The 72,089-nt window shown below is 32.6% G+C and overlaps 2 protein-coding genes across 2 annotated transcripts in view; both read left to right on the top strand.

Moving 5' to 3' along the window:
• Positions 1-18,830: 18,830 nt before the first annotated feature.
• On the top strand, positions 18,831-41,043 carry Smp_158490 (putative ras guanine nucleotide exchange factor RasGEFB; the record flags this gene model as incomplete). The annotated part of the gene is made up of 6 exons (XM_018794272.1): positions 18,831-19,266; positions 28,643-30,106; positions 32,351-32,621; positions 37,113-37,184; positions 38,439-38,594; positions 40,737-41,043. The coding sequence occupies 6 exons, from the start codon at positions 18,831-18,833 to the stop codon at positions 41,041-41,043; spliced, it is 2,706 nt and encodes a 901-aa protein (XP_018648701.1).
• Positions 41,044-70,816: 29,773 nt separating this feature from the next.
• Smp_210560 (Mername-AA168 protein (M67 family)) overlaps positions 70,817-72,089 on the top strand; it is a gene marked incomplete at both ends in the record, with an annotated part of 22,586 nt that continues 21,313 nt past the window's right edge. The window contains one exon of the mRNA XM_018794273.1: positions 70,817-71,170. Coding sequence (XP_018648702.1) covers positions 70,817-71,170 — 354 coding nt within the window. The remainder of the gene's footprint in view (positions 71,171-72,089) is intronic.

Genomic DNA, 72,089 nt, shown 5'->3' on the forward strand with positions numbered 1-72,089 from the left:
AACAAAAAATTGAAATGTGAACATGTCTCTTAATAAAAACAAACAAAGATAGATGTGTATATATAATTCTTCTTCTCGCTTGTAGTTTATTATTTGTAATATGATACATTTTAAAGACCAAAGCAAATGAGAAAATAAAGATTGTTAAAGTATTATTCAATGAATGAAAAGACCAATGCAAAGATCTATTTAAATTTATGACAAGATGTATATGGCAGGAGACGTTGATTTATATAAATTAGAATATTCACATACTTACACATATATATATAGAGAGAAATAGAATAATGATTAAACGATTCTAAACCCCCTTCTGATTTAAACAATTCTTTAAAATTATAAATCTGTTGTATACCATCATTATTATAATAACCATCATAGTGATTATGATTAATATTGTCATTTGACTATTTTAAAAAAAACAAAAATAAAAAAAGTATATTGTATAGATTAATCAAATGTCAAAGGAACTTTACTTATATTTGATTTTATAGAGTTGAGATCATGAGTCAATTGAAGCTAGACCACCATGGAAAACCTGGAAGCACTGGACAGCCGTTTCGTCCTATTATGGGACTCCTCAGCAGTGCACATCCACGATCCCGTCTCGCGAGATTCGAACCCAGGACCTCCCAGTCTCGCGCCAGAACATTTAATCGATAGACCAATGAGCCGGCATTCTGGAGTTTCTGGAGTTTCTGATATATTTGATTTTTTTTTAAATAAAAACAAATTATTGCTCATTTTTCAACTTGATCAAATAATATGCATATTAAAAGACTAATCATTTGAACGAAGAATATTCTTTTCGATAAATTCTCTTTTCAAGTTCTACAATTATATAATCCAAATTAATAATTAGTCTTCTACTCGATCAAATTGTACTATCATATCTCTCTCATCCTATCTGATCCATATTTATTCTGATCATGGATCTTAAATTTTCACTTAACATATATACAGATTCAAGTTAACATTCTATATGAGTCATATCAACATTAATAGTTTTATTCTATTTTGTTTGACAATCCTAAATTTACATGCTTTAAACGATGTACTTTGCCTTTAACCTGGCCATTTTTTTGGATTATTAATTTGGATTATATAATTGTAGAACCTGAAGAGAATTTATCGAAAAGTATATTCTTCGTTCAAATGATTAGTCTTTTAATATGATGGAGGTCTTTAAATAATTAATATGCATAGTGAAAAATTTTTTTACAATATAAACACAAGCGGTGATTTTGTTAAACTTTCACTTCATCATTGATGTTTATTAACTTAAGTAATGTACTATACAAATTTAATTGAAAATGATAGAAATAAAGCTAATTATTATTTTAAACTTTGAATAACTGTACTAATGAGAGTTTACATCTTTCTGTTGTTAATATTGTGGACAGTAATTTATTAGATGGTGTTGACGTATGTACATTCTGAATGGATAATTTCAGTATTGTCATTTAATCAAAGTTATTTTTGTTGCGAATAGGTTAGAGAATGCATTCTAAATTCTACTGTTAACCACTAGCCAACTTCCTTAAAACAAAAAATGGAAAAGCAAAGATGGATAGTGATTAGTAGTGGAATCCAGGATGCGAGTTTTGTTCTATTTGGGACTCGCTAGCTGGATTTACCTGCATCTCAGAGTTGATGTTCACTCTGGGACTAGAACCCAGTATCTTTCGCTTCAAACGCCATCGCGTCATCCACTCAGCTACTGAGTCCTGATAGCCACTTGCTTGTGCAATGGGGTGAAGTTTGAATTCACTTAGTATTGTTTGCTTATAATGCTTGTGAATTAAGGCAATATCGAGGCAATACGCACAGTATGCCCATATGTTAATAAGAGACTGACCAGTTGCAGTCCCAAACATCAATGGGAATATTCAAACAAACAATACTAAGTGAAAAATGGAAAAATTTATTCATGATATATATATATATATATATATATATATATATATATATATATATGAAATTATAGACCTGTTAGACTCTCCTATGAAAAGTGCTACAATAACCATAGTTAGAACAGTAAAGCTTTTTGAGATAGATATGGCATAAAAGTCTACAACGTCTGTCTTATTTAATCGCATTTCTTGTTTGTACCAATTAGTAGTCCAACGTCATGATGTTTTCAGTCATTAGTACAACTATATTCATATTGACTTGATTTTTGTTGATATCTTGTATTGATTTACTACAAGGACAAAGACAAACTAATTTTCAAGCAGTTCAACGCAAAGAATTCAATACTATTTTCTCTTAAATCCACTGCAAGAAGCAACTTTCAATAAGGTGATGTACTTGCAAATATACAAAATGAATTAAAAGAAGGAAGAAATGTTAAACAATTTACTTCCAAATACAGTCGTTGTTTTGGGAAGAAATTTTTTTCGAAACAAACGTACTCTGATAATTTTGAGTTTTCGGGAAGAGATTGCTGATTGTTTATCGTACATAATCTTCGATTGTTGTGATCTTCAGAATATTATTTAGTAAATAATTTGGAATTTAATGGTCACCATCTCTAACTTCATTTAATGTATCTACTCTTACACCTTTTCAACTATAAACTGTTTATCTATAACATATTATTCTGTTAAGTTCCACTTTCCCTACTTAAAGTGAAACAAATTTGCCACCAATTATTGTTTAAAAAAAAAGATTTTTCCTGATTACTAAAGATTGTCTAATTGTCACAATCAATATTCATAAACAAGGGAGAAAGAAAGATTTAAAAAAAAAACGCCTTGACAACAACGTCCACACAATTCACTGTATTTTTCCCTAATACACATATACACACATAAATCTTCACGTACAATCCTGTCTACATGTGACCATAGACAAATTAGACTAATCATTATTCTAATGTTTTAATTAAAGAAACTGAAGTGTCTGCAAATTAGTATGTGTATGTTTGTAAATATTTATGTTTAATTTTCCTGTTGTTGTTATTATTATTACAATGAATTTTGGTCATAATACATCATTTTCATCAGAATCTTCCATGACCTAGTTAGTAATTTTCCATTGGAATTATGTTAAAGTAACTGTGTTCAAAATGAACTAGATATTGAAAAAAGATAAATTAATTAACACAAAAATTGTTTCTGATGATGATGATGATTCTTGAATCATTTACAATTCTAACATAATAGAGAAAGTCATCAATAATTCTGAAATGTTCATTAGATGGTTGTTTCTTATCGGTTGTCAACGAATTGTATATGTATGTGTTTACATGTGAGTGTTTGAATATGTACATATACACTCTCATTTCTATATATAAATCTGACGATAGTCTACAATGATTAATTCTCCTACCTACTTGTCTTAATTATTATTTTGTAAGTATTATTCGAATTCTTAGAAGTTAGTCTTCAACAATAAATGATATCAAGTAAAGTATCAAAGAAATTCAATGATGAATGGACAGTTTTTTGATTTGTTTTATAAAATTTTCAAGGAATTACTATCACTGATTGTTTTCATCATAGAATACAAGAAAGCTATGAATAAAAAGAATACAACTAGCGATTCATGACATTATAAAAGTGTGACTTGATGTTAACATGAGTTATTCTTGTTTAATCTTAATCGGTCTACCTTCTTAAGTCTGAATTTGAAACCTACGAATTCAGGAAATCTCTGTCTCATTCATACATTCGATTCATGGCTAAAAGTAACAAATTCATTGAGGCTGTTCTCAGAAGTATATTTTAAAAAATAACCAATAATCATTGGACTTTGAATAACAATAAAAATCTTAAGCTGTTTATTATGAATCAAATCCCCTAAAAATTTATTTCAGTTGGCAAAACTTATTAGATTTCATCAATGAATCAAAAGCTAAACAATAGTCGGAAAACAAAACAAATGACTAGACTAAAGCTGAACGTTAGATCGGACCATTAAACATTGATGATAAATGTTTTCTCTTTAATTTTTTGAAAATACGGAAAAGCAGAAATACTGTGGTGTGCGTTACTTATGTCGACAGACATAAGTAGTATATAACACCAATTAGAGGTTGAAAATCTGGCAACAGAAGGGGAAATAGAAAGGAATCGTGAATTGGAAGAATCATGCAGGATGTGAAGGATAATTGATGGAAGATTTGCAAATTAGGTATCTACTATATGGTTCTCAAATTTTACCAAGATATTCTGTAATTTTGTATTAAACAATAAACTGGTTGTCCGCACCTGAGTGTTCATTCACTACAACACCACTTAAAGCTTTACTGAAAGATTGATTAACACTTTAGGACTTTGTTGAATTTTGAGAAATAACTATTGATATTTTCTTACAGTCAATGTAAAGAACAACTACAACATTCTAATGTGTACATACATTGAAAGATTGAGCATTAATTGCAGAGTTGGTGACAAATAACTATTCAAATGATTAGTTTTACTGATTTACTTCTGTAAAGGGACGATAACCTATGAATGTTACCATATAAATGTATATTTAAGAAAACACAGTAACTGATCAGTTAACTAGAATAGATAACTCTATTTAGGGAAATGACCAAAGAGATGTAATGTGACGATAAATATCCAGTCAAATATGTATTAATCAAATATAAGATATAACGTTGCTAATCGATGGACCATTTAGATCCCTATTAATGATTCCGCAATTGAATATTTTATCATTTTGTTAAATACAACCATCTAAGATGTAGCTAAATCATCCATAAAATTATGACACAACCACAATCATAATTCATATATGAGCGATGATTACTACCATACTTTTTCAACAAAAAACTGGTATGAAGCCAAATCGTTAATCAAATATCGTCTGACGTTCTCTTAATTCTGATCATTTTGAAAAAAACCTCTTCTCCGAACTTGACGCCAAAACTCAGATAATTATATTCTAACCTCTAGCAACTTTGGAATAATACATTAGACGGTAAAAATAGGAACTTTGCATTTAGTCAACTGAACAAGCCGAAAGAGAATTTGGAACAAGATAATATTGCGAAGAATTCAATGTACTCAAATGTCGATGGAATCATCAATTGTTTTTATGAATCAAAACTATTTATAATGTATCATAAAATTATTTCATCTTTACGCCAAAATACTACTAAACCTAAAACAAGAACTCTCATTCCCATTCAGACAATTGTACTGCAAAAAGTTAGTAATGATGTTTGTGATTGTAATGATAAACAACATGAACTCGAATTATTAAAGATAATTTTTAAATTAATCTTTGAATAACATTGATGACATAGATTGTTAGCCTCTCATAGACTACCTCAATAGCATTCAACATAACACAAAATAATCTTTGTCAACAATCACAGCTATGAAAATCATCACGTGATTGTTATTAATCACTTGTTTTACATTAATTTATGATATAATTGTCAATAAATTATTTAGTCGAAAACAACTAATGTACATTTCTACCCAGATTTTATTTAAAAAGCGGGAAACTCTTTGCTTTTATTTGTCGCTGTTTCTCTTCTGTTTCAGTGGAAAAGTAGAGAACTTAAAAAACGGAAACTTTCGTTGAAATTTCACATCTCTGATTCTAGTTGAATAAGTGGTAGGAACTAGGCAAATAGATGGCTGCTTCGTTTTAGTGTGGAACATCTCAACTGCGAGATCCCTTGCCGCTAAAAGTGATAGAATCTATGACTTTCAGACCATGAAATAAGTGCATAACCTTCAAACCACTTAGTTGGCATCTAATACTGTACACTTATAACTCCGGTCAATTCACAATATTGTGTGATCATTAACCATTGAAATTAGCAATATTTCTTTCATCCGCACTGGTCACAGCTTCTCATTAAAAATCTGTTATTCATTAGTAAATATGTGATGACCGTTATTAAATGGTGTCATGATGACTGTCGAATTCGAAGTTTCACATCTCCAATAACATCCTACAACAACATTTTGCTTTTGATCAAAAGAAGATCATACGAGAATAACAATGATAATAATAAAAATGATTAAATATATACATATAAATTCATTGTGAATATAATCAACCTTTTGATTAATAACTAAATCCGCCTGTATGAAATAGAATGAGTAAAGGGTGGATAAGAAAAAAATTATGATGAATATGGGGGGAGTCATTCATTCGTAAAACAAAAGTTAATAATCTTATGAATAAATTTAACTTAGAACATTGACAGTTGATAAATCTGTTTCTTTTTTAATAAATGAGAAACATATGTATAATTTAGTTGTGGTGGTATTCTCAGGGTTTGTAATATTTAAATCAAATTATTGTAATTTACTTTCTATATTTAGAAAGAAAATGGCGCCACCGATTCTCTTTTATTTTCATTTTCTTCTTGAATTCGTTTAATATTAATGAACAAGTATCATTTCATTAGTTCTCAGTGATATACAACAAATTAAAAGAATATACTCATACAAGTTAAATACTTTCTTTTATATTGTATTTTTGTTTTATTTAATAAATTACTATGCTTTTTACAAATTACAGTATTCAATATTGAAGAGTAAAGTGAACGGAATGGTGACTACTATTATCATTACTACAAATAAAAATTGTTTTCTTGTTATTAATATTGTTTCTATCAGACACTGCCTTTTTCGATTGGATAATAACCAAGAAGCAACTAAATTATATTCATCTAACAACGAAAGAATGGTTAGGATGAATGCATACTTCTGAAGAGTTTCCTACAAGTACGAGATAGCAAACCAGTGCTTCCTGGTTTTCATTAGTTATTCAACTAAGGTCACCTCAGGATGAGAACTACGAAAATCCCACAATCAACATGCCCCCCCCTATACTAACTAAGAAATCGAGTAACTTAGTGGATTGTAAAAAAATTGATTTAGAGGTAACTTTCATTATGGACTGACACGAATCAAAAAGGCATTAAAAATGATAGATTATTGGATTAATGAGGGTTTATGATTCATTCACTAGTTAGATTGTGAGTATGATACTTAATTACTTACTCCTGTTACTCCTCATGGAGCAGCATATGCCGCCCAAATGGGTTCTCCATTGAACTCTGTCCTCGGCTATCCTCTCCAGTTGCTATTCATTCTTTTAATATCTTCTAATTACCGACGCAATTTGTTCTTTGACCTTCCTCTTTTCTGTTTCCCTTCACGATTCCAAATTAGCGCTTGCTTCGTGATGCAGTTTGATGATTTTCGTAATATATTCACCATACACTGCTAACGTCTTTTTCTAATTTCCTCTTCAACTGGAACCTGGTTTGTTCTTTCACGCAGTAGGCTGTTGCTGATGGTATGTGTATGGGATAGAAGGGCCAGGTCATCTGCAAAGTTCGAATCGTCTAGTTGCATTCAAGCTGTCCATTTTATTCCGTACTTCCCCTCAGTTTTAGAGGTCTTCATGATCCAGTTAACCACCAGAAGAAAAAGAAAGAGGGAGAGTAGGCAGCCTTGTCTGAGTCCGATCCTCACTTGGATTGCATCCGTCAGCTGTCCCCCATGCAGGACTTTGCCCTGTAGTCTGTCGTATGAATTCCGTATGATGTTGACGATCTTCCCAACTACTCACTCCATAGTGTCGAAAAAGATTCTCTGAGGTACTCCTGTCTACACTGTCAAACGCCTTCCCATAGTCAAGGAAGTTGATGTTCAGTAACGAGTCCCATCCAATTGATTGATTAAAAATGGCTAAACTCATGAGTCGGCGGTTCCGTCCTAGTATGAGATTCCTCAGACGTCCAGGTTTCCCATGATGGTCTAACATTAACCGGCTCGTTAATTCAACTATTAAATTACAACAATCTCCACAAAAACCACCAATGTGATAATGATCAACAATGATCTGTTCTGTCGCGATTTTGTCTGTGAACGATAGATTCTTACGGAATCCAGCCTGTCGGTCTCGAAGTTTGGCGTCTACTGAATCTTTCGTCTAGTTCAAGAACACTGTTGAATTCTTTTCACGGAACCGATAGCAGTGTGATGTCTCCGTAGTTCTTACACTTCCTCAGATTTCCTTTCTTTGATATATCAATGAAGTTTCCTTCTTTTCAGTCTGTCAGTGGCATTTGTTCTTCCTCCCAAATCTTTCTCAACAGAATGTGGATCATGTTTGCAGTTAATTCTATGTCTGACCTCAGTGCTTCGGCTGGTATATTATCAGTTCCTGATGCCTTCCCACTTTTGTTGCAGCTCAGAACCTCCTGACACGTTGAAGTTAGTGCTTCTTTGACCCCTTTCTAGCTGTTATCCATGGTAGCTTCCTCATTTTTGAGTAGATATCGTAGGGCTTGGAACCTGTTGTTGACAGTTATCTTGAATTCGTTGAGTTTGTCAATATTTCAAGGGAAGACTATAATGAAACTTTGCACTGTTGATTCTCCAGCTGTCAAATGCTTCTTTAGATGCAATTTCATCTTGTCAACCACCAGGCAGATGGTGATCTGAAGTTATATCAAATCCTCTACCTCTTGGTTCCCATGTCTTCCATTGACCTTGTGAATTTTCCACTGATGCAAATATGATCAATCTGGTTCTGTGTAGTGTGATCCGTCGAGATCCATGTAGATTTGTGTATGTGTTTGTTTGTGAATATTGTGCCACCTATAACCATCTTGTTGAATACACATACATTTGCAAATTTCTCACCATTCTCGTTCTTTTCTCCCAGTCATTTCATGTCGTCCCATGATATCTTCATACCCGATGTTGTACACTCTGACTTTGAAGTTTAGATCTCCCATCAGGATGGTGAGTTCCTTTCCTGGGTATTATTCTGTGATCGATTGTAGCCTCTCATACAACTGGTATTTATCATCATCACTACTATAATCGGTGGATGTATAATGTTATATCCCCCGGTGAATTACGAATGGTAACTTTTAGGTCTATTTATGGATCAATGTAATATGCCTATTTCCTATTGTATAGTTGTTAAATAACTGACATAATCGTATTCGTGCTCCTCTTATCATAACCTTTATTTTGACCTTTAAACTATTATTATTGATTACTCTCCCCCTATCCACAGCCACATTGGCCAATTATTGTACAAATGTTATTTTTCTATTTTTTGGTATAATGTGGTCTGTTTGGTTAGTATATAAACCCAGTATGCTTGTGAATAATGATTCATATTGCCGAGGCTGTTATCTGTGTTCTGGACTTAACGGGCTGGGCTAGGCAGATAGGAAGGACCGAATAGCACCCAAGACTGCTCGTACGATTTCAAGTATCATTTGCGTCTGATCAACAAAATCCACTACCTCTCTAATTGCACATTCATATATATCACGAGTCCATACGTTACAACATATAACATTGAATAACATTCATTGTGATTCCCTTCTTCTTCTTATTCTTTGTTTTGAAGAATACTTTGATGATCCTGGATCCATGAGATTCCCATTCTATAAGTGCATTACGTGCATCTTTGGACAGCATCAGAGAAACTCTATGAATGTGTAGAGCATTTTCTTCTTAGTTACCAGAATACAGAAGCATCTCTCACTAACCTATCCTTTTCTGTCCAGTTTGAATCCATCGGGTTTCACTGATTCTGAGGACCATCAAGTTGTATCTCTTCATTTTTGCAGTCATTTGGTTGGTCCTACAGGTCTACTACATTGTCTGAACATTCCATGTATTCATAATAAAATTGTTGCTCTGGTTGTTAGAAGGAATATCAGACTTGTGGCTTCCGAAGAATCTCGGCTTTCACCATGAGGCGTCATAAATCTTCTTAGTGAAGATGCTTCAACCCCGAGTGCAGAGCCTAAACGGTTTAAATTGTTTATTCTGGTTAGCGTTTTTTTAACAAGGCTGTTTTTTAAGGGATCGAGTTGGTAACCCCACACCTAACCTTCCTCCTTTACCCGGGCTTAGGACTAGCAGTAACCCTGAAAGACTACTGGCAGCGTTGTTGTGAGTGCGTACTACTAAGGAATTTGAAATTGGGGAATGACAGTTGTTTAGTACTTTATGGCTTAAACAGCTGACTACATTTTACAATTAAAACTCTCTTTAAACTTAATATTTTACATCAAGAACGGACAGTTGTTTCATCCCAGTATGGGGCTCGTCAGGAGTGCTCTTCCACGACGACCAGTATGTCACCGGAAACTTTTATATCAGAGATCTCAGTTGAACGCATATATGGATAATATGACGTAAATTCAAAATGACTGACGAGTAAAGCCATTACTTTTAACCTTATTGACTCTATTGTTAATGGTTCTTCAAGTGTAGTTCTTTAAGTACTTCTAGGGGATCACGAAATGACAGATTTTATAACTGTATACTATACTGGATAAATTACGAAACAAATAAAACATGCAATATCATTCCTCTATTTAACAATTTACTTAGCTAATATTTACAAAAAATTTATTAAATTAGATTAAATGAAGTATGTGGTAGTGGTAATTATCAAACGATTATTACATGTAAAAAAGAAATGTTATTCTGAAATGCATCATAATTGTTTATTTAAGAAGTTTTTATTTACAATGGTAAAGTTAAATAAAAGAAAAATAGATCTAGATGAACTATTCAAATAGTTTACACAATTAACTATTAACTGTATACAAACGTATGAATTAAGCATTTAAAATAAACTTGGTTCATAGATTATGTCCTGGTTTTGAATCTCGCGAGACGGGATCATGGATGCGCACTGCTGAGGAGTCCCACAATAGGGTGAAACGGTCGTCCAGTGCTTCCACGTTTTCCATGGTGGTCTAGCTTCAATTGACTCATGATTTCAACTATATAAAAAAAATTTGTTGAAATTTTGTTTGTAGGATCAATCAGTTATTAAAATAATATAAGAAAACTTTACAAATTCAAATGTAAATACACAATGGGATATAAGTTTAAAACTAATCTTGAGTGGTAAATCAGTGATTCACAAAAATACACTGTGTACTACTCACACTTTTTATCAGCATAAACTTGTCTGATGACCTTCTTTGTACTTGGTTAACTTCATAAATCTATTTATATATGTTTTCGAACTTTCATTGACTGTTCTACTTAGTTGTCTGAATAATTTTTTTTCTATATGGATTAAATGACAATTCATTCTTTGCAATTAGATTTTTCAGCTTATGGACACGATGTACCGTACCACTAAAAGCATCCAATTATGTTACAAATCTTTTCCACTATTTCAAAAAATTAGTTTCCTATAAATGAAGATGGTCACAGAAATTGTAACCATATAACTATGCTGAAGATATGAAATCTCTGAGAAACGATTATGAGATGTCAATAATTATCCTCTAAACCTTAAAAAAACTAAAAAAGTGACCCAGGACACTTTCTAGTTGACTAACGTTTTCGTTTATTTATTTATCTGCACAAATAACTACTACTTTTGGCATAGTTTGTACACATTTCCAGGATTAGAAGTTAGTTCACAAAGATACAGATAATCCTGAAATACAATTTCTATCATGTAACGATATTCTGACTTGGTAACAATCAAATCGTTTTTAGTGTTAGAAGTTAAGAAGTCAGTCAACAAATTAGCACATTAAACGTTTAGTTTTCAATTACAGTGAAAGTAACATTCGAATTAGTGTTTACAAACTAAATAGAATATATTGTCATTTGAAACTCATCTAAAGATCTGATTCTCATTATGCTAGTATAGTAAAATATAATTTTTTATAATCCTGAGGAATTAACTGAAAGTACACTTTGCTCCAGTTTGATCTTTTTAATATTTATATTATTCTAGCGTCTTTCTTGATAATTTTATGACACTGTGTTTATGTGATATGGGAAGTTGAACTAACACTTATATCTACCACGTTCTACGTTTTTTATGACTCACTGGTTAATTGACCAAATAATGAGGTCTGTCATTATATCCCAATTCCTTTAATAATATTACTATTTGTAACACTACTCATAGGAGCATTGAAAATAGTAATATCTTACTTATTATTTCGGGTCACGACATTTTTATTGGATCAGTAGTCAACTGCTATTGAAACTCCAGTGTCATTTCAAACAATTAATCTATAGCAATGAATTATTGCATGAAGAAAGACTACATTAACACCGTTGAATGCCATCTCAGTGGTTTGGAGACTAAGCATTTACGTGCAGGATCGAATGTCACGGGTTCGAGTCCCATGAGGGGGTTGTGGATTCTCACTTCTGAGGCGTCCCGCGCTGGGACGAAACGGCCATCAGGTTACTGAAAAAAATATACTTGCTATTGGATAACAGTTGAGTTTTTAATGTTAATATTCTTTTAACTGTCATTATCTTTCTAGACAACTTTGCGAGTATAAACATTTTACAATGAAGTCATAGTATTCGGTTACTAGAATAAATGATAAGTTTACTTGATAATAAAGTTTTTTACACAAATTGAATTTCACGCCCATACAATTATTACTAATAAAGCATAAGTGAGCGAGAACCAAGCACACACCTGATATATATATATATATATATATATATATATATATATATATATGCTGTATAAACAGAAGAAAATATTGTTAAACTTGATTCCAATAGGCTATTTTAATGGGATAAAATGGACAACAAACACTCTGGTTATCAGCATTGACAGAAACACTCAGAAAAAAAATAAAAATGATGAAATAACCTTTGACATATAACCCTAAATCATATCAAGGTGAATAATAATAGTAATAATAATCTGAGATAAGTAGGTTATCACATTGTTTATTAAAGGTCAGTAATCATTGAAACAATGATAATTCACACTTAATTATCCTTAAAATAATTTTTCTTATCTATTTGATAGTATAAGACAAAAATATAAATCCTAGTCAAATAAGTTACTATTATGTTTTTATGTTTTTCTGTTTACTATTATGTTTTTGTCAGTGGACTATTTTATTTACTAAAATAGGAGAAACGTTTGTTTTCTCCCTCTCCCTTTTAAAAATATCAACTAAATACAAACTGACTAATAAGTTTAATTTTATACAGTTAAGATCACGAGTCAATTGAAGCTAAACCACCATGGAAAACCTGGAAGCACTGGATGGCTGTTTCGTCCTATCGTGGGACTCATCAGCAGCGCGCATCCACGATCCCGCATCGCGAGCGAGATTCCAACCCAGGACCTACCAGCCTCGCGCGTGAGCACTTAACCGATAGACCACTGAGCCGGCATCCAACGGTGTTAATATCTAACCTCAACCAATCCACGAAATCTGATAATAAGTTTAAATAGTCTTTTTTGTATATTAAAAATTCTATAATCTTCTAGTCGATTATATCACATGTCTGACATTTTGTAGTTTTGTTTCTCTTCATTTATATCAAATAAAATATAATTTTTATATCTAAATGCAATTTCAATCATTCAATGCTAAATAAGCTGAAGAATGGTTAGAAGCTATCAGATACCAACACAGTTGTTTTGTTCTATTCTAAAACTCTTCAGTAGTATACATTTAAGGTCCTTCTTGAGATCAGAATCATGTTGTCATGCTCTCGTGATATGTAACCAGTAACAGTTTTATAATGTATGTACGAAAACTTACATAGTTTGATAATTACCTTAAATAACAACCAACACCAAATAAGACAACAACTCAAATCAAAAAAGTAATGGGTAGTTAAATTTACTTGGTATTGTTTACCTGAGGCTATGAGGGCTCAGTAGCTAAGTGAGTAACGCGATGGCGTTTGAAGCGAATGGCACTGGGTTAGAGTCCCAGAGTGAACATCAACTCTGAGACGCAGGTAATTAGTGTTGGTATAAGATATCAGTAAATTTTATACCGATGAAACGTATTCAAAATTTATGGTGGATGATTTCATGAATAGACTAAACGGCCAAACATAAGTTAAAGAGATGTTGGAAGTTACAGAGACTTGACTAACTATTTTATCGAACTTTTGGCCACGTCAATGGTGTACACCTATGACCACATAATTATTTCATTATAACTAATGAATTTTCATGTTATTTATTAACATATTTTTTTCCAATGGGATAGATAAGTTAATGATTATAACTACATCGGCAATTATATTCATTTTTGTTTACATTAGGCTCATATTCAGTTATTATGTATTGTGCTAACATACTTGTAGTCACTTTTTGGGCCCATACACAAGCATGCAATTACGTAAATTAAATTATCGAAGCAAAATATATCAACATTAATTGTATCCCTTTAAAAAAAGGACTATCCTTTCTACTCTGTGAATTTTAAACTGATTTAATTCCGTTCATAATTAATTCATTGACCTCTTCATAAGACAATGGAAGATTATAGAATATTAGTATAAAAGACTTTCAATTTAAAAATTCACAGGCAGGATAATCTGTCTTTCATATAACAAAAGAACAACGGTATTATATGTGTTTTAAAGATTGAATGCTAGACTGTAATAGATCGTGGTGAATAAACCGATTATAAAATTATACTATAAACAACCCCGTGATGATTAATGTCTGTTCTTTTCAAAAAGATATTACAATAGAAAGACACATGCATACATATTTACATGGACCTGGACATTTGTCTTTTCTGTTAATGGCGAAAACATTGAACCAGTTGTGATAGGTATGTGCAAAATTCTGTATAAATTTCCTTTCTTTAATTACAAATAAAAATAAAGGCGTGGTAGAGTTCACATTACCTTGAAAACAACTAAACAAATTAACTTAATAGATATCTACCATTTCTAATGCTTTTAAAGATAATTTACAGTTGAATTTAAATTTAAAAGTGATTTATTTGTTAACCTCACTTTAAATAATGAATAGGTGACTACTTTTGATATATGGGGTTACTGTTATCACGACTTATATGATCAATGGTATAATCAAAGTAAACAAATATGTATATAATGAGTTATAGCTTACCTCATAATGCACTCTAACGGTCTCTATAAAGTGTCCTATACACCACCATACTTTCTCTTAATTTCCTCTTCTTCTAGCAGCTGAATTGTCCACTCACATAATACATTATTGGTGGTGTATGGTCAATGGATCTGGAGTATCTCATGTTGACATATATTGATAAATACTGGTAGTTTTTGGTGATGGTGGCAATAGTTCTCCACCTAGTTCCAACCTTGCATGATGAAACTGTTTTACGTTAGAATTGAGAATTCTGACTTTCATCCTAGTTGACTGTTATTCTCACTTCTACTTATTCTTCAAGTGCAGGAATGTTACCATTGCTTTGCCAATCCGTGCCCTCACACCTGCATCAAAACTTCCTTATCTGTCAGTGATCCTCACCATATACGTGGGAGCTCTCACATCTTCCAGAACTTCACCATCATAAAGCCTGATTTAGTTGGTGCTCACTGTGTTAGACTTCATGATCTTGCCTTTTCTGATGGAATGTTGAGACATGCTTCTGTGGAGGCATCTGTGAGTTTCCTTCTATGCACATATTTTGAATTCAGTCACTCGTGGGGGTTCCATATGATGGTGGGAGAAATGTCATCAGGTATGCTGTAGTGTCGGATAAGATTCTTTGCACGCTATCGAATGCTTTCCTACATTCAAGGAAGTCGATATCTAGTGGTGAGTTGCATGCAACTGATTATTCAAGTGTGATCCATAATGTAGTAGATTGGTCAGTACACGATCTGTCCTTGAGAAATCGGCTTGCTGATCTCAAAAATGGACAACTACTCAATCTTTCATTCGGTTGAGCAACACTCTGTTGAAAACATTTTCTGATCTCACTTCCTCTAGATCTTGATGTGGTATCACTCGTTCCAATCTGCTGATACTTGTTATTCCTCCCATATCATTCTGAAGAGAATGTGCAACATCTTTGCAGTTACCTGTCTACATCCGAATTCAAGGCATCATCTGGTATGCTGTCTGGTGACCGTGCTTCATTCTTCCTTATGTATACATTGGTTTCGTCTCTTTATCTATTGCTGGTGTGGTGATATGTATGAAGATATTTATGTATGCCATTTCGATGTCCAGTGAGTTCAGTAAGTCTGGTCTAATCGGGAGCTCTTCACAATGTTTTACCCATCTGCTCTACTGTTCTTGACTGTTCGTGATTGATTTGCCTTCTCTGTTGATGACTGGCTGCTCTGATTTATCATATTTTCTTGCTGAGTTCTTGATTGTGAAGTATATTCCTCTCACATGTCATTCACTCTCAACTTTCTCTAATGTTGTTGTCGTCGTCAGATTTTCTACATATTTGAACTTGTCAGTTCTAGTGTTTTTCTTCAGCAGTTTGATTGCTTCCGTATATTGACCCAGTGTGTTATCTTGATGTGCCTTTACTTGGCTGTTATTGACTGATGTCTTGTTGTTTTTCATTTTTCAATGTCGTCCAGAGTGTCTGCAGAGATGCACTGTTTATGTTGGTGGTAGTTGTGACCCAGGATCTAGTTGCTTCCCATAATGGTTTCCTCTTCTTCTGGTAGATCTTGTAGGGATTATAATTTATTTTTGAAGAGTATCTTGAAATAACTGATTATATTAGCTTATTGAAATAAAGCTGTAATAAACTTTTTAATACTGCATTTCCGAGTATTCAAACCTTCTTCAACCTCCTTTCTAACTTGGCCATTAAGAGATGGTGATATTAGGCTTTTTCAAATCCTCTCTTTGTTCTAACGTCTTATATAGACCATCTAAACTTCTTATTGATACACATGTGATCGATCAGGTTTGCTGTAGTGTGGTATAGAGAAACTAATTTAGCTTTAACCGTATTTGTGACGGAAAACTGTGACACTTATAACGACTTTGTTGAAGGTACATATATTTCCTATTTTCTCCAATCTCGTCTTTCTTTCCATTTCATGTTTACGCATTATATCTTCATACCCGGTGTTGTCTATCCAAACGTTAGCCTTCAATTCATGTCTTTTTCTAGGCGGTTCTCTACAATACACTGCAGTTTCTTATAAAGCGAAACTTGATCATTTTCGTGACTGAACTCCATTGGTTGCAGTTTATCACTAGAATTCCAGGAATCACATCTTGAAGTTAGTCACTTGTAAGGACATGATTATTATCCATTCCGGGTGGATTGTGAAGATTTTAGATTCTCCGTTTCATCGAATTTATCTACTATATGTGAATAATGTTCATTAATTTATGTTGAAAATGTCGCGAGGAGTAATAACACCATACTGAAAATCAGTTTCTTTTTTGTTTTTAAAGCTGATGTCCATTTAATAATTTTAAAAGGTCCAAAAATAACATCTCAGTAAAAATTATTATGTAGCGTAACTATTATTACCATAGAAAAGTAAAATTACAGGCTTTCATAGTGTCAGAACAAATTCTGCTTTAGCGTTCGTTATTTTTTATTCACTACAGTAATATAATATAAACTGATTTGCTTATTTATTTGTAAAATGAACATGAGTTTTATGTTAGAAAGATCAAAAGAACTGTTCAGCATTACTAGCAATAATAGTAACTTCTATTTATGTAATCAAAACTCCACATAAACAACCACTATTACAGTAATCATTATCACTTTCAATGGATGATTCTACCGAAATACCTGTGTATGTAAACACACACACACACACGCAAAAACACAGAAAATATAGGAGTTTATTTTTAGATGTATCATTTTTATCTCAATTTTAATTTTATTTACTTCCAACTATTTAAACATTGTGAAAAACATGTGTAAAAACATAATGAACAGCGAGAATTTTGAAATCGACTCAGATTACCAATGAATTTTTATGGGTTACGTGTTTGTGTTAGTGGACATATGGAGGGGATACTGCATTTGTTTGTTCGTTTAGAGATAAACATACGCCTGTGTTGGTATGCTTATATATATCTATATACATATTTACGAAATAAACGTATTTTATTTAACACAAAAATACAACGCTCTATTCACAATTTTCTGTATTTATTTACCTTATACTATTTACAATTGGTTTACTAAACTGCACATCACTAAGTAATTAGTTTACTTTTCTGTGCAAATAACAACACATATTACTCACCCATACACCAATGTACTGACTGATCAACATAAATTAGCAATATGTAAATTTATACAAATGACTCTTGTAGGCAAAATAGAAATATACAGTACTTGTTGTAACACGTTATTTTACAAATCATACTACCCAATTCTACTCTTATCTTTCTTTGATAATGTGAATTTTAACAAAATGGTGAGATGATTCTACTTTCTTTCTCATGCATTTCTTACTTTCTTAAAAGTATCAAGATAAAATTCTCATTGAAGTTTAGTTCTTACACAATCCATTGCCAAAATCTATCATTAAAAGTGACATGTTTATTTTTCGTGCATCTATTTTTCCATTATAATGTGTAACAAAAATATTTTAATTCAAATCATTTTCTTTATATAGTGTGTATGCGCACGCGTTACAATAAGATACTTGTAAACGGTCTTTTTCTTCTATATTGTTCCCCTACGCTTCTGTAGATAATTTCTATTATTAGTTTGATTGGCAGAAATTTTATTCTGCCTACTAGTATATCAAATATAATAACTACATAACAGATACGGCTGATAAGAAATATCAACCAATCAGTGTTCTAGTTAAGACAAGTTGATTAACTTACTACTTAAAATCTGTAGGGGAGAGAGGTTGCTTTTGTAGTGATTATTTGTAAATTTTAAAAAAGTGTATACAAATTCTCCTACCCCTTTAAATCTATATTTGAAGGCAACACCTTGTGATTAACCAGTCGGAAGCAAATAAAATAAGAACTTGTATGGATAAATGATTAAAATGTTAATGTAATGTATATTTTATAATTATCAACAGAACCATGTTTCATTAACATTAAATTTACTCTTTCATTTATAAACTTCTCGAGAATTAATACCTTTAGTAATAATGACGACACCTATCATGTCAGAGAATATTAATTATCTTCAAGAAATTTCCATGAAGTATCTGGAAGAAATGATGCGTCTCAAAAATAATTATATGATCAATAATAATGTCAATAACAATGTTGTTCCATGTGAAAGTGTCCCATATACCAATGTATGTGAATTATCTGATTATCAAAGAAACTATTTCACAAATCTATCTTTATATTTACAAAATACCAATGAAAATTTTACTCATATTAATAACAACTCTGTTAGTCGGAGCGATCATGTAAATCGAGAACTTCGGATTAATTCACCGAATAGTTGTAGTAATAATAATAATAATAACAATGACTCTAACAACTGTATATTTAACCTAAAAACTATTAATCATAAGACGTATGATCATCAGCTTCCGTACAATCGACTAAACGAAGATACATTTAAACGACTGGGTAAGTTGTAACAATTCTTTATCATAATTTAATATTATTAACGTTATTATTATCTTTGCCAGTGTCATGAAAATTGTAAGAATGATAGTATTTTAAATCACATATTTATAACTTTCATCTAAGTATATATCGGAACTCTTCTGTTAATTCAAGCTCTATGTAATTTCAAACTATTATGCCTACTCATAGAATGTTAGATTTCATGTTATTACTATCTCGACAAAATAAATCCAGTATTTAATAGTTCAATTCATTTGACGTAAAATCATCAACTTATCGGTTTAAATTCCTCCTTCACTGAATTCATTTCTCAAAAACAGACAGTAAGATTAATTCTCACATAATTTGTCCTTACCACAAATATTTGGTAAATGAGTTATACTAGTATACACTTCAAGAACTTATAACTTTGTATATTGATAGAAATGAACAATATGTTGAATTTGTATTCATTACTTAAAATCAAGGATTTACGAATAGTGTATTGATGTTTTTTTTAATATCAGAAGGGGTTTTGTGGATATTATAGTAATTTTAATAGTTGAGAGCATGAGTCAGTTGAAGCTAGACCACCATGGGAAACCTGGAAGCACTGGACGACCGTTTCGTCCTATTGTGGGACTCAACGGTCTAGAGGTTAAGCACTCACGCGCGAGACTAATAGGTTCTGGGTTCGAATCTCGTGAGGCGAGATCGTGGATGCACACTGCTGAGGAGTCCCACAATAGGACGAAACGCCCGTCCAGTGCTTTCAAGTTCACCATGTTGGTCTAGCTTCAATCGATTCATGATCTCAACTATATAATATACTTTTAATCAAGATCATTGATATTTTTTGTCATGGTATATTATTTCTTCTTTGATCAATCAACATACATGAAAGAAAATGTTAGTATAAAACGTTATAATCACCCTGATTCGGTATTTACAGGCTTGAATAAATTAGCATCATATAATCGTCAGATTATTCAGTGACTGAATAAATCTGTTGAAAGTTTTTTTTGCTTAGCTGTAGATAATCTGTTCGCAATGTGTAAATAATTTAGTAATCATATCATCTTTCACACCCTTATTCTCCCATTCAAATGAAAAATATCTGATTATGAATCTTCATGAATCATTTTAATACAAAATCCATAATAGCCTCGTTTCATACACTGCTGTTAAACACATAACTTATTGAAGAATGTACACTTTGTTTAGAGTTGTTTAAAATATGAATAATAACTTGTTTCCCTCCTGAATTAATTGCTATGCTATTACATCTATCTAATTGTCTTTTCTGATTGTATGAAATTATTTGTTCCGAGAATATTTGTAATTTTGCTCTTAGCTCCATACTGTTTGAAGATAGATAAGCAATGTTCAGGTTTATAAAGAGTACGAAGTAATTCTAGATAAATTCATTATAGGGTCTAATCGAATAGAGTAATTAATTATACCGGCAAATTTATATTTATCCAAAAATGAAATGACTATAAATTATATTACTAACCTTAATAGTATCTGACATGAGATTACTAAAGGTATTCGATAGAAGGTCTTGAACTTAGCTTGATCAAAATATTACAAATTTGTTCGATAAGATCTTATCATTGTTGGGAGGAGAAATACGATATAGCTCACCTACTAGTGACTGATTAGTGTGTTCTCATTTAATTAAATTTAAAGTTAATATTAAATGATCAAAAATTACTTCCCTTAAAAAAACTCAAACAATTCAATGTTAATTAGGTTCTATATAGTTGAAATAAATGATGACTTATGTTTGTGATCACAGCTATTTATTCTGAGATTGCTTTCTCAAAAGTCTAGTCTTTTTCTGATAAATAACATGAAATTTTACCGAGTAATTAAATATAACTTTGTGTACTTGCATTCATGGAGAAATTATTGCATCAGGTTAATGTTACTTTCGGTCTGTTCTAATGAAAATAGATGGAGATAAGGTTCAAACTTGCGTCCTTTCAGTTCACAGATTTATCTTTTAACATGAATAAACATTCACTCATTAATGCTCATAAATCTTGAACCTAGTTTTCAGTCTACTTATCGTTCACTTCTATCATTTTTTTTAATAAAAACTAATCATCCAAGGTTGAGGGAAATGTAAAAAATATTCAGTAATTTCTTTTCAAAAAACTGTTTAAGTTCGTTAGAATGACTGTGTTTCACTTTTTTCGTAATAATGTAACCAAATAAAAGTGAAAACTTTATATTATTTTAGGTAATTTATGAATTATGTTTATAATATAGGTTTTTAGTTTGATTAACTTTCACAGACTAGATCATTTGTAATAGTCTTAATTAGTTGTTTGGACTTTGTCTTATGATAGTAACCACACAGTGGTTTAAAAAACCAAATTTATTCCAGGATTATAACCAACAAACGTCACTGAGTTAATAGTTCTCAACTATTCACTTCTGAATTCGACTGAAGTCTAATTGAACGTCTTTTGTCTTGTATGTATGTTGACTATTTTGGGACACTCCTTCATCGAGGAAATTACTGGAGAAACTTGTAATGTAGTAAAGTACTGAAATTAAGATGCGACTACAGAATACTGATTCGATCGCTAATTACTTTAAATGTGATTTTGTCATCCGCAAAGTGACAGATGAACTCTAATATAGAGTTAAAGACAAGGTAGAAATAACTGTCCAGTTCCTTCCTTAGATAATGTCAGTGACAAGGACTAGTTTCAAAAGATAATCAACTACTACCTGTTCATTATGTCATTTACTGCATTCATAAGTAATTGATTTTGAAACTTGTCATTAATGTGCAATCAAAATCTTATGTAGGATTTAATCCAAGATTTTCAGTTCACACGATGTTAATGATGATTCCAAACCAGAGAATCAGTTTGTATACTAAATTTCAATCAATATATCCAACAATATTTTTGTGATAACTAGTGTTTAGTAGATCTTAGTAGATCGTTTTCCCGAAAGATCTATTACATAATTTATACGAATATTCATCAAGATTAGAACGAATAGCTTGACAAAAATTGGGCGCCGAGTATAGAGAAGTCATTATATGTGAAAATCATATTCGAAATAATCTGAGCGATTGAAACAAATAATTCCAACGTTTTGTCCAGCTAACTTCTCTATTTAATATAATATGGTATTACATATTTTAAAAGACACAAATTTAGTTGAATACAGCTCAACAAAAAAATAGAAAAAAATCACTGATACTGAATAAGTTCTCAAATATTTTTATTTTTGTGAATATAACTCACTTTTGTGCTATGTGACTATATATATGTCACTATATATATATATACAACATATATACATACATGCATTCACGAAGATAAAAAAAAATGATTTTTCATACCTGTTAAATAGAACTCAGTATAAACAACGTTAGAAAAATAATAGAAAGAAAAGTGAGTTCTCATCAGTTTCTATTTTCTTTTTAAAAACCAGAAGGGGTTTTGTGGAGATTTCAGTATTTTCATAGTTGGAAGCATGAGTCAATTGAAGCTAAGTTGATTTAGATTGACTGATTATTCTCATTATCAATAATTGATATTAACTGGTAGGATGTTATAAAGCAAAATGAATTTGATAGTTGACTTGTCCCAGTTTGGTATTCATTTCCAGGATGTAGTTTTGAAGAAGCGAAGAAATAAAATGTCAGTTGTTCTGACTTAAATAAAAGGTTCTTTACCATTGAGTCAAGTTATGTGATTGTATAGCATTTTATCTTTATCCACTTTTTATGCTTCTGTAGTATACTGATGTGATTGATTATTAATATTTTGAATAACTTGAATTTATGAATATAGAACTTGTGGAGAACCTAATGAAAAGAATATCAGAGGGGGTTTTGTGGATATTATAGTAATTTCAATAGTTGAGATCATGAGTCAAATGAAGCTAAACCACCATGGAAAACCTGAAGGTGGTGGACGGCTGTTTCTTTCTACTCTGGTACTCCTCATCAGTGCGCATTCACGATCCCATCTCGCGAGATTTGAACCCAGTACCTACCAGTCTTGCACGCGAGCGCTTGACCAATAGACCACTGAGTCGGCATCCTACGGTGTTAATGTCTAACTCCAACCGATCCGCGAAATTGAGCGACACATCCACCACTGTCTTCAGTGAGTTACTATCTCACGACAGACCCGGGTAAACTCCACTGGTCACTGCTTCTCACAAGAATTTCCGGAAATATCCCTTGAAGCCAGTCACTAATGAGCATATGTTGATTAATATCAGAAGGGGTTTTGTGGATATTATCGTAATTTTACTAGTTGAGATCATGAGACTAATAGGTCCTGGGTTCGGATCTCACGAGGTGGGATCGTGGATACTCACTGCTGAGGAGTCTCCTAGTAGGGTGAAACGACCGTCCAGTGCTTCCAGGTTTTCCATGGTGGTCTAGCTTTAATTGATTCATGATCTCAACTATTGAAAAGAATATCCTTTATTTATATATCCATATTTTAATTGTAAAATGATGACCAGATTGTTAGGTTCAAAATTTCTCCAACATACAAATATTTATTTAATGATCGTTGAATATAGAATTTTTTTAATGAAAAACCTATTCAAAGTATTATGGTCAGTGGTAATAAACAGAAAACTCTGGACTTACGTTTTATGAAAAATGACACTCGTCTGTGAGCCATATCTACAACCTTGGAGGAACTGATCCAATCATCAGTGAGATTCACACCTATGTCAAGTAGTGTTAGTCAAGCCCACTACTGGTGAACTATTCAAATAGATGACTAGCCACCCGGTCCCTTTTTTGATTTATTTGAAGGATTTGATTCATTTAACGTGATATTCATGACAGAATCAGCATCGACTAGTATCGATATTAAAAATCTGAATATTACTGACTCGATACACTCTGATTTAGAAGTAATTTAGGGATTATTAGTTTGAAAATGTTAGTTTTAACAAAATTTGATCAAAGAACTATAATCAAACAGTTGTGGCTATTATGTTAGTTGGGTTGTAACTTTCAGCCTTTGATAGGTTTACATTTAGCCTGAACGTACTTTGTGTGCTGGAGGAGTGTGATAAAAGCTAGAAAGGAAAAGAACAAGAGGAAAAGTGAGCCGGTGACTTAGTAAGTACTCAGATTTTCTACTGAAAGCAATTAACAATGATTCAATCGTAAGTTTAAGACAATCCGATGTCGAAACTGTAGGTTGATAGCGTAGGTTTTCGAATTTTATTACAGGGTAAATACCTGAATTTGAAGTAGATATTTGTTCACGTGATTAATCTCTATAAGAACCATAATTTGTTTACGTAATAAATACATTTTTGTCATAAGTAACTTCTCCTCATTATGATGATTAATTAGGTCTTTTGTATGTCTGTATCCATGACTTAATAGTCATTAAGCTTAATCGGGAAATCCATCATTTATGGGTCGTTAATAGTGTGTTACTTGTTAGCACTGTTATTATTTATTGACTTGTACATCATGGCAACTAGATATCGTCATTTCACCTAACTGTGACTAGCACATATATATGTCAACTCTTTGATTGATTTCCTTCTGACCAACCCACATAAGTCTAATACATAGGAAAGATAATACTGATGATAGTGACCATAAAAATAATGATGATGAATACTGACTTCAGTAAATTACTGTTCGACCTTAAGAATTTCACAACTGATTGTCTCTAAAAAAAAAACAGTCTTAGATACTTGATTTCACTTAGATATTGTAAACAATTTCATAACGTAGAGAAACAAACAAACACGTGGACATTCTTAGTCAGAAAATGGTTTTCGAAAAAATGCTTGATTAAACTGATAAACTGTTTACAATCAGGATTTTTAAACTGCTTACTTTAATGAACTAGTAACTTTCCTTCCACTAATGTACTGGCATATTTATGAATGGGTGAATAAATGTGAGCATGCGTATGTATGTATATGCAAATATTTTCAAGTGTCTTGATCACAATTAAGAGAATTGAAGATAAAGTTGTTTCTGAAAGATTTCGAATAACGTTATTCTACCTATAAAATACTCTATATTGACAAAATGAAACAGGAAATAATACTTAGAAGTAAATAAATCCTGGAAAGAGATGAGGTTAGGGACGAAAGAAGATTAAATGGATTGTTTTTTGTTGTCATAAAAGTTTCCTTTAACAATAGTGAAGAAATTTTCTTTACACATTAGCTGCATATTAACGATGACAATGGAGGAATATTAAGAAAAAATTAAGATGAAAAATATTGTCCATTGGATATTACCTCACCTCTCATCGAGAGGTTTAAAAGATCTTGGTTCGATATCTGCTGGTTTTATACCTGTAGATTCCTGGAGTCATATACTAAAACAAAACCGCTGCTTTGTGCTGCATGGTTATAAGTAATTTTCCGACAAATATCACCCCATAACTATGATGACTTCAAAAAGATATTTACTAATATGCAATAGTTATTCATTACTAAGATTTGATCATGTTTGAACTTTATTTAGAATCAATTATATTTGAAAAAGTGAATCACTGGATTTTCGATTCTGCAAATTAACTGGTATTATGAAACATTTCAAGTCCAGAGTTCGTTTCCATATGGGATCATAGTTGAAAAGTTCCAAACCAAGATAAACCAACTTTTCATTGCTCTCTCTTTACATTCCTCTCTTCTAGTTTCCAATGGCTTTTCAGTTGTCATTAATTTGTTTAAAGTTAATTTTAAATAACATGAATCATTGATCAGTACTATTGTTTAAAACAAATAAATAAAAGTATTAAAGTGACTTAATTTATCATCAACTTTGCTTTGAAATGAAATCTAGTTAACATTTCTACTTTATAGGTAAGCTAATATAACCCAAGTTTATAGATATCGATGCTAATGTTGGACTTGATCGTTCCAAAGAAATTAAGCATTGGGTAGATTGTTAATAATAAATATATTTTCTGTTATATCCCAATGAGTAGAAAATTCGTATTTCTGTTTTTTCGAGACCTAATGCAAGCCACTTCTTCAGAGTAAATAAACGGTCGGAGTAAATTAATACAAGTACAAATAGCACATTGAGTCACAAAAATAATCAGAAATATAATTTTTCTACTCATTGGGATGTAACAAAAATAAATTTATGAATGACGTAAGTTTATTATATGGTTATAAGTTGGATAAATTTGAAATTCCAAACAAATGTAATCAATTTCATAGTTAGAATAATTCAGGACCAAGAATTTACCTGCTTATTGGAGATGTTGTGGACTCTGAGTTGGGTGGATTGGTAATGAAGTTTTTATTTTGTTTTACTAAACTACGTTGTTTGTTAACCATCATTATGTAATCAAATTCCAGGTCAACAGAACAAATTGTGAACTAATTGTGGCAATATTCTTAATAACTCATTTCTTTTTAAAGAGTGTGGTGATAACTTCGCTTAGAAAAACAATAAGAGCTTCATAACCAATCCATCCAGCTCAGAGATCATAATATCTTTAACATCTTCTGAGCTACGAATATTCTGTATCATTTCAAAATAAACATAATTTATTTTCTTATTGAATCTGTATCATTTGTCTGTACACTTTATTAGTAGTGAAATAGCACTGGATGGTCGTTTTGTCCTATCGTGGGACTCCTCCTCCAAGATACGACTCTCGGGATCCGAACCCAGTACCTATCAGTCTCGCTCGCGAACGTTTAACTTATTTATTTGTAGTTAAAGCTTTTTTTAAAGTTTGAAAAAGTTAGAAATAGTACTCATTTTCTACTGACATTAACTAGTTGAATATTTAATTCTAAACATATGTGGTTACATCACTAGGGTGTTTCAATTGAATAAAATAATCTTTAAAAATAAAATTTTGAAACATAAAATTACTGTTGAGAGTAGGAATTGTTATTAGTAATGATTCTGAAGATGAGTTGAATAATGACGACCAAAAGTATATTAGGCTAATGTTGTAAATATTACTAATTATTTATCCATAGTTAAAAACTGCCAATGTGTTAGTCAAATATTGACTGTCTCCCACCAGATTTTGATCAAATTACAATATGGTCAATAGAATATTTGACTCAAAATAGAAATGTAACTTTAGTTGGAGGCAGTTGACAACTGAATTAAAACATTACGGAAAGGGTTAGTTCTTTTAGGGTTACAAATGCAACCTGTTGATAAATACAAGTTTGTTCGAAACTTAATTCCATGGTTTCTCGTAGATTGTGTCCATGCCCCTAACATTAAATATATACAGCTAACTTGATTTCCAACATGAGGATTTATGGAGATTATATTATTTTCACAGTTCAGGAATCCCATACTAGGACGAAACGACCATCCAGTGCTTCCATGTTTTCAATGATGGTCTAGCTTAGATCGACTCGTGAATTCAACTGCGAAAATATTATCTTGATTTACTGATGTATAAATTTTTTTAGTGTAAATAAGCCTTTACTTTAGTGTTAAATATTCATTTCTTGGTTTCCATCATATGACATTAACATGTAGCCATATATTCAATGCTAAAATCTGTTGAGTAAATTTCCGTATCAATTTAAATTATCAATAAGTTTTTAATTATAGCAATTTAATTTCTCTTTTTTAATCAAACATTCACTGACATGCATTCGTTCGTGAGATTTTTTATGTAATGCAATCAGTTGACCTTACTATATTTAATGTATATCAATCAGTAGTTTGGTTTATTTGTCAACATTCATTCATGCTATCATTGGTTTAATGACAAATAATATTACTTAATAACCAAATATAGCCCAAACCTATATAATCGGAAGCAATAAGAATCTGTAAGAGTGATATGAAGTAATGACTAGATAGATTAAGGACGACAGCTTAATTCTGTAAACAGTTACTTTCTTAAACCATCCATGACAAAGAGGTTCATAAGTTGCTTTTGTGAAAATTAAGAATACTTTTTAGCTTAGAATGCAGTTTGGGAAGATGTTATGTTCTTTGAACTAAATGGCTTAGTTCTTCTGAAGTATATCTTGATGTCTATAAAGATAACAAAACTTAGCGACTATACTATGCAGCCAAAAACACATGACACTTCCAAAATGCCCATAATGAGCCATAAATATTCACTGTTATCTCAAAATTATCTGAGCTCAGCACATTTTCTAGTATTCAAAAAGGAGAGGACCTGTCTAGGAACAAAGCTCCCATAAGAAAACATTTATATTTTCTTCACGAATAAACAGTTCAACCGAGGGGTACAACACCTCTGAAAAAGTTTCTTTAGTTCCTTTATTGTGAAATAGTAATTATCATTATTTTATCACTTTTTTATTAACTATTCACGTTTTCTGTTTATCGAGGTAAGTATTTTAATTTATCATTGTATTTTATCATTTCTCTCTCTACATTTAAAATTATCTTTAGATATATCCAAGGAATTAACCAGAAATTTTGATCAATGCTGTACAGATAATCATTTCAATCAAACCCAATCAAATCAATCAGCTTATGGAAATTTCTGTGCACAATTACAACAGTATTTAATATTAATATGTGAATGGCTTAAACGTACATCTATTAGTACCGGTCCTACAAATATGACATCAACTGTCACTAATACTATTGCTAATAATACTACTGCTAACATGAATATTAATAATAAAGACAAAATGAACTGCACGTACAACTGGATACCTTCCGTCACATTATCCCCATGTTCCACTTCTTTAACAGTATCCCCTAACAGTATGACGCATTTATCAGATACGAAGAATAATCATTCATCAAATAATCTGTCTAACATTTCCACTTATTCCTCAACAGTAAAAAGTTCAGCGTTCTCTTCTTTTACTTCATGTTGTAGTTCATGTGTCTGCAGTGCTTCTTCATCATTATCATCATCTTTCCTTACAACAACACCTTCATCATTGAGAAATTCAAATGATTATACAAATACATCTCCAATTAATACCAGAGATCAAGCAAATATAACAAATTCCATTCAAAATATATCAAATGACATTTCAGAAAACGATCATTTATCCAATCATATTGATCGTATTGAACCAATATTGCCTAAAATTGTAATGAGCGATGTGGGAGGCGGAATTACAAACTGTAAACATCAATATCAACCAGATCAGTATACAAAATTAACCGATAATTTTACTGAAAAAATGTATCAAAATATTTTATTTTATTACTACTATTATATAAATTATAATCATTGGAAAAATGAGAACATCACTAATATTTCTAATGTTAATATTATCCACGATCATAGTAACTATATGACACCGACAGAGTTTACTGTAATGGCAAATGAAAAGCAAAGCGATTTACATAAAATAAATAATAAACTTCTTACTTCAAATGATATAAGTAGTAGTAATTATCCTAATAATACGACTAATAACGATTATGATAGTAGACTTAGTGATTATACACAGAAAATAATGCTTAATTATAAGAAATTATTTGATCAATATTCGAGTGAAAGAATCAATTCGAATATATTGACAGAAAGTGCTATGACACCAACAACAATCTCACCATCTAATATACCTGTGATAATTAATAATCTAACAATTAACAATAAATCGATTACTTCAATTAATAATAATGGTGAAAATGATCTTGATGATGTTCATGATGATGTTGATAATTCTCATTTATTAAATTGTCAATTAAATCAATTATTTTATTCATTTACATGTAATTTACAGAAATTAGCAATGACATACCCGAGTAAAAGTGATCAATGTCCAATAAACTCACAAAATACTAAACATTCACATCATCTTAATCATATTCAACAATATAAACAACATTTAACCACAGGTAAACGATGTTATAAAACTAATCGTGAGAATACAAGACTACGAAAAGGTAAGCTAATAAGATAAGAAAAATTCTATATGTAAATCACATAAGCTTAGTGGATGGAATTTATGGATGAATCAATCAGACTTAAGGTAGCAGGTCTTGGAATTTCGCATGAAATTTATCCACTCTTATGACTAAATACCATTTCAGCATTATAGGTGATATCAATTCGTGATGAAAACATAATATATAATTTTCAACCCTAACGTTCAACTATGAAACCAAATCCTAATTCCTCGTTCTAATCCATAACCCTCATTCAACTCTATCAATATGGTGCACATTTTTAAAGTCGTTTTAGCGTTGCTCAAAGGTCGTCCGTGAATTATAGTCTCACCAAATTTAGTTTTATAGATTTAATTTTAAGTTATATTTTTTGTGAGTAAATTACTGGTAATATCAAACTATAGAAACTGAAGTTGATGGTTAGGAGCTATCTGTGAATTTACGATTCATAATAAGTTGAAAGTCAACCCTTATAAATAATAACAATAAATGTTATATACTGACTTAAAACATTCGCAATGAAATGATATTAACTAATTACTGAGATATCTCAGCATGTGAAACATGATAATAACTTAGTGATTTAATTATTCAAAGTTTGAATATGTTTAGCGAAATTGAGATGTAGTTCTAAACAAAATAAAATATAAATCTTTATAAACCTGTTTTTAGAAAAAAAACCCAGTTTGTTTCTTCACAGGATGGAAGATAAGCTTTTGTTAAATTAATGATTGTTAATTAGCATGAGATTTGAATCCAAGGTTTACTGACAATAACCTCAATAGGATCTATCATTTCAAAGAAATACTATTCTTTTTTATAGTAGCTATGTGATGAATTTCCACAAGTTCCAATTAAAAAAACTATCGTATATATAATTATTTAAGTTGGTGATGAGATAGAAACTTATATGCAACAATGAATAATGATGAACGTAGGATGAAATTATACAGGTGGATTTTGACTCAACAATCTCATTGCTTCAATGTGTATATTGGTGAGAATATAATTTATGGACGAACCAATCAGATATAAAACAAGTCTTGAATTTTGACACGAAATTCATTCATTTGGCTAAATAACGTTTGAGCGTTTTAGCTTATGTCAGTTCGAGATGAAAACCCTAAATCTAATTCTCAACCCTGAACATTAAATGCAAATCATAATAAAGATTCCTTGCAGTGCTTTATAGCCTTCATTTCGTCCTAATTAGTAGGTGGGCGCCCTCAAGGTCACTGTAGCGTCGCTCAAAGACCATCCATAAATTATAGTCTCAACACAAATATTTTTTTTGTATATTCGGGTTGTGAATGAGGGTGGAAAACAGGAAATATATGCTTCGTTCTATTCGGTACTCATCGGACCTGAGCACCAATATTGGTTTTCAAATTCAACATATGAAGTGGAACAGCTTCGTTATTTATTTATTTATTTATTTAAACACATAAATATTGGTACAAAGGGGCAGCAGATATATATGCGCCACACAAATCTCATTTGTTTTATGTGACGGCTGTGATACTGCCCGGGTGCCCAGACCGAAGCAGGTGGCTTTCTCAGGAGGCCACACCCGGAGCCTTTGACCTAAAGGTCTGATCCACAAGGAAGTGGAGCAGCGTGAGGAAATGTAGTCTCATGGTGACCAGTGACCAACGATTGATGCATACGCCATTTATTTCCTCAGGATCCTGGAGCCCATATGCACCATTTGTTTGGAATCAGGGTTTTCCAACTCCCCTAGGTGGACCCTCCGTATCCACCAACCCTCGTCCTCTCGATTTTGTAAACAACACCTCCGCCACGAGAAGGCAATGAGTAGGACTTCCCTGATAGAGGCTTTATACGCATGGGCCGTGTGAAAGCATTTCGAGAGAAAGGGCGGCCCCTCCCCACTCTCGGCTATACCAGGGCATTTGGGGGAAGCTATTTAATGTTTACTTGTTTTCAATGATTTTCAAGTAAGTGTTGAGTTTGCGATGAAAAGTATCTTCTTTAATGCAAAAAAAAATTACAACATTACTTGATTTCATTTCTAACCATTTTTGACTTTTAAAAACAAGTAGTGGACTAATGAATTGGCAACTAAGGCATTTAACTTTCAATTATTTTATCACAGGTTCAAATTTATTTCATTAAATTCAGTATAGAAAGTTGTGTATTTCAATTAATTCTCTTATACACAAAAAAATGTAGCTAAATATATATTTCTAAATTATAATTTATTATTTTTATTTATTATAGATAAACGTTTCGACTTTAAACATTTAGCTCAATCATGTGTTGATTATGAAGTAAATGATATTCATTTATCAAATTCATCGTCAATGTATCAAACAGAATGTTCTCGGGAAAAACAACTGAAAAATCAATTTTTTGACAATAATAATAATAATAATAATCAACATTTGATTAGGACAAAAAATAATCCAATTAAACCCATGGAGAGAAAACAGTTCAAGGATGATAAAGATGGTCATTTTGTTGAAGCACATTTAAAAACTGCAAATTCAAGGTAGTTAAAAATTAAACTGCTGTTATTTCTTGTAATAAATTAATTTTAGATTAGAAGGGGTTTTATGGAGGTTTTAGTATTTTCATAGTTGAATTCATGAGTCAATTGGAACGCACTGCTGAGGAGTTCCATAATAGGACGAAACGGCCGTCCAGTGCTTCCAGGTTTTCGATGGTGGTCTAGCTTCAACTGACTCATGATTTCAACTATAAATTAATCTTATTATAAATTCTGAAACATAAAAATGTAACTTTTACTAATTTTAAATAAAAGTATTAAGTCTATTTCAAGAAAATTTCTTGAAAATCTCATCATTATTGTATCGTTTAGTACGTGATAAGTTTAAGTGCAACTTTCTGTTATCTCTGTCACTGTCATTTCTACAGAGTCCGTAAATAAATTGGACTTGATAGTGAGTCCCCAAATCCAACGTTATGTAATGGGAATACAAAGACTGATGATAAGAATTTTTTGACTCCCAAAATAAATCAAATTAATGTATGTATTTATTTATAGTCAAATTTGTATAATATAAATTGAATAGTATTTAACACTAATTAATTGGTAACTTGCTATGTGAACGCATATATAATACCATACAACTAAGCATCTATCATCGACAAATATAACTAATTTACTAAGTCATATAATTAATTTTTGTTAAGATATGATTACCCTTTTACAGACGATTTGAAAAAATCAATTCCATATATTATTCACACTCCAGTTGATTACGTCATTGCTTTTCATACATTAACAGCAAACTCATGACCCTACTAGGAGTCGAATTCATCACCTTCAGGTCTCAATCTGTCAAAAATACTGTCAATAAATGTTTTATTACAATATTTATTTAATACAACTTAGTAACTAAGATCATATTTAAGTAATTGGCTTTCAGTTATAATTCATGTATGCAACGGTCGAATATTATTCAGCTGCTCTAATAAAAGTAAGCATGGAGGCTGAATATCGATTGCCACATACATTTCTTCCATCAAAGTATGTTCAAATAAAAAAATATCTTACATAGTAGACAGATAGCTGAAAACAATAACAACTTAAACATATTGTCTTCAATTTTAAACAATTTACATGATGATTTTCTTTTTGTAGAACAGCTTGAAATTTACTATCCTTATTTTTTCATAAAACTGATTGGGACTGTAGTGAACGAGAACACGAGTGGGGACAATCAAATGTATTTAAACACAAATTACAGACTATCTCACTAAATTCTGATAACCATACAATAAACAGTTAATTTGCAAAATAACAATCAATTGTATCAATCTTAATTGTTCCTTCTGCAAATATCAGTCCATCTTCCCTGATTTCATTGTTCATGCATTTTCCTACCCATTGCGCTTCATTCCTGTTCTTTCCTTATCGAACTTCTGCTAAAATACATTCTACGTCTGACCATCACCATATACTACTTATGTGGATATAATTAGACCACACCACAGGACCATTGAGTATTGAAATTAGAGATACTATTCTCCCAAAGATTATTTCATTAGATTCGTAATATACTACTACTAATGCTTATAATAATATTAGTAATTTTATCCGATATCAATTCAATTACACTTTTAATTAAATAGTTATATTATTTCATCATAGTTATTATCGATTTTAATTAACTATTACGACGTGCTTCACCAATAATAAAAGTATAACTATCATCTTGAATCTATAATCTCTCGTATATTCATATCTATTTGTGTATGTTTTTCAGTGCGTACACTGATATTTATCTATATTTACATTTATACACTTGTGTTTGCACATGTCTGTCTACATGAATTATCAAGGGATTAGAAGTAGTTTAGATTTTGCGCATTCATGTACACACAAAAAAATGCATAATATACATAGTTTATTTATATTTTGTACAGAAGGGTTGATACTTTTATTCCACACAAAAAAAAAGTTTTTAAATACAATGTAACAATTTAGTTGTGTTTTTTTTTAAAAAAAAACAACACAACTAAATCTTAACCTAAATTGTATCTGTACCTTTTGTTGTTGTTTAACACAAAAAATAACAGTTATTTTTTTGATTATTGTAAATTATGCACAATAAACCGATTTACTGACCATCTTCTAATATTGACTAATTAAAAGTTTCACTCACTGATCAGGAAGTGAATTGAATTTTTTTTCGAAAAATATTTAAAAAAACTGAATATATTTTCATATTTTTTCTAAAAAAAAGAAAAAAAGAAAAGAAGAAATTCATGTGTGTGTAAGCAAGCTGCTTCAATTTTATCAATCAACCGATTATCTCTAATTAATCATTTGATTGACTAACGAATATCGCAAACTAGTACTAGCATTGTATGGTATATATCTGTGTATGTGTGCATATGGATGACTATACATAGATACATGAAAATATATAAAGATATGAATAACAAAAAAAGTTACCAATTCGATAGGATTTCTTTTATAAATGTTACTTATCGGAATCTGTAATTTATACTGAAAAAGAAATCTACTATTATATAATAAATAGATTCATCTTAAAAACACGTATACATATGAAATTTTAATTATGCTTACAAACAAAATGTCAGAGAGATAATCATTTATGAAATAATGAGTTTAAATTGGTGAACGGTTGCTCAAACATCGTGGATCAGTTGAAGTTAGACATTAACACCGTTGGATGCTGGCTCAGTGGCCTATCGGTTAAGTGCTCTGGCGCGAGACTGATAGGTCCCGGGTTCAAATCTCGCGAGTGTGGGATCGTGGATGCGCACTGCTGAGGAGTCCCATAATAGAACGAAACGGCTGTCCAGTGCTTCCAGGTTTTCGATGGTGTTCTAGCTTCAATTGGCTAATGATTTCAACCATGAAAACACTGAAATCTCCACAAGACCCCTTCTGATCTATTATTGGAATCTGTAATTTTTTACCAAAAAATATTTACTATTATATAATAAACAGATTCATCTTAAAAACACGTATACATACGAAATTTTAATTATACTTAGTGTCAGAGAGATAATCATTTAGAAATAATGAGTTTAAATTCCATTTAATAATTAATATAGATTCAATTAGATTTAAACAAGCCATATTTAGTCACTTTTAATGTCACTTTTCTCTTATGTAATGAATTCGTATTCAGTATAATATGTTATCATCAGATCAAACTTATAGTATACAGACTTGAGTTATTTGTGTTTGTGTGCATTTCTTTCTTCGTGACTAATACCCCTGAACTACTCATGTTATATGCTTTTTATATACACTACGAATATATCAAGATATATTGGCTTCTGAGTTCAGTGTCACCATGGTAACACTAGATTATCACATATAACACAAACTACTGTGATAAATTTTTTTGAGAGGAATAAATTTTTTCTAATTTTTACCGAACGTGTTAAATCACTCATATTTTATATTCTATAAATATTCAAAACTGAATGTGCTGGTATTTTTCTAATTGAATAAAAGTATAAAACTAATTAAGAATCACATATTTTTTTAAAAGGAAATGCTTAGCTGAACAAACTTAAATAATTGACTATCTAAGAAGATATCAAAATAATGAGTTTAATTGATAAGATACCTTGGATTTAGACATTTGGACTACTAACCCAATACTCTATAAATTAAGCTACCAAACTCAGCTTCAAGCGATATTTCTATACATATGACCATGACTTTTCAATTTTATGTAAAAATAACCTTATTTAACATCAGATATCCAAGCCAATCTCAGAGTTAATGGTTTAGTCGTATGACAATCAGATAAATTACTCAATAGTATGAGCCATATAATTCAGTTTAACTGAATACTGTGAACTGGTAATATGAGGATAAATAGTGTTCAATTTAATCATTTATATTATTCTTTAATCAAAGTATATTTATTACTAGATTAAGGTCCCAGAGTGAATATCAACTCTGAGATGCACGTACATCCAGTTGACGAGTCTTAAATAGGACGAAACACACGTCCTGGATTCCACTGCTAGCCACTATCCATCATTGCTTATAAAGCTTGTGACTTCAGGCAATATCAAGGCAGTCCGCACAGGATGCACATATGCCAACAAGAGACTGATCAATTGCAGTCCTAAATAACAATGGGAAGATACAAGTAAACAACAAGTGAGGATTAAGATAACATCTTCTTTTATTAAAATCTCGTGATTTCTCAATAGTTTCAAATATATCCATACAGAATAAATAGATTGTGAACATTATCTGGTCGAATCCGTGAGGTATGAACAAATAAATAACAATTTCTCAACCTTATGCTAAACTAAACTATCAATATATGCTATATATACTTTGATTTAATTAATGTAAACTTATTTCCTTATAATCAGTATAACATACCTGTACTACTTATGTTATTTTAGTAATGTTCTTTGTTAGAATATGAACGTATATTGTTTAGTTGACCAAATGTTGATGTTTTTTGCTTTTTTTTCTCATTTTTTGTTGTTGATTGTTTCACTTGGATAGATTACGTGTAAATTATGGTCGATTAATTAATGCGAAAGAAGACAAATCAAATCATAGTGGACCACGTCGAAGGTAATTATTTTGAGATGATGTTTATATATATATCTGGTCGTCCATAGTATATATATATATATATGAGTGTGAAAGATTAGACAGATAATTATGGTTATCAGAGTGGACTAGTTGTACGTTTGTAAAATGCAACCTTTAAAAGTCTACTTCTATTTGAGTTAGGAAATAATTTTCTCTAAAATGAAAATAAAAGCTTTACAGATAAATCATTGAAATCAGTGGAATCAATATCACGGAGAACATTAACGTTAACTACTAATTTCCTTGGTACTGTCAAGATTACAATATATCATCTGTACATGAACTGCACCATAAGGAAATATAATTTTAGTTAATTTCATTCATCGTTCTAGATTAGCAGTTTAGTGTTTAAAGTATATAATTTTCAACTACTCTATTGTATGTTCCATCATCATTCCACTTCCTTTGGTTTGAACAGCCAGATATTATTAATATTTGCAATTATACACTTAGATGATTACAATATAAAGTCATGGTGTATAACTCGGTAAACATATTTGTTATTATCGAGAAAATTAAAAATAAAAACATCAACTCTTTGTGTATTAATATTTCTTTCATTGAAATTGTTGAATACATTTTGAAAGTATTAAGATCAGTATACTGTAGGAATTCTTACTAAGGCTACATTTTACAATAGAACATATCGTTTTAGTTCTATAACGACATATCTATTATCAAATAACAGTAGCAATGAATTCTTTGCTGAAGACATATTCTTGATTAGGTTGTTTATGCCGAAGATAGAGAATAACTCGTTGGGTGATATAATTGTTACATGATTTTTATTGAGATCATGAACCGATCAATGTTAGGCTACCATTACAAACCTGGAAGCACTGAATTACTGTCTTGTTCTAGTATGGGACTCATCAGCAGTGCGAATCCACGACCCTGCACATGGGACTTGAACCCAGGACCTTCGGTTTTGCGCATGAACACTTAACCTCCAGACCACAGAGCAGGAATCCAACGATATTAAATAATTACAATCTCAATAAATAATTATGAATATGAATGACGAAAAATGTAAAATCTCACTTGTAATCAATAAAATTAAGTAAATATGGAAATCGGACTCTAAGACAACTTATACCTTATACATATATTGAGTAAACCTCAAGTACACCGTTTTTTTATTTGTCTATTAGAAAATGATTTCATTTTAATCGTAAATAAATAATTTCTATTGAGTAATATTTCTTTATTATGTGTTGTTTATTCTACCTATAGAGTGCGTAAACAATATATATGTAGATTCTGTTTACGTCAGTTTACCAAATCGTATAATCTATTAATTCATGAGCGTACACATACGAATGAGAGACCATTTCCTTGTGATGTTTGTGGCAAAGCATTTCGTAGACAAGATCATTTAAGAGATCATAGGTAAGTTAGCTACGTTTTACACAAGCATACTAATAACGAATTTCCATGTTAATTTTATAAATTGTGCACAAAATAATCTGTTTTTAATTCCACATTTTAAAATAATGATACATGTTTGTTGCATATATGGGATGTTTTATTAATGTGATGTGTTCCCAATCTAACTGATTCAATAATATCTAGTTGGAATATGTTGTTTGATATGATAGTAAAAGTTTTTAAACGAGTGTTTTCTTTTGACAAATTATAAGTAGCTATTAACAGAGGAGAAATGTAGGATAAATTCATTCTATAGTTTCTCTGCAATTCTAATATAACTAGGAAATACTACATTAGGTGGTGGAGATTTGTAGTTCAGGTGGATCGTTTGGTCTAATTTAGAGAACGAAACTTTATTATGTTCCATCCCTGGTTGGATTGTAGTTAGCGTCTAGTGTATGACAAAATTCCAAGTATGTCCTAGATGTTATCCATACAAAATATAGAGAAATACTCTTCGAGCTGAATTCCTCTATTCAGCTATTCAATTAAATAAAAACTCTGATAGATAATAAAAATACAGTTAAATAGATGCACCTTCAGTTGTATATAACAAGTTAAATATCAATATAATAGAAATCACTATAAACATGCCACAAGTATTCGGAGTTTAACTACACCTTAGCCAGTAACACCTTTTATGATTGAAACGTGCCAATCCAGTGAAATCAGAAGTCAGAAGAGAAGACGTTCGAGGATATATTTGATAGGCTATCGATACATGGAAAAGTGACTGATCTAAGCTGGCTAGCGGTTGTAATAGAAGTGGAGCACAGCGTACTCACTCGTGATCTGGCGCGGACAAATGACCGATAGCCTTTAATGTTACATTCACTAGACAATAGTGAATATTCAGTAATATTTTTGTTATTTCAACGTAATTTTCCTCAAGATTTGATATCAGTTGAAAAAATTGCTCACAGCTAGGAAATATTGAAAGTCAGTTTTATCTAGATCCCATGATACTTCTCTGTATTACGTACACATAATTATATAGTTAAAATATTTCTAATTTAACACGATACACATTTGACTACTGCTCATCAACCATATATATATGTTCAGTAAATGATAATTTTCGGATGTTTTATTTGAGTTTTATTGAAGAAGCCCTTATTATCGTAAATAAAATAATAAATGAAGCTATATCTAAGTTTTTGAAACTGAATATATATTTCATACTAATTCAATTAATTAGAAAGAATTCATAATTTCTTGGAAATCTAAACTTTTTTTCATCGATAAGAAATCATGAATTAATGGATAGTTGTTCATTTTATGTTTTAATATTGGTAACAACTTATATGTATAATATCTGAATCTTAGTACTTTAAATATACTTAATATTTAATGAAACTAGAATTATACTCTTGGATAATTAGTGTTACTATCTTTATAGAGATCAGAATCGAATGTCAACAACAATACTTATTATTAACTAGTCATTTTTTAAAAATCTAAACACATAAATATTGGTACAAAGGGGCACCAGATACATATAAGCAACACAAACCTCATTGGATTTGTGTGAGGGTGGTGATACTACCCAGGTGCCCAAACCGAAGTAGGTGGTTTTCTTAGGGGGCTACACCCGGAGCCTTCGATCTAAAGGTCTGATCCACAAGGCAGTGGAGCATCGTGAGGAGATGCAGTCCCATGGTAGTCAGTGACAAACGATTGATTCATACGCCATTTATTTCCTCAGGATCCTGGAGCCCATGTACACCATTTGTTTGGAATCAGGGTTTTTCAACTCCCCTAGGTGGACCCTCCGTATCCACCAACTCTGTTAAAGCGCTCAACACTCGCTTCTCGTCCTCTCGATTTTGTAAACAACACCTCCGCCACGAGAAGGCAATGAGTAGGACTTCCCTGACAGAGGCTGTCTACGCGTGGCCATGTGAGAGCATTTGGAGAGGTAGAGTGGACTCTCCCGACTCTCGACCGTACCAGGGCATTTGGAGGCATTTTTAGTCAAATCATTATTTAATTGATGAAGAAGAGGATGAAATGGTTTAAGAGATAATGATTATTTTTCAACATTCATTTAATTTACTTATATATCATATCTTATTTCGGATTCCTTTTTTTGCATATTCATAGATTTACACATAGTTCAAAGAAACCATTTTTATGTGAAATATGCGGTAAAGGATTTTGTCAATCACATACTTTAGCATTACATCGTACTACACATCAATTAAATCGAATTGATGGTAATTTAATTACTCAAACTAATAATAAAATGAGTATTTCAAATTGCAAACCTAAAAATGGCTATAATCCTCAACATCATTCTCTTTCTTCTTCTGTTTTCTCAACATCACCAGGAGCAACAGCGATAGTAGAGAAAACAACAACATTAAATGTGCCAATTGGTACTTCAGAACTAATCAATTATAAATTCTAAAATCAATATTTAAACAGGATATTCTCATAGATAAGAAGAAATAGTGAAATTGTTCAAGAGATGTACCACAATCAAAAAAAAATGTATCCAAACAAAATGATATTCTTTAACATATGTAAACATACTTCGAGTATACATTTGAACAAATGAAAAGAAGATAGAATTTAATGAACATGACAAAAATATATGTATTCACTTATTTACTAAATAAACGAGTTAAAATATAGAAAAGAACTAACAAGCAGTATTCATAATAATATTCATAATAGTATTATAACTCTATAGATAACTACTAAACAAATAAGACATATGATATTTTTAAAATGAATTCCTTTTGTTCCACTTCTCTGCAATTTTTTTTCTATATCCTGTTTAAGACTTTTTCTAACCAACAAATATATTTTGTTGATTACCATCATCATCATTATCATCATCTTAATTTGACCATTGTTATAATCATTACATAATCAGATGGCTTTTCTTTCCGTTTAAAAAAAAAAGAATGTGTATTTATTTCTATTCTGTACACACACACACACACTATTTGTCCAATCTAAAGATACTTGTTTTTTGATGAAAAATATTTAAAAATTAAAGAAATTATGTGAATTGTATATTAACTTTCGTTTAATATAAATATAAATTTATTTATTTTTATCAGACTGGGTTTTTTGTGAAATTTTATAGTGGAATCATCAGTTAATTGAAGCTAGACCATCATGGAAAACCTGGAAGCATTGGACGGCTGTTTCGTCCTATTATGGGACTCCTTAGTAGTACGCATCCACGATCCCGCCTCGCGAGCGAGATTCGAACGCAGGACCTACCAGTCTCGTGTTAGAGCACTTAACCGATAGACCATTGAGCCGGCATCCAACGGTGTTAATGTCTAACTTCAACTGATCCACGATTTTGAGCAACCGATCACCAATTGTCTTCAGTGAGTTGATATCTCACAACAGACGTGGTTTGAACTCCACTGATCACTGCTTTTATTTTTATCAGAAGGGGTTTCGTGGAGATTTCAGTATTTTCATAATTAAAATCATGAGTTAATTGAAGCTAGACCACCATGGAAAACCTGGAAGCACTGGATGGCAAGGTGGGATCGTGGATACGTATTGCTGAAGAGTTCCATAATAGGATGAAACGGCCGTCCAGTGCTCACAGGTTTTCCATGGTGGTCTAGCTTCAATTGACTCATGATTTCAATTATTTATTTTTGTTGTTAATATTGTGTAATGAACGAGAATATAGGCGGGAACAATAGTACATTCTCTGTTTTATTATTCACTCAATAGAATGATTGATATCATTATTAACATAAGCATATTTAGATGACAATGATAATAATGTTTATTATCGTTAAAAGATTATACTCTGGAACTAATATTCCACTTCAGTTATCATGTAAAGTAAAAAAGGATTGATCAAAGTTTATTTACATATAAATGTAATTGTATCGTAATTGTAATAATGAACTATGAGAATGTGGATGCTGACTGGTGGGTAATTAGTTAGGTAATGATATTTAGAATTTAGTAGTTGCATGAGTTAGGTCACACTATGAAAGAAATGCTTCCATTTTTGTCATATTCCTTTCACGACACTAACGGCTAGTCTAAAGAAACTTTTGTTTTCGTAGTCATTACAGAAATTCTCGTTACTATTCGGTTAATTTCATTTACAAAATAAATCGATTAGTAAACTAAAGACAAAAAACTTGTTGAATTCAGTAAAGAAAAATAAGAAATCCATCTTCTTTTCATCAATTTATCTAGAAAATTAACTGATTTAGCCAATAATATTTATGAAAATATTTCTGTTGTCTTAAAATGCCACCGTATACAATTTGTAGAATGTCTATCAAAACATTCATTCATACAACATCATTTTCTCACCTCAGTAACACATACATATAATTGACAAATTTATTGTATGCATAATTATGACGCCCATGACAACAGTGATAAGAGTGATGAAGTTGATGGAAATGAAGATGATGATGTTTATAGCTACTACAATAAATCATTTTTTTGTATTTCTAGTATAATACCATTGAGCCTGTTGATCTACCTGTGTAGATGTGTATTTGTGTGGGTGTGTTAGTGACCCCTGAATGCACAATAACAATTTCCTATTAGAAGAAATAAATATTAGAAAAAGTAGATAAAACAAAATAATTGTCAAAATCTGAATTATTTGAACAGCTGTGATCATATCACAACTGTAAGACGATGACAGAAAAAAGGAATAAATTTCATGGGAATTAAAAATGAGCAGAGAAAGGATTTTAAAGAGACCTATACACGTATTTATATGTGCCATAAATCGAGAGAATAGGAGTGAATGAGAATAAGAAGGGAAGAAATGAATGCAGAAGAAACTGTTAATAAAAAAAAAGGAGGAACCAGCGACAATGAAGTTATGTCAATAACATAATGATTAATGATTTCGTCAAAATAACTCCATATGTGCACTCCCTAATACAAAGTTGACTCTTTATCAATGCATGTACAAATATTCCCCCCTAATAAAAGACATCTTACAAATGTAGTGTATGAAGAAAGGTGATGAGTGTATGTATTAAATGTATAATTTCTATTTGTTAAATAAATAATACTGTACAAAGGTGTGAACTAATTAGTTGCATATATATATATATATATGTACATTTTTAAACAAATTATGATGACTTTGTTATGTCCTAAGCATTCATAAAAAAACAGACAGAAAGAGAAGGGTGAATAAAATCTACGACATCAATCTCTCCACATAAACAGTAGCTAACATTAATCTATTTATAACAACTTTTTTCTATTTCTCTGTCATCCAGTAATTTCCATTTTTTCTTAGTCTCTTGAGGCTTTCAAAATTACAAAATAAAGTAATTTGTCATTCTATTTACTGTTGCTAACATGGATACGACAGCTTATACATATATACTCCAGTTTCCTATTTCTTTCTGTATATATATAGCACATAATGTAAGTGTCAATTATAAGTTAAACATATATAGTCTGGAAAAATTGTTGTTGTCGTTGTATTTCGTTCATGGAAGTGAGACTGAAAGGCAGAAGAAAATGTGTAAAAATAAGTCATTTTATAATTTTGAAATATTTCATAGTAAACAGTTAATTATTCATTGAATTAATTAACTAAAATATTCAAATATAAGATTATTACCTACAAAATCACTATTATAAAACTGACAAATTGCTTCCAAGCTTTCAATGATAGTCTAATTTAGAAAAGGTATATCCAGCGTCTATGTTTACATTGACCTACGACTGGATCACCAGATACCTAAACTAAATATTATGAAACTCTCCCCCCTTTTTGATCACCTCTATCTTAATCTTCATATCCATCATTCGTTTGTCGTAATTACCTTGATAACGCCCCTTTTATTACATATTATATTCACACAACAATCTTATTATTATTACTATTACCATTTTCATAGTTGAAAGCGTGAGTCAACTGAAGCTAGACCACCATGGAAAACCTGGAAGCATTGAACGGCTGTTTCGTCCTATTATGGGACTCCTTAGTAGTGCGAATCCACGATCCGCACTCGCGAGATTCGAACGCAGGACCTACCAGTCTCGTGTCAGAGCACTTAACCGATAGACCATTGAGCCAGCATCCAACGGTGTTTATGTCTAACTCCAACCAATCCACTATTTATCATTATTATCTATATTAACTAGATGAAATTCTCCTACTATGCATTTTATTCACACAAATTTTTACATTTTCATCTTTCCTATATTACTATTATGCTGATTGTGACGGGACACTTTACTCCAAATCATTTTGACCTTTACTAAATGACCTTTCTAATTAACAAACAACACAATTTTAAAGTATATATGTCGTAACGGATGCAAACGTTCACCATTTTTAACATATAACATTGTCAAATTAATTAATACATGCCTCATTTTGGCCTTTGTAAAATATCACAATAATTATGAACTTATAACTGTAGAGCCTGATGATAAAGTTATTGAAAACAATTGTTCGCTCAAATATTATTCATTCTTGGAATATTCTATGGGGATCTTTAAACTGCTAATTTACAACAGTTTATGATTGTCATGAAATTCAACAACCGCCACAAATCCATTACTTGACAAATGATTTAATTATGAGAAAGAAAATCTGTTATTTTGATTCATTCTTTTAATTAACAAATTGAAATCAACAATTTAATTGTTAAATTAGCATTTTCATAGTTGAAATCTCCACAAAACCCCTTCTGATCTATAATCATATGCTCACTAGTGACTGACTTCAAGAGATATTTCCTTGAGTTCTAGTGGGAAGCAGTGACCAGTGGAGTTCAACCAAGTCTGTTGTAGAGATATCAATTCACTGAAGACAATTGGTGATCGGTTGCTCAACTTCGTGGATCAGTTGAAGTTAGACATTAACACTGTTGGATGCCGGCTCAGTGGTCTATCGGTTAAGTGCTCTGGCGCGAGACTGGTAGGTCCTGCGTTCGAATCTCGCTCGCGAGGCGGGATCGTGGATGCGCATTGCTGAGAAGTCCCATAATAGGACGAAACGGCCATCCAGTGCTTCCAGGTTTTCCATGGTGGTTTAGCTTCAATTGGCTAATGATTTCAACTATGAAAATACTGAAATCTCTACAAAACCCCTTCTGATCTGTCAAACTTTTGTTATAAGATAAATAAGTGATTCCATTTATTTATAAATGAACTAGTTTGTATCATTTACTATTTATAATAACCTATTAATTAGTTATCTACGTTTAAATCTACTGCGCAATTTTTCGTTCATAGTTTTTATAGAAACTAATTTATTTTGTGGGCGGTTTTACCGTAGACTGTCACGTCAATAGGAGCATTATTAAAAAAAACCGAGGGCAGTGGATAAGTATTTTATCTGAATATAAGACTCTTTAGTGGTAATTCCTGAGATTAAAACTGGGATCTCTAAGCGTCACAGTAACTGTCTTGTCATTCGCGAAATGAATTGGAATCAAAATAGTCCACTTCTTCAATTTCAACCAATTCACCATACAGTTTTGAACAATTATGGCAAGCTAATTAGTTATTGATAAAGTATGGCTTGATCCAAATGTATTAATTTTAAGTCGCTACATTTTGCGTCAGTAAAGTTAGATGGACGCAATTAAGAGACAATTAAAGAAATTAGCGTTATGTTACAATCCTTTGCAGTTGATAGAAGTGGATTCTTTGAAATAATGACAATAAAAATACCTACGATTTACACGGAATTGTCAACAGATCACATTAACCGATAGTTTTAAATATGAGACTGCAAAAGTAAACGAAATATCAGTGACTGCTTCATGACTTGTATTTTCATTTTTTATTGATCAGTTTTTGTCTAACAAGTAATACTTTCTTTATTGAATTCTTTTTAAATAAATAAGATTTCTAGTTGACCATTTCGGTCTAATAACAAGAGCTCGTGGTTCCTCAATTCCATCTGTCTAGTTTTAAGGTGTAGGTTTTATAATACAGCTTCCAGTCAGGTCAATTAAACCTTAACTCTATTGTCATACAAGTATGGTGATCCTGTTGTATGGTAGCTGAAAATGTGAACCTTTGATTTCCAACTAAGTTCTCAGTTACCACTTCTCTGAAGATTGTAAGTTTTATTATTTAGAGAGCACCAACCTTAGTTCGAGACTTCCTGCTGTTTCCTTGCAAATAAGACCATCACTTACATAGAGAACATCATTCACGTGTATAAAAGAGAGAGAGTGAATAACCATGTTAAATATTTTTCAACTGTTTCATTATAATGAACCTTCAACCATATGGTTGCATTGTTGAAATGATGTATTAGTTTTTTTTTAACTGAAATCACTGTAGTCATTCTAATAGTTCATTAGAAAGATATTCAAAAATGTTTTTGATTCGATCGTAAATTTTAAAGTTAGTGAAAATACATGTTAATCAGTCTACTATAATACTAATTACACAAACATACTTATATATTTGTATATATTCAACCAAATAAACGTACATGGTCAAATTCGATTGACAGGGTTTATCTTTTCCCCACACTACATCAACTTACTTCATCCCGTTTATTCATTTTTTCTCTCTTATTACCTTTCCAGGTGCATGAAATAAAGAAACGAAAAATAGTTATAATCCCTTTGAGGATACTATGTAACGAAGATATAAATGGTCCATAGTTTTGAAAAGCTTCTGTTCTATCTATCTATTTATCTGTCTAACCATCTATCCATCTAACATTATTATCTTAGGAAGACAAAAAAACTAGGAACAAAACCACTGTTAAATAATAAGAACAAATAACAGAATCACTACTAATATCACCACCAATTATATTAGCTTTTTGTTTACATTTTTCCTTTAAAAAATCACTTAACTTTACCTACTGGAATTCTTTGTTCATCTTTCTACCGTCTTAGAAACTAGAAATAAGAAAAATACATTTCAAACTCCCTGTAGGGATTAATTAGAAAATTTCGATTTTTTTCCATTTTCTCTCCTCTCACTGTAGACCGTAAATATGAATTTATATTGCTTTTGCTTTTCCTTTTAAGGTATCTTTGAACTTGGTATGTACTTTGTAGTACAAATGCAATTGATATAATCTATTATTGCGATAAACTATGTACTACTAATATTACTATCAGTAACAACGAAATATTAGTGAAATAAACAACGTAATAATAAATACACATTTATGAATATCAGTAACCGGTAAACTATAGTAAATTCATATAATATTCTAGATATCAGTGAAGTAGACTATAGCTTTCTCCGAACTGTTCACATTACTTATAACTATATATAAAAAGTGCAGGTTATCCATAATAATACTATTTAATATATTTTGGGTTTGTAGTAGTATAAACAATTCCAATCGATTCATCAGATAGAATAAAAATCAACGTGAGAGATCCTGTTCCCAACGACATTATTTTCAAGCAATACAATCGTTTATAAATATTAAATTGACTGGGTTATGTGCCTAATGTATTGTTTTTCTTATTTGTAGAACTAAATAGTCATTTATCGAATGTATATCTTATAAGAGAAAACTGGGTTCAGCCAATATATCTAAGTTATGGAAATGGATATAGGGTAAATTAGATGCGGCAAAAGATACTTTATATATACAGGGTTTTAAGAGTGTTGATAAAATTATTCGGGGCTTTGCAGTGTGAAATAATCTTTTCGAATACAATGAGGGAGGGGTGTCTTTGTAGTTTTGTCAATGAACCATTAATGAACATATGTCTGTGAACAATGTCTTTTGAGGTGCCGAAGTTATTTTTTGTATGTCTCTGTCTCATAACTTCTGTTACCAGGCATCCCAGCTATTTGTTCTCAATTTAAATGTTTCTAAGATCATTTAGTTCATCTTACATAATTTCCGATACGCAAACACTGTGGATTCTCTGGCACAAGAAATATACTAAATCCCTTTAGTTTAACAACGACTAGGCTGATGATAAAGGATGGGTTTTTGTAAATGTACCCTTTGCCTGATCCTTTGTCAGGCATCTCTTTTGTTACTTTTAGAAAGACGAAGCAATAGTTAGATTCGTTTTCTAGTGTAAACTTGACACCTTTTTAAGTAATGCAGTTTACACAAATTGAAAGTGATCTTTCTAAAACCTATGGTAAAACTGAGTTCACTTAAAATTCAAACACAATTTTGGAAACTTATAGGCATAACAAACGATTTATTGCTATAAAATGAAAAAATTGCTAATTCATATTTACCAACACTTGTCTTAAAACTACAATTACAAAACCGGATAATCATATTTTCATTACCAAGAAAAAATTGAAAAGAACATAATGTATAGACAAAAGATAAGGAGAGTATTCTGAGGCGAACTGATAAGGATTTCGTATCTTTATGATCAACCTAAAAGTAAATTTCAGGTCAACAAATGTTCAGTAAGTGTTAAATATCTGTAAATTGACTGTTTTAATAACGATGATCATATAACTAAAGTCAAAACCATCACAATATCTATCATGGACACTTGTATATCTTTGGTTTCATTACGATAGAAGTGGTAATTACCGCAAACTTGAATAGTTTCATTAAATGGTAGAAACATTGATTAAATATTCCTTAATTTTTAATGAATAACTAATTACTATGATACGATTTAAAAATGTTTCAACCATCTGTGGGAAATGAGAAGAAAGTTTAAAAAGTAGGATTTTTCATGTTTAAAGAAATATAAACAATCTGTGAATGTTATATCTCATTATCTTAATTCAACCACTAGATAAACGTTGGTAAGATTACCGTTAATAAATGAACTAATTAATGTAAATCATTCATTAATTAACGGCTAATGATACTACCCAAGTACTCAAATCAAGGTAGATGAAGCGTACTTCAAATCAATGGTTAAACACTGAATGTTTAAACAATTAAACAATCACTACATTACAGAAACAATCTTAAGAATACGTGTTATTCTGTTCATTTTTAAAAGACATTTCTTATACATACTGCTTAGTCGAACATTACTTCATCTACCCTAGCTTCATTAGTCAGATTACATTAGTAAACCGTACTTATCAACAGTGTATCGAATTGAATTTCACAAATTTTTACTTAAACTATTGAATTACATAAATATATTTTTAAAATCTTATATATGTTTATTTATTATTTATTTCATATTGGGAAAAATATGGAGTATAAAAATGCATTGTAACTCTGCCTGTAACCCCTCGAGGGGCTACTGCCGGTCCCAAGCCCGGATAAAGGAGGAGGGTTGGGCATGGGGTTAGTGACCCCATCCCATAGAAAACTAACTAGCTAAAGAAAAACGCTAAAAACGCTAAAAATACATTGTAATTTACAAGTGAATAATATTCACGTCCCATCTCAGTTCATTTGAATATAAAGTACTAGTCAAAAAAGAAAAAAGAATAATAATATTGATGATCAAGATGGTAAAATAAAATACTGTAAAATTTACTTCTCATTAACATTTGAATACATTATATTCTAACACACACTTTGTATTACTTCTTATTCAATTATTCATTACCCAGGTTATTATTGTTATGAAATATTTCCAAAATACTGTTACTATAATTTCAAATAATTTATTAACGTTAATAGTTGAGATCATGAATCAATTGAAGCTAGACTACCATGGAAAATCTGTGAGCACTGGACGGCCGTTTCATCCTATTGTGGAACTCCTCAGCAGTGCGCATCTACGATCCCACCTCGCGAGATTCAAACACAGAATCTATCAGTTTCGCGCGCGAGAGCTTAACGACTAGACCACTGAGCCGGCATCAATAGTGAATACAGTAGACTGATGCTGTTCATGATAGTAAACAAAGTAAAGAAATACAATTAACTCATCTACTTCTAGGTCTTATTCAATAAGATAGATGAATATTTAAAAGGAAATTGTACTTCGATGGAAACTTTCACCATAACAATAATTAACTGTTAATGTGTATACAAAAAAATTTAATAAATAAAAGATAACCTTATTTTATAAAATAAGCATCATATTTATTATATTAATTCGACTGATGTTCTTCTAACTTATTTACATTCCCATACTTGTCGTTTATGCTTGTTAGTATAAGTTTGTATGTATTTTAACGTGAATACTATATACCATCATTTATTTATCCATTCATTCATATCAAATCCCTTTTATTATTATTATAATGATCTCTTTTCAATGAAACTAATTAATATTCATATTGTACCCGTTTGAAATTACATTTTTAATATTTGCGTGTATTTAATATGTACATGACTTAAAGGGTATTTTGACAAGGTACTCAAATGTATTTAAAATGTTATCAATTATAATTATAAATGGTTTCTAACAGAGATGTTGTTGATATTATAGTTGTATGAATAAAAAAATCTATGAAAAGTTATAAGTCATATCATATAATTTTTAATCAATTAGTAGTTGTGAGATATCAACTCACTGAAGACAATTGGTGATCGGTTGCTCAAAATCGTGGATCAGTTGAAGTTAGACATTAACACCGTTGGATGCCGGCTCAATGGTCTATCGGTTAAGTGCTCTAACACGAGACTGGTAGGTCCTGCGTTCGAATCTCGTTCGCGAGGCGGGATCGTGGATGCGCATTGCTGAGAAGTCCCATAATAGGACGAAACGGCCATCCAGTGCTTCCAGGTTTTCCATGGTGGTCTAGCTTCAATTGACTCACGCTTTCAACTATGAAAATCAATTAGTAATTTTTTTCATTTAATTTACAAGAAACTAACTTGTCCGAGCTAATCCACCATTTGGTCTGAATATTTTTCGAGTAAACTTTTGACAAGCTCTTTAGTGAACTATTGTAATGACTATGCAATCTTTAGATTACTTTTATTTAATTGGTAAAAGGTCATGATCCAGATGAGTATTGTTTAACTACTCATTATGTTTTCAATAGTATTTTATGCTATTAGCAACCGGTCTCAATTTTAACATATTTCTTATCATGAATAGTACTTAGTTCGTTACATTCTATTTACTTTGCCCCCAAATGTCCTGGTACGGCTGAGAGTGGGGAGAGTCCGCTCTCCTTCTCGAAATGCTCTCACAGGGCCACGCGTAGACAGCCTCTGTCAGGGAAGTCCTACTCACTGCCTTCTCGTGACATTACTGTTGTTTACTAAATTGACAGGACGAAAAGAGAATGTCCGGCGCTTTAACTGGGTTGGTGGGTACGGAAAGTCCACGTAGGGGAGTTGGAAAACCCTGATTCCAAATCAATGGTGCACATGGGCTCCAGTATCCCGAGGGAACAAATGACGTGTGAATCAGTCGTTGGTCATTGACTACCATGGGACTGCATCTCCTCATGATGCTTGACTGCCTTGTGGATCAGACATTTAGGTCAAAGGCTCTCTGTATGGCTACCTAAGAAAGCCACCTGCTTCAGTTTGGGCACCCGGGCAGTATCACAGCCCTCACACAAATCAAATGAGATTTATGTGGCGCATATATATCTGGTGCCCATTTGTACCTATATTTATATGTTTAAATAAATATATAAATAAGAGTATTGAGTAAAGTCAATTTTTGTATTAACTTGTATAACAAATAATTTACTCCCTAATTTCACACAAATTTTAAACTAGTTTGATGCAAACTTTTACAAGCTTGTTAGTTTACTCTTGAAGATTTAATTACTAATTTAGATATCAATAAAACGAATAAATTTGAACATTAATAAAATCATCTCTCTCGGACATAAATATTCTGTCATTTCAGAGTGTGGGAATCAGTCTAATATAATGTTTGTTCATAGCATTATAGTAGGATCATAGTAACATACAGTTATCTCAGCTGTAAAAGAGCCCTGATCATGTTACTTAGTAATTAGTAGTTCAACATCTAGGGTACTGAGCCATAACTCTCATCAAGTTACAGATTACTGGACCAATAATGTTATTTACTATTTACATCCACATTATTTCATTAAATTTAATTTAAAATTGTGAATGACAGCACTTCTCGTTGATAATACAGTTAATAAACACGAGTCTTTATTAAGCTGGTCCGAACTCATTAATAACATCCCCCTTGGATTACTGAACAATTTATTGCAACCCTTTTTAGACTCATTAAATCTGTCTCCCAATTCTATTAGTAATTTAAAAAATAATAGATCGGTTATCATTGTTTCAAAATGGATATAAAAGATAATAATTTGTCTAGTGATTACCTTTATAATAGCAATGAGCCATTACTATTTTAAATTTGAATGAAGTTACAACCTTAGATATTTGTTGATCAGGGTGCCATATCTTTGTACATCTAGGGGGAAAATGTGTACACCTAGACAGATTGAGTACGTACTTCGATGACATTTAAACCAATCACTATTTTTAAAAAAATATTTATGGTTATGACCTCTCATTTTATCGTTAGAAGTAAAGAAAACAAACTGCAGTCGTTTTTATCCCAGCCCTTTCTGGTTATGTGAATAGTTTTAACCAATTTACTTAATTTTTGTGATTACATAGTGATCCATTATCTAACATATTAATCAAATACATAGTCACTTTTGTATATACCCCTAGTAACAATTACCCAGTCAGAATAAGCAGTTCGATAAACGAGTGGTTGTGTAATACATAAACAATCTGTTTTAATACCTAATATATTTGTAATATCCCATTGAGTAGAAAAGTTAGATCTTCTGACTTTTCGATACTCAGTGGAAGCCACTTCTTCAGAGGATAAAAATATAATTTATTTATAACAATCTACCCAATGCTAAATTTATGTTAAATTATCAAGTCAAATCTGTTTTAATACATTCAGTTAACATTTTACCTTGCCTAAAACTAAGTGCAAAGTTTTTTAGTTCTCTTTTGCTCTTATTCAGAGCTCGATTGGTTTATATTGGTATCTGGTTGAACTTAAACAGATACCTAGATATTTTCTGCATTTATAAGTTGACTATATTCAGTTCTTGGCTAATAATGAAATACATGATTATAGATACAAACAGGTATTAGTTAGTACATTCCTGAATAGCAATAATAAGAAAGCACAACACTACACTTAATAATAAAATTTCATATTCATTGTTGTTCCACATCAATTTAATGAGTATTACGACTTAAAAGCCTAGTTTATAAGGTTTTGTTGTTCGAAGCAATGAGTTTTAGCTTAGAGTCATTGTATGAATATCAGCAACTGGATGGAGGCATATCTAAATGACGAGTTTCATATTTGACAAACCTCTCATCTTCAATACGAGAGATATCTGCTATTAGATCAAACTTGGACTAACGGAAAACAATAATTAGTAGATAATATTTTACATCTGTTTGTGATACATAACTAAAATCAGTGCATGTATTTCATTTCCTTTTCATCACGAGTGGACTATGTACTACTGGTTGGTTTTTCCTGTCTAGAACGGTACACATATAGTGCCAACAACTTTTTGATCATCTAGTACTAATGATTTAAAAGAAACTAAACAGTTTACAAATCTTTTGCTCGAATGATTCATATGTAGCAATCATCATTTGTATCTAATTTTGTGATCATTTTATATGTAATAATGAATATTAACTGGACACCTAATTTTTATAGTTGAAATCATGAGTCACTTGAAGCTAGACCACCATGGAAAACCTAGAAGCACTGGACGGTAGTTTCGTCCTATTGTGGGACTCCTCGGCAGTGTGCATCCACGATCCCGCCTAAACTTAATGAAAAGAAGAATTGAACTCTTATTTATTTAAAACTATAAATACTATCGAGTTGTTTATATTATCAATGTGTACATGATCATTTAATAACTTTTATGACTTTTTATTTATTTAGCAAATTGATTTCTTAATGTCTTATTTATGTAATCAATAATGATGGAGAAGATTTGTAGCTCAGGTGAATGATTTTGAAATCAATGATCAATTAATGTTCCCATTTCAGTATTATTATTATAACAACATTAAAATCATCTATTCATTTTTTAATGCTTTGTCAATATTTATGATGAAAACTTTTTAAATATAACAACGTTAAAACATATTGAGAAATAAATTCACTTAGTATTGTTTGTTTGAATCTTCCCATTGATGTTTAGGACTGCAACTGGTCAGTCTCTAATTGGCATATGTGCATACTGTGCGTATTGCCTCGATGCAGCCTTGATTCACAAGCATTATAAGCAAAGATGGATAGCGGCTAGCAGTGGAATCCAGTTTGACGCGCGTTTCGTCCTATTTGGGACTCGTCAGCTGGATATACCTGCATCTCAGAGTTGATGTTCTCTCCGGGACTCGAACCTTAGAATACTCAGTACAGCTGAGTGGATAACGCGATAGCGTTTGAAGCGAAAAGTACTGGGTACGAGTCCCAGAGTGAACATTAACTCTGGGATGCAGGTACATCTAGCTGACGAGTCCCAAATAGGACGAAACGCGCGTCAAACTGGATTCCACTGCTAGCCACCATCCATCTTTGCTTATGTTGACAAATAGTTATTCACTTTTAGAAATTTTATAAATAACTCATTTTATGTTTAAAGTACCCATATCAAATTAATGAATTATTATTGATTCACTCTTGTATATTAAATGAATTACTTTAAACTGTAAAGTATACTTTTTTATTTACTTATTAGAAAAGATCATACCTTTGTATGTGTGTGTGTGTTTGTATGTGCTGTGTTCATTTGATTTTGATTAGAAGAAAAATAACACTTATAACATTAATACACTGACAAATACATGGATTGTTGAATTAATTTACATTATTAGGTTTATTTTACATGTTCATAATACAATAAATAGATGAATATTATTCTGTATTTTACCTTTATGAGTATATCAAGAAATCCTACATTTTTTTAAAAACAAAACGTGGAACCAATATAAGTAATTTGTTTGGGAATATGTACGCGTGACTATTTGTCTATGTATCTATGTGTGTGTGTGAATGTGATTTTTGAGTAGGGTAACACTTTGATCTCTAGTTCATGATGAACGATTAAAAAAGTGATCCATATATGACTATATTAAGTTGTTTTAATCATGTCACTGTTTTATTATTATTATTATAGTTTTATTTGACATATTCATGGTTGTATTATAGTAGTTTATGGTATGTTAATTTTTTAATGTCAAAACTTTTGTCGAGTTTTTGTTTATTTAGTTTCCTTATTATTATCTTTTTCAACAAAAAATAATACGAATTTGAGCTCAGTAAGAAACAAAGATAAGTGAATTAAAACACAGTATTTGACACATTGTTACTTACATATTCTTTCTTTCTTACTCTGTTCCCTAAATTTACTAATTATGCACAAGTCTTTATGGATATTGATCCTCATGAATTTAAATGATATCTAGTTTTGACCAATTTATACAGGTTAGGAAAGTATGGAGATATATTAATAAAATAACTCCTACAAGAAAAAGAAAACAATTATAAACTATTTAGTTAATTTTAAACAGTGATCAAGGTTTCCTCCTTTCTAACTCTGGACTAAACAATACTAAGTTTATCACCAAAGTAATTCATTCTACATATAAAATTCAGCGCTTTTGTGTAGATATTTTTCTCCATAAACTGACATTAGCCGAAAAACAGTTATGATCTAGAGAGTATTTGGTATTTGTTTCAGTATAAATTGGGATTATTCAATACTTCTAATACATGATTTCGTATCGAATCAAGAAATCGCGAGGAGTATCAAACTAGGATGAAACATTTGTTTAGTGCTCCAGGTTTACCTTATCTGCTCAGCTGATACTAAGGAGTCACAGTACTGCAGTTCTACAGATTTTATTAACTAACTAAATAAATACAATTAGTTCATACCACAAAGTAGTAAAAACCACTAGTCGGTTTCAATAAACTTGGACACTAAAAAGTCGCTTATTTTCCAGCTATTTTAAGTTCTTTCTTTGCATAACATTGGTGAACATGAGTGGTATTGAAATCAGAATTTAGAAAACAATATAGAATGACAACTTCCAACAGTCTATTTGGGTTTTTAGTGTTATATTCACGGAATATACGACTGGCTTCTACCTGAAACTAAGCGCCTAAATCTGACGACGCAGAGTGGAAGCTCAAAGAGTGGTGATGAGGGTTTATTTGACTCTCAAAATAAGTCAGAATGATAAATCAGTACACCTCTTTTTGAAATATAATTTATTAAAAGTCACATTTTTGTAGTTTGAAGTGAGTAGCATTTATCTTCAGTTAATAGATAATTTACTGTGTGAACACATATTTACCATATCTTACCATTAGGAATCTATAAATAACATAAATAACGAATTGACTAAGTAATGTAACTACTCCTTCTCAAGATACAATTACATATCACAGACAATCGGAAAAAGGTGGATCTGGCTACTGCTCATCATATCAATTAGTATCTACCACGGTTTCTAATCGAAGCGATTACATGAAATAAAAAAAATTCCACAGAAAACTTGAACTAAACGATGATGACTGATAAACACCCATCAGCACAATAAATGTGGTGCATTCATGGTAAATTAACTCACAGAAATGAAAAAAATGTTACTTTTGAAATGCTTTAGTTGAAGTTACCAGTTAGTTTAATAATTTATAATATTCTTGTTACTTCTTTTTTGCTCCAAAAAGGATGAATTATTCTGACAAAAAATAAGTTCATAACTTCCAAAAACACACAGACATACATCAAGAGATTAAGCTTTGATTTCGTCAATTTCTCATATTTCATCTTTACTTCAATCTTGAACAAACAATTTATTTCTTTATAATTTGATTGTTTTGTCAATAATAAATATAGAAGATTCAATGTTTATAGACAGCAACAATTATTACTCCTATCATTAACACTAAAACGATCACTGTGATCTCAGTTGCTATGCATTATAACTAAATTTCATGATTGAATAGTTCTTATTTTATTTTGCTGTCCTCCCATTCTTTCTTTCTTTCTTTCTTTCTTTCTTAGTGCGTGCTCAAGCCATGGAAATTTACAAATATAAAATTACTAACTTAGTCAAGTCGATAGAATATATGGGATCAAATGAGATAAAAAAAATAGAAATATCAACACATAGTTTTTGTGTACTTAGTCTTCTATGTGTATATATGTATAAGTAGATTGATGTGGGTAAGAAGTAAAACAAATGAGTACATCAAAACTTAACTTTAAAATAGAACTGATCAGTATCTAAGTGAATGCGAAATTCGGAATATATTTATTAGGTTAGTACATGACATGTGCTAAAATCAATGTTTATAAATATTTATTTTTCTCTCTTTTCTCATTCTTTCATCTTTTTTTCTCATTTTTTTTCTCTCTCTTATATACACATATACTTAATCCGGGTAGGTGTCCACGTTGATAAACGTGATTTTCTACAGAAATCTAACAATTAATTATAATTTCTATTGTTAAATTATTTCCTCATATAAATCCTTGTTATGTTTTTACAATAATATTTAATAGAGATTACAAACTATATTCAATTCTGTGGTGAATATAGTAAATGATTCCATAATAGGAACTAATCTAGACCATGATAATGTTTGATTGGAATTTTATTTTCAGTTGGTTTATTGTATCAGAAAGGATTCTTTGAAAATTTTAGTGATTTTATGGTTGAATTCATGAGTTAATTAAATATAGACCACCATGGAGAACTTGAAAGCACTGGACGGCCGTTTCGTTCTATCGTGGGACTCCTCAGCAGTGCGCATCCACTATCCCACCTCGCGAGATCCGAACCCAGGACCTATCACTCTCGCACACGAGCGCTTGACCTCCAGACCACTGAGTCAGAATCCAACAGTGTTAATGTCTAATTTCAGCTAATCCCCGAAGTTGAGCAACCGTCCACCATTGTTTATATATATATATATATATATATATATATATATATATATATATATCACTCTTAAAAACATCATACCTGCTATCTTGAAGGAACTAACACTCTTTGTGGGGTTCAAGATAATGTTACTTGGTGTTTAATCATAGTGGTACCACTGAGCAAATGACCTAAGGATCAAACTAAATTGTATTTAATGCAGCATTTTGTTTTATTCGATTCATTCACAGGATGTCACTACAAATATTGCACAGAACAGTATACTTAACGAATTTGTGTTTGTTTTGTACTTAGATCCATTTTTATCTACAGAAAAGTTTCAGTATCGTCTAATTTGTTTGTTGTGTTTTTTCATATTCATTAGTTAAAGATACATATGTAGTACATTCATACTCATTAAAATAGGACGTAAAAACATGACTCATTTTGATTCTTTACTATAAAAGTTTTGTTACTGAAACTTAATTGTCAGTAGTGTAAGTCTAAAGCTAAAATTAAGGTGAACCATTTAGCGGAAATGACTTACACCATATGACACAAAACAATTATGTGTGGATTAATTGAAGAATTTTGATCTCGGTTTTATTATCTTCTAGATATAAACAAATATGGGTCAAAAAAGAGTACATTTTTGTGGGCCGCAGCCATATTTAAATAAAGAATGTTAGACTTATGGACCGCCTTATTTTGCACTTCCAAATAAGACGTGAACCGCGAATCCATACCTTTTATATGACTTCATCAACAACAAAGTGACTACTCGTTGATAAATGTCCCTTTTTAATGTACATTATTTAACCTCGAGTCTCTCTACAAACCACTAAGTGCTTGGTAAGCTGAGTTTAAAGAAGGGTATCTCAGATTGTGTTCTGAACACTGAAAAAGCGTGCTTAGTAATATGAAGTGTTGTAAAGCGGAAACTTGAAGCTTGGTTGAGTCATGTAACAATCTATGTGTAGAATATTCAGTAATTAGTATATAAATACATTTGTCACATTTTGTTATAATTTATCTCACTTAACATAGTTGAATTGTGGACAGCCAAATATAATTAAGGCCTATCGGAAATAAATAATGATATTCTTAACTAATTAATGTCAAATGATTGGTCATTCGGCTGTTAACATTAGATATAATTTATATTAGTAAATAATAAAACACGAATAGTAAATAATTACTTGTGATTAGACAGTCGATGATGGTATTAGTTGACAAACTCGTATTGTGGAAGGATGTTTCGTATGGTTAAAAGGTAAACATTCAACTTATGGCACCACTCATTACTATAGGCTTTGTATCCTAGTAGATGGCTCAGTAGGAACCGATATATATCTATGTAAATAATAACTCATTAAGTAATATCCTGAAAAACGCTGGTTAATTTAGACGAAACTAGAGAGATGTTATTGAACACTTGATGTAACGAAATAGGATTTCAGTTCAGAAAAACAAGTGGTAGTTAAAAAAGACCCTGAAATTTAACAGGTAATGTTCAGTTTTAGTGTATCAATTTAGACAAATCAAATGTAAATGACCAGGTTTGGACAAAAACGAATTCGACCACATGATAAATTTAGGAATCATTCGGCCATCATACAGCCCATGGGCATCTCCTTTGCACATGGTCCCTAAAAATGACTGCAGTGATTGGCATCCAACTGGTGATTATTGGCTACATTTCTACACAAGTGTGCTTACAAACACATACGTTCTTGAACGTCGCGACCCATTACGACAGCCCCTGTAAGTGACGTACGAAGAACCCTTCAAAGTCCTTCAGCACAAACCTAGGTACTGTATCGTCGATATGAACGGAACTAATGACAACATCAGCATTGATGGTTTTAAAGCCGCGTATTTGGAAGGATACCCTAATAATGTTGATTTTTCTCCGGTCCAATCGAACGATATAAGCCCCACAACTACGATATCCACCAGATAATCAAAAATTAGGAAGAAACTTCTCCGTGATCTGACAACCAGCCTACACCAACGAGTTCTGGAAGAACAGTACGTTTTCCGGAACACTCAAACGATCCCTGCACGTAGTACACAACATAACGTTTTGTTTCATCTGGATGTTTTTTGCATTATTGTGTTCAAAAAAGCTTAAACCTAAAGTCTTTTTACTAATATGCCCATATACGTGTGTATATATTTTTTTCTAAAAAATGTATTGTGCAAAAATTATTTCAACGCTATTGTATGTTAACAAAACCCATGCATATAAATTTATTTTCCTTTTCTCTCCCAGTCTGTGTCCTTACTCAAGTACAAGTGTGCTTCGAAATGCACTTACAATTTCACTTCTTTTCTTTACTATGATCCTATTCCAGTCTGTTGGTAACCTTAATTGGAGTACAGATAGGCTAAAACATATGGTTGGGGACTTAGAGGTAACGTTTGCGATTTCAGCTAGTGTTATAGGATGCATTTTAACTAATCCTATAGGTTTTTCCTACTTATTTGCTAACGCCTGTTACTCCTCGTGGATCATAGGCCGCCGAATAAGATTCTCCAATCAACTGTGACCTGAGCTCTCTTTCTTCCAGTTATTTCTAGCTGCTATTCATCTTTTTTCATGCCTTCTTCCAATTCTCAACACAGTGTGTCCTCTAGTCTTCCTCTATTCCTTTTCTCTTCAAGATTCCAAGTTAACGTTTTCCTCGTGATGTGGTTTGATGACTTCCTCAATGTATGTCCTATCCACTTCCAACGTCTTTTCTTAATTCCCTCCCAAGCTGGACCCTGGTTTTTCCTCTCCCGCAGTAGGCTGTTGTTGATGGTATCCGGTCAAAGAATGCTGAGTTTCTTACGTGGACAACTGGTTATAAATACTTGTACCTTTTTTATGATGGTTGTAGTGGTTCACAAAGTTTCGGCTCCGTATAGTAGAACTGTCTTGAAGTTCGTATTGAAGATCCTGATTTTGATGTTGGTTGACAAATGTTTTGAGTTCCATATGTTCTTCAGTTGTAAGAATGCTTTCCTTACTTTGCCAATATTTGCCTTTGTAACTTTATCGTATTATCGTTGTTCGTCAATGGTTCTGCCAATGTGCATGAGAGTTTCCACCTCTTTCATAGTTCCCCCCCATTAAATGTGATTGGGTTGTTGCTCTCTATTTTGTATTTCAGAACTTGTTTCTCCTGAATAGGACGTGGAGCATGTTTGCAGTTACTTTTATGTCTGACTTCAGGGCTTCATCTGGTATGTAGTCAAGTCCTGCTTATTTTCTCAGTTGTTTGATTGCCATGGTGATTTCCTCAATCATTGTAGGAGGGATAGCCATAGGAAGCTCTGTGTGCGCTACTTTCTTCACTTCGAGCTTTCTTACAGTCCAAAGATATTTAATTCTTGAGTGATCATAGTATCCAGAGTATGGAAGAAGAGACTATTTTTGATGGGAAGAAAGGTATCTCTACGATTTATATAGTGCCAGAGTAGCTTAAGAATACATAGGATCGGTTTTAGCAGTGTTGTACCAGCCATGTAACATTAAAATCTCTATAAAACTGTGGGATACTATTCCTCTCTTTGTATTGCTGTTTATGTTCAAAGATGAGCTCCTTGGGTCTCCTCCATAATCGTAAACAATTTTTCGATGCTCTCTTTTAAATTTACACAAGGTTAAAGCAAAAATATTTTTTATCTAATTGGCGTACAACAACCTCTAGCTGATGCATCGTTTTTAACAATGAAACTGGGATCCCAAACTTGAACCGCATGATCACTCTTATCTAGGGGTGGCATAAAACCGAGGATCTCTTTAGCTTCGTTCTTATAGTGAGTAAATATGAGGTCTAATATTGATGACTTGGAGTCTGAGTAGTATCACGTTGCCTTTTGGTGTTATTTTACGATAGCATAAGCAATAACCTTATCAATTCGATTCTATTCGGAAAATGTTTTCGACAACTCTGTTCTTGGATTTTTGTGGTTTACTACAATAGGGCCCGCTCTCTACAAAATTCCACACTGACAACTGGAAGACCAGCATTTACACTTTTCTAGCAAGACATCAATTACTTCTCAGCTTGGACTAAGGTAAGCTGGACAAATCAGCCACTCTTGTCCCTTGCACTTCCAGCCCAGTTAACTAATTTGTACATTCCGACTTCATGGAATATATTGACGATAACAGTAAAGGATGTAATTTTTTATGAATAAATCCACTGCTTCCTCTTTACACTTCCGCATTATGTCAGGGCCTACCAGTTTACAGTTTTCAAAATGATGTTCTCTATTGTTCACTGGCTGGATCAGCCACGCTTCTAAGATAGAGGTCGCATTCGGCACCGTTGAGTCGGTCTGTACATGGAACTCAAATCGCTTGTTAATCACGTTCTCTGCATTTGCATAGCGGATACAAAGATAATTTAGATAATTTGTGCTGCAACATAAACGGCTCAGGGATTATCCACATACAAAACCTGCAGCCGTTAAGAGTCGCACTACTTGATTCAAAAGATTCAAAAGGCGAAATAGGAGCGGACCAGTGACATTAGAACACATCAGCGGTTCAAACAAACAAGGAATCAATAACGATAAGGGAAGACAAGCTTCAGTAACAGATGATGCAAATCGATAAATTTGTCTCAAATTTGAAAAACTTATTCCGTCATACAGCCTCTCTTCAACACAAGAAAACCGGAGTTCCACAGTTGCGAGGTCCCAATGGCTCAACCATCAACGACGGTGACATCTCTGACCGTCTGGCAGAACAGTATTTTTAAACAATTCAACCGTCTTATACTAACTCTATCGACGAGAGGTTCAACTGCAACTCAACAGAACTCTGGGAAGTGAACCTGAGAGCTAATTTGTTGTATCAGACCCTGCACCACCTAGACAAGGACACTTCTCCTGGCCCAAGTATAGTTCATTTTACCATACTATGGGAAGTGTCTTCGATCTCGATAAAGCCACTTAGTGTGGTATTGTCACATTTGCTCAAACGAGACATGATACCAGAAAAGTGGAAGCTGTCCCAGCTCATACAGAGAATCTTCAAGCTACTGTCAGGTAAAACTCTCCATACTCTGAAAACTATGCAGTCCTAGATATGCGATGATATAATAATAATTATTTATTCTCAAATAACAGTTTGTTACATACGTGACTACCTACTATCCATAAAATTTTTAACTCAAAAGCACGGTTTTAGCAAGGGTAACTCTTGTATATTCAACTTGCTGATCTTGGTGAATAAATGGACAACCACCCTTGATCGCAAGGTGGGAAGATTGACATCATAAACATTGACTACTCAAAACCTTTTGACGGAGTCAATAATAGACGCATTATGAATAAACGTAAACTGTTAGGTATCTAGTCACAGTTAATTAATTGGCTTACTTCATATCGAAACAATCGACTTTTTGGGATCAGAGTAGTGGGGTCCCTCAGGGTTCAGTACTAGGATATCTTCTTTCCTCAATTTATATAAATGACCTTCCGCAGTAAGCATTGTTTGATTTATTGCTTTCCTCTGACGATGTGAAACTTTGGAGAGAATTTTGCAACTGAGATGATAATGTGGCAATTCGTGAGGATCTGAATCGACCTCGTAGTTGTGCAAATAACAACTGACTCATTATTAACACTTGAAAATGTAGAGTAGTCCGTCTGAGACATGTTGCAGACTATGTATACAAATTACGCAACTCTATTCTAGAGAAATCTGAGGTTGAAACAGATTTGGAAGTGTTGGCATCATATGACCTAATGTCTTACACCAACTGCATCAAAACCTTTCGAGCAAATCTGACACTAATTTTTGGCCAGTTTGACTGTAGAAGTACCTTTTTAATCTTAGACAGTTTTATTCGGCTCCATCTGGAATGTGGAAACTTGGTGTTTCCTCTCTCACTCTAAAAGGGTAAGGACACTCTGGAATGTATCCAACAGAGAGCCACGAGATTAGTTCGGGAATCTAATTCAAGCTTCATGTAGAGCTTCTCAAAATCATCCATTAGAGTATAGGCGTCTTTGAGGTGATCTTTTAGTGAATTACAGCAGACTGAACACTTCTGGACATCCAGTTAAATACCTACTTGAGATCAGTACCAGTACAAATCTTAGGGGTAAAATCCGTAAACCAGACACGCAACATACAGAACAGACTGCAGGCAGATTTTCTACTCCTTCAGAGTAGTTAAAGGCTGAAATTCGCTGCAGACTGAGGCACAAGCTTGTTAAGTACTGGTTTAATGAAAGCAACCCCTGATTCTCGTTCGTTTCAATAAGGTCAGGTATATGGTCTGATAATTTAAGCTGGAAGTCAGTAAACCAATATTTTGAATGGTAGGCTACCTGTCCACTCACGTAAAGCTCATACATACAAACAGGAAGGAGCATAAACTACTTATAGACGAATGCCGCGAGTTTGCCAAATGAAACGGATGAGCTTCATGACCTTGGCAACGCTAATGATACTCATCTGGTAGGAATATCCGAAACTTGGATATCTTCTCAGTTTACAGACCAGGGGCTAGTAGTACCTAGAATGTCTTTGTGAAACAAAGACAGAAAAACAGGAATGAGGGTAGGGTAGCAATATACTTACGATCATGCCTGGAGGTACACCAACTTCACAATCAAGGGTTTCTCGATCTTGATGAATCAGTATAGTGCCCAATAAGATTGTTTACCACCTCAAGGTATCTAGTTGGGGTCATCTACAGGAAGCCCACTGCTGACATCGGGTACGACAATCGTATGCTGGAAGGATTAACCCGCCCTACGTGTCTTGGATCCTCTCATGCCCTGATTCTAGGGAACTTCAATCTTCTTAGAGTCAACTTCGCGGAACATACCTATATTGGAGGTGAAAACTCTGATGAAGCTCGGTTCTTCAACCCCATTGATGATCTAGGATTATTCGAAAACGTGAAGTCGGCAACTCGTTGGAGAAACAGTCGGACGCCGTCGCGCTTAGACTGGGTATTCACAAATGAAGAATTCCTAGTCGACAACCTCACAATTCTGGCTCCACTGGGGGAAAGCGATCACGCCATTATATCCTTCAGTTTTGTCAGCAAAAACTGAGCTAAGATGTACCATCAACGACAGGCGCTGGAATTTCAAACGGTTGAAGGTGTTAGCTTTACACGACTATCTACAACAGGTGGATTGGGATGTTCACTTCCAACTTGAAGTGGATGCTCATTGGGATTTCTTACTGCACACGCTCTTATGTGCCACTGAGCATTCAGTTCCTCAAATAGTCCCAAAAAGCTACAAACAACCTCCAATCATCAAGAACCGCACTCGTCGTTTGTTAAGCCGCAAAAGGCACTGTTGGGCTGAATATAAACGAACTGATAACAACGGCGCGTACAGGTAACATACATATATAAGGAGCATATGCACAAAGGCAATAAGAGAAGAAAGGCTTCAGTACCAGACCAAGCTAATCGATAAATTTGTCTCCGATCCGAAAAGCTTATTCCGTTACGCAGCTTCTCTTCGATAAACCGAAATTGGAGTTTCCCAACTGCTAGGTCCTAATGGTCCGATCAATAACGACGGGGATGCCGCTAATTTTTTGGCTGAATAATACTCCTGGACATTTCAACCGACCCACATCAAGTACATTAATGAAAGCTTCACCTGCACCTGCACAGGACTTTCCGAAGTGAACCTGAGCACTGACCTGGTGTTACGTAAACTGCAGCACATAAGAAAAGACACTTTTCCCAGTCCAGATATGGTTCATTCTGCCATACTGAGAGAAGCAGCTTCAATCCTGGCAACACCACTCAGCGTGATGTTTTCACACTCGTTAAGCCGACGCAAACTACCGGAAATTTGGAAGCTGGCTCATATCACACTAATTTTCAAAGGAGGTCGACGCAGCGAACCTTTAAGCTACCGACTGATGGCGCTTCTCTCTATACCTTCTAAAATTATGGAGTCTCTAATATACGACGGTATACACAATTACTTATTATCCCTAAGGTTCTTCTCACCCCAACAGCATGGTTTCAGGAAGGGTCACACTTGGATAACCAACCTGCTGACTGTGTGGACAGATGGACAAGCATCCTTGATTTTTAGGGGAAGGTTGGCGTTATTTACCTTGATTTCTTCAAAGCTTTTGATAGGGTCAACCACATATGTCTTACCAATAAGCTTAGATGATTGGGTATCAAACCACCTCTAAATGACTGGCTCGCTTCATATCTAAAAAACCGTCATTTTAAGGTCAGGGTTAACTTTACTCTCTCTCAGGCTATGGAATGTCCTAGTGGGTTCCCCGTAGGATTCAATACTTTGACCTCTTCTCTCCTTGATTTACATTAACGATCTTCCACAACAAGTATCGTCTGACTTGTTGCCTTTTGCTGATGATGTGAAACTTTGGAGAGAGATACGCGACCAAGAGGGTATGCTTGCACTTCAAGAGGATCTGACTCGACTTCAAAGTTGGGCAGACGACAACGGACACTTCAAAGTGTAAAGTAATCCATCTGAGAGATGTTTCAGACTATAGTTACAACCTAGGAAACTCCTCTCTAGAAGTATACCAAGTCGAAAAAGATTTAGGAGTGTTGGTACCCTACGACCTGAAGTCGTGTGTGAACTGTGACAAAAACGCCTTTCAAGGAAATCTTGAACTGATAACTTTGAAGCGCGTTTTTGGCCAGTTTGACGGTAGAATTTTCCTCACATTCTTCAAAAGTTTCATTCGTCCCCATTTAGATTACGGAAACTTAGTATTTCCCCCCTCTCTCCAGAAGGATAAGGATACTCTGGAACGTATCCAACGTCTAGCCACGAAATCAGTTCGAGGACTTAAATTCAAACCTTATGAAGAGCGCCTCCAATCACTTAACCTTTATCCGTTAGAGTATAGGCGTCTTAGAGGGGACCTTCTTATGACTTACAGTATCCTTACCACTTCTGGTCATCCCCTTAAACATCTACTCAAGCTTAGTCACAATACTAACTTAAGGGGTAACACCAAGAAACTGGAGACCCAATATAGCAGAACGGACTGTAGACAAAACTTCTACTCCTTAAGAGTTGTCAAATTCTGGAATTCGCTACCGACTGAGCTAGTCCAAGCGACTTCCCAGGAGTCCTTCAAGAGGAAACTTGAAGTACTCTTAAGGACTAAGGATAATATATTATTCTGATTTACCAATTTCTTTTTTTCATATCGTTAATATACCTAGGTTCCTGCCTGGAGGTATTGGTGATCCACTGCTACTAGACACGGAAGCGAAAGTTTCTTCTATTCCGTTCACAACCATTTGAACCATTTTCTGTTGGATATACGCGCTTCTCACAAATTTAATATCATCAAGGTCACCCCTCAGCTGGTACATCTAACAAGCGGCGGTTGTAGTATTTATTTTTCCAGAGCGATTTATGCTGATTTTCACTGAAACGTTGTCTATTTGAATTAAATAATCTAGAAATTAACTTTTCGACAATATTTCAAGGTTCTGGATCCTCGTGTAGTTTCGCTACAGGATTGAGCTGTGCTGTTCGGACTGTAGTGTTGAAACCTGAATAGTTTCTGGCTGTTAAGAACCAATGTAAAATTACTTTGAACTGAAAGAATATGTTTACATCATTGTGAATTTGTGAGACTGCATTTGGGATATGGGATTCAATCCGCTAGTTCTTGTTTCAAGTATGCATACTTCATGAATCGGATACACTAGGATGAGTTTGGTGGCGAGGGAACAAAACTGTGAAAGGACTAATTGGTCTGTCTTATTAAGACAGACTGAAGCGCCCCAACCTACTTACGTTGTCTTACCCCTGGTTACGGGGTGATTTTAATGACCCTGTATTAATTAATATTGGCTTACCGTTTACTGGACGTTTATCTTGCAAATAATATTTATTGTCTTTTCCTTATATTTAGGAATGATCGTATAAGAAGAGATCCCAGGAAATTACAAAACCTGAAATCAAATAGTCTACTCCTGGAGTCCCGTTTCTCGCAGCGAGTAGTGAGTTACTACAATCCTCTCACAGGACACGTAATATCAACACCTTTTGATACATTCAAAGAAAGATAGAATCTCCAAAACGCTATAGGTTACAAGGATTAATGTAAGTCGATTGACTCATCATTACTACTGAAGACTGTAAGAATATAATTAAGTTACCGCGTAGACCAGTCAGTCATCTACAACGTAGGACCAGGCACATTTATGCATCGGTCCAAGTTACCATACCTCGTTAGCACAACAAGGTGAACACCGGATTCATAGAAGTAGTTAATTTAGCGGTGGTAGTATATAAAAGAAAGGTTGTATATAAGGATAGAGTATAGGAAGGAAAAAAGTTATGAAGCAATTTTAATCTCAAGGTTTAAGGGAAGATAAAGAGTGTATACACCTATGCCATTGTGATCGATTCTGAGCCATGTCACCTAGAGTCTCCAACCATTGGTTACAATAGTCACGCGGACCCCAACCAAGTAGTCTGCATCTGCCAACATGGCTAAGACCAGAATTTAGTGACTTCAGTGACTGATGCCACGTTTTGGTCTGGCCACCCCTAACTTTCCTCCGTCTGGCTTCAATACTATTCAGCATTGCGTGTCGTGGTAATCGGTGTTCAGGCATACGTAACACGTGGCCTAACCATCTCAGTCGATGAAGATTCATGACCTCATCAACTGATTTACCATCATTCCTTAATACCACGTAGACCAATTCCACAAAACTCAGATTGCTAGACCTTGAAAAAGTCAGTTCACCCGTATTACTTCCGTTTGTTTCGAAGTCGATACTCCAAAATTTCTGACGTGTATACACACATTACCGACGTGCAAATATGGTCGTAATATCTATATTTTTAGCCTGGAGGTTGCCATTCAAGCTGCCGAAAGCGAAATTGCTACGTTGCGTAAATTAATATGTTGATAGGCAATGGTAATGCATTTAATTTTTGAAGGATTATTCGAGTCATCCACAACAAGATACCAATAACAGACCTTCAAGAGCAAACAATTAAATATTAGTTTCCGAACTTTTGTTAGATTGTCCTCCCAGGAATTTAAACGTTTAGAGAACCTCCCTTGAAACTCATCTCCCCAAAGTCTTTTCTGTTTTTGCTCGGCTCAGGCTGTAAAACTAGAGACATTTTTCCTCCCTTAGGAAATTTCGGGAAAATTTCACACTTTATTCAGGGATGCTTAAAAAGGAGACAATCGGATATATTGTCACCTATATTCACATTGGCTTTCTTTAAGGATTTTCTCCAGAAGTTTCCCAATGTTCGCCTTAATCCCCCCTTTTGTTTTGAGGTGTTTAAGATTTTGTTATATATGATTTAATATTATAAGACAACGGGTACATATGGCTTGTTACTCTGGGTGGGATTATTCATAATCGATGATCAATACAAATGATCACTGTATCTCATTTGAAGTTATATATATATATATATATATATATATATATATATATATATATATAATGATCAATGTTGCTAGCTTTCTCCTATTTGGAATGTGTTAGATTATACGTACCATGTTAAAAGATCCCATACAATTTCCCAATCTCTAAAAACATCCATAGATTTTAACAACTTATTTACTGCTTTCTAGCTTGTTCACTGTTCGAGAATAAGTAGTGCAAGATTCATATGTGAAAATGTTGTCCTATCAACTCATCAATAAAGTCTCATCATTTTCATAGTTGAAATCATGAGTCAATTGAAGCTAGACCACCTGGAAGCACTGGACGGCCGTTTCGTCCTATTATGGGACTCCTCAACAGTGCGCATCCACATCCCGCACTCGTGAGATTCGAACCCGGCACCTATCAGTCTCGCGCCAGAGCACTTAACCGATAGACTACTGAACCGGCATCCCTTCTGATCTAAAATCTCACCACACAATTTTCTTTCTAATACTCCTCATCTATTTATCAAATAGCTGTGTTTGAACTTCTTCATGTTCTAATGACACACCTTCACATTACCAAATAAAATGATCTCAAGATACCAAATAGAGTTGATTTATTTGTACTAAAACACAAAATTACTTTCATTAGTAACAACAATCTTGGGCAAACCTCTTGCTCACCATCTAAAAACTTGTAAGTCTCTTGGTTTGAGCACACTGCATTGGGGATGTTGGGATAATTTTATCATGTAAGTTTACAAACTACGATTTTTACTCCATCCTCTCTAGTTTTGCCTCATAAGGAAACTCGGGCCGTTATAGCTATAATTTCCCTAAAATAATATTTGCGATTTTATTTCCCATAATGTGTTGGGAATTCCAAATGCTGTGGTTTGTTTTTATGAGTTTTTTATCCGTTCTCTACTTTGTACCTTACATGTTAATCTCATGTATGCCTTCCCTAATGAGATTCATTTTCTGTTTAATGACAGCCAAACATCACCTCAAAATAACATACTTTAAATAATGCCAGGTGGTTTTATTCCCGGTCTCCCACCTATCTACCCTAATAGTTGGATCTCTTCAGGAATATCTAACATATCTCGCCTAGAACCTGCTGACTCGAATTGCACTTATGGAATTCACTGGATATGGGTTTCAATGGGACTGTGCGTTATGGATGTTCAGGGTGGCATAGCCTTATTTTGTGGAATTCTATGTTTATTTCTTTGGATTGCAGTAGGTATACCTCAAATTGTTGAGAATTTTCGGACAGGAATTGCAGACAAAGCTCTTTCTCCTATTTTTCTTTGCTTTTGGACTTTTGGTGATGTCTGCAACCTGATAGGATGTTTTTTAACACATCAACTGATTATGCAGGTCCGTTCAGCTAGTTTTATGATATTTAAAATCCAATGTAGTTCACATATATTATGAAGATGTAAATTGTATGAATCTTTTTCTCATAAGTGCACTCTGGTTTAGAATCTACTCATTTTATAAATTTAAGTATTGGTTTACAATTTGTTAAATATTCTAATTCTTAGCGACTACTTTTATTACATGCATACAAAGACTGTCATTTTGTTGATAAATTGTAGATCGATGTTTAGTGAACCTTGCTTCATATCATAGAGTAATGCTTTTAAACTCTTCTCTGCCAACTTATGTCTTTGTCTTTCGGTTGTACGTGAGGAGTTTTGGCTTATCGTGGATATATTTTGATTGTCAAACTGATTAATAAGATGCTGATCAACAGATGATTTCAGGTTATAGATAGACACAAGACCGCAGATGAGCTAATATCAGAAGACAACATAGCTGACTATCTAACAATGTTATTTTCTTAACGGAATAACACATTTATACACAAAACTTAGCACAATAGTAAACATGATTCAACGTCATTTGAAACATAGGCGATAGCAAGACATGAGTTTTTTTTAGGTCACTCAGTCACTTATTAAATTAAAAACGAACTTTCAAACTTCATGCCCGCTACATCACGATAACATGAAAGGTTTCACTTTCAGCCTTGTACATGAACTTCTATGTGTTTACGACATTGCAACAATATTTACCACAACCTGATGGCTGATAAGTTAATATATTCATTGAACAGCCTGCATAATATTGATAAGTTTCAGCACAAAATAAAGCAATTGACTAGTAATACCTAGTTTTTAAAACTTTGATGTTTAATCGCTTAATCTCTATCTTTTGAATTATTGTTCTACCTTCAAATAACACCATTGAGGAAGTCTGGTAGTATCGTTAGTCCTCGGGTTACAACTTCAGC

The sequence above is a fragment of the Schistosoma mansoni genome, chromosome 1 (assembly GCF_000237925.1).
Source record: "Schistosoma mansoni strain Puerto Rico chromosome 1, complete genome".
NCBI lineage: Eukaryota > Metazoa > Platyhelminthes > Trematoda > Strigeidida > Schistosomatidae > Schistosoma > Schistosoma mansoni.